We start from the raw sequence: 72,089 nt of genomic DNA, 5'->3' as shown, positions 1-72,089 counted from the left end.
ATGTTACTTGTAAACTCATATTCATGTCATTTGCACTATAGAAAGACTTTACTATTTCTATAAATTCCTCATCAAACAGAGAAACTATAATACAGACATCATCCATGTATCTCTTATATGTTCACATGTGGTGTAAATATGCAACATCCAAGGGTACAATTATATGGGGGTGTCTGCCCTAACACAGTGAAAAGGTGTGAGCCCTAAGCTAACCCTCAAGCTTTGCCTACTCACAAGGCTGTGCCTAAAACCGTAGTCGGCAACTGGATGCCATTCCATACGCTGAGTGAACAGAACAGTAAGACAAAACATGAAACACAAGACAGACAAAACCAAGATAGCGACGAGGTACAAAATTGCAGAATGGTCAAGAAAAGAAGTTTGGAAATATCACAGAAGAGATAAAGACAAAGTCAACAATAAGTGGAAAATGACATCACTGGTGAGTTTAAAAGGAGTTATTGGACACCACCCCAGCAGGTGACTGGTTTGGCCATCCATCACTCAAACTACCACCTGTGACACATCCTCAGCCATAAAGAAGCAATCTGCTAGCTTCCAACAGAACATACACCTAGCTCAGAAAAAAGAACAAATTCTATACAGCAATACTATGTTTGTGTTTTAGTTTTTCTGCTATCTGGATTGTTACTTTCTCTCTACACCATGGGGCAGATTTATCAAGTGTCTGAAAGTCAGAATATTTCCAGTTGCCCATGGCAACCAATCACAGCTCCCCTTTAAAATATTCATGAGCACTGGAAAAATGAAAGCTGAGCTGTGATTGGTTGCCATAGGCAACTGGATATATTCTGACTTTCAGAAACTTGATAAATCTGCCCCCATGTGTTTAAAGTGTATAGAAAAGAGGAAGAATGTGGTGGGGTTATTAAGTAATATGACCCTGTGTCCCCTAGGCGTCTCTGAGCCTCCTCCTTATAAAAATGATTTGGCATGATATTTTATTACTAGATTTTTATTATTATTATCATGATGTAACTTAATATATGTATGTAGCCTCCTGGCCGGATATGAGGATTAAATATGGATATTGTGCGTCTTTTTAATATTGTGAGTCCAGATGTCCATTTTAGGAATCTTAATAGCGAATGAAGAATTGAATTATGGGGTTTGTGCTAAGGGTTCAATGTTCAAAGGAAAATGTAATAAAGAAAAATGAACTAAAAACATAAAATATATAAAATCATAAAATAATATTTTAGTTAATAATAATGGTTGTGCCTTACAGTGCTGGTCCTAGAGAGTACATGCATCTCCTGGCATTTATTACTGCAATTAATGATATGAACAATGATCCAGATATTCTTCCTAACATCACCCTGGGATATCATCTGTATGACTCCTGTGGACATGAGAAGAAGGTGATAAAAGATGTTCTGCAGATCTTGTCCGGACACACAGTAACTGCTCCAAACTATTCATGTATGGACCATGGCACCGTAGCCGGATTTATAGGAGACCTCCGATCCGTCACCTCTCTACCGATGGCCCAGTTGTTGGGTATATATGGATACACACAGGTAAGTTCTCATTTCAAAGCTTAACCCCTTATATCTGCACATTGAGTTGGATGCACAGGCACATCTTTTGAGGCTTACCACCTTACATAACCCCTTTATTATCTTTAGTTTGGATCGGACGATATTTCTGGCCACCCAATCCTTCACCTTTATTGTCACTTACTTTTGTTGGTTTGCATAGTCTTCTATTATTATCTAGGATATTTCTTCACACACAGCCATTGCTTTAGCAATATTTTTCATATAGGAATGCCTTTTCTTCACAGTAATTTTTTCATTTTCAATTTATACTTACTTTTTTGTTTATTTGGTTCACCCACTTTTGCGCCGTATAATAATCTATTCCTGTAAGTCGGCAGTTTTCAACTTTCGTGCCGCGATCGACGATGTGGGGACTAATTCCATCTTTGCATATACTTCCTCATCTTAAACGCCTATATGTATCAGCGGTTATGCATTTGTACTTATACTAGCAGTTTTATGTATAGTTGATATCCATCACTGCGTCTATAATTTTGCATATTTGCTAAATTATTGTTGCGCCGATAAACGATTCTCTTTCTGTAAGTCGACATCCTTATCTTTTACGCCGTAACCGACAATATAGGGACTTTTTATCCCTCTGTATGCATTCCTCTATTTAGGAACGTACACATCTGGCGCCTTTACAAGTATTCACTTCGATTTTATCCATCGGATACTTACAGCCTGGTCCACAAATGTATTTCCGCATCTATCTTTTGGCGCATGCGCTGTTAATACTATACTGTGCTCTATGCGCCTCATTCATAACAAATATTTGGCACTGCGCATGCGCGCCCCGCGACTTCCGGCAGCTGGAAACGTCACTTTCGGTAGCTGGTACGCACGCCGACAGCTGTTCCGGTAGGCACGCGACATGGGGGGCTGTACTTGGAGGCGGGTCTCTCCCCTATATATACTTGAATTGTGTATTACTCACACTTACCCCTGAGGAAGCCTGCTTGTACAGGCGATACGCGTGGGGAATCCTTCCTCCAGCTCCCTCCCTGATTGCACTATGCACTTTAGGTAACTATTCTCATTGTCTTCTTCATGGTCAAACTACTTAAATTTATGCTAGGGCTTTCTTGGCCTAGCTATACCTTTTAGACCCTCCTTTTGCTTGTTGAACATGCAGGATATCGGCTGCATGATCTTAGTGAATCGCGGCACAGTGCATGTTCTTCGGACAATGCACTTTCTGTGAACTCCTCGGACCGGGGAAGTAAATGTGCCCCATTCTCTAATTCCCTGTTATTAACAAAAATGCAGCATTTCACAGATATAATTCCCACCTGTCTCTATCAGTCCTAGTGTACACAATTTCAGTTGCCCCTAGACACAACCCTGTATCTTCTGACTTTAAGGTTGGCGCATTTTTGAGGACTTTTTGAAATGTGCACTGAAGTCTGCCAGACATTTGTTTATCATCAGCAAGACACATTTATCTTCAATTTCAGATGTACTAAATGTCGCAAATGACATTTATCCTTCCAAATAGTCAATTTTCTTGATATTTTTTAGTGCAAAAAACTCCAGACGAAACCATACTTTGGAAAGAAGTGACTTGAGTCATTTGTGCGACATTTTTGAGACATTTGTAACAAATCTGAAAAAAAAAAATTACACAAGGAAAAAGGGAGATTGATAAATGACCAAAGTAGCAGAAAAAAAAAGAAACCAAAACAAACAGAGATCAGCTGTATGAATCATATAACCCCTCTGAGTCTGGAATCCCTTTCTACACTTCCTGCTTTCAATAGGCGGTTTCTGGACCTTTAAGGTACTTCAATGGTCCTAAAATAGCATTTCTTTTGTACATGTGTATTGAGGGCAGGAACAGGTGTAGAAGAATTTCATTGGTGAAGGCCCTTTGAGTATAAAATTTGGTGGGTGAATTGGGTGGCCATTGGCCCCTTAAAAGGCTTGAGCCCCAGTCTACCGCCCGAACCACCTATATTATAGGTCAACATGATATTGTCTATCGTTGTACCTTGTTCTAGGTCAGTTACGGGGCCAGAGACTCCTCGCTCAGTGACAGAAGATTATACCCACATTTCTTCCGCACGGTTCAGGGTGATGAGACACAATATGTGGCTTTAGTGAAGTTATTGTTGTATTTCCAGTGGAACATGGTTTGTATTTTTACCACATATGACGACACTGGAGAACGGGAGCTCCGCCTTCTTAGAAATGAGCTCACGAAATTTGGAATATGTGTTGAACGAGTATTTTTCATGACACAAGACAAAATCATTGATGCGTCTGTCACGGAAGATGTAAAGTCTGAAGTCATTATACTTTGTGGTACAAGTAGTAGGATGGTTAATAGTATTCTAGTTCAATCATCACTTAATATAAAAAATAAAACTTTTATTTTTCTGACATCTTGGTCACATGATTCTATGTTTATGGATGGGAAATACAATAATTGCAGCCTCATATTTAGTCCTGTAAGATATGGAATAAAAGGATTACAGGAAATGTTTTTTAGCTTTCATCCATCCACACACCCAGATGACCCCATCCTGGAGGATCTGTGGATCACCTCATTGCTTTGTTTTTCTCAAAATGTTTTAAAGAATTTTCTATTACAACAAACAGTTTTGGCTCCCCTTCGTAAATGCACTGGTGAGGAACGCTTGAGTTACCGCACCCATTTTTATCTGGATGGATCACCCTATAAAGTGTATACAGCTGTACAGATGATGGTCCACTCACTGCATAATATCCATAAAACCTTAAAAACGAGCAAGAAAACAAAAGATCAAAATGAAATGAATTTATACAGAAAAAAGGTAAGACAAAAATAAACTATCCATTTGCTTAGTGATTTTGTATTTCATTGTTCTCATGCTTTGGACCCATATTTTTTGACTCTTATATTTGTATTGTCCTGTATTTGTCTCCGTGTCTTGTCCTGTATTTGTCTTTGGGCCTGCTCTTTGATACAGGAAGAAAGGATTGACCAGTAGGCAACTGCCTCTAAGGGTATGCTGGGTAATTAGGTAGGGACAGCAGAGAAGGAGGTTTAGCCTATGTCCTCCCAGTCTAGACAAGCCATTTCTCTTCCTACATTACACAAATGTTCACAGGCTGATAAAACGTGTGACAATACTAACAAAAAGGCCACCTGAAGTCATGTACCAATGTTTATATGCTTAGTACTAATGCTGATGCTCAGAGAGGAGGCATCGCTATTTCTATCCTGTGAGATAGCCATCAGAAAGGTTTTTTTTTTCCTTGAAGCCCCTGATGCTCCTGAGTTGACCACATCAGACCTTTTTTTTTTCAGCCTTTGGATCACTGTATGGGGAACCAGATAAATCCCAGCCATGCTGAAAAACAGTTGACTGCCTTACATTACGGCAGACTTGCGGCAGAGGATTATTGCTCTGAATTTGGGAGGTGGGGCATTAACAGACCTGAAACTGGGTAATCCTGAATGTAAGACATGTCTCTGGTAGTCAGAGTAAACAGGCACTATAAGGAATGTAAGTGAGAGTAGGTGTCTGTTACTACCTCTCTGTCTTTTTCTTCTGTCAATCCTTCTCCCTCTATTTTGAATAAATGCCAAACTATTTCACAAGCAAAGCCCCCCACACCCTCACACCCAACAGGGTCACCAGCAAACCCCCCACCCACCACCATCACACCTCTTCCTCCATGTTTCACGGTGGGAACTAGGCATGTAGAGTCGATTCCTTCACCTTTTATGCTTCACACGAAGACATAGTGGTTAGAACCAAAGATCTACTAGTTGGGTAACACTTTTATTAATTTTTTCCAGGCCGTGTTGTACGTTTTATTGGTATCATGTAGGGGTAAACGTGATGTAAATTTTATATTTTTTTTTATATGTTGGATGTGCAAAAATCATAATTTCTGCTGTGTTTTTCATACGGGCATTCACCATACGGGTTCAGTGAGGATTTTATTTTATTGTACGGGTTGTTACATGTGGCGTTACACAATTTGTGTTGTTTAACTTTTTATTGTGTTTTGGAGTTTTTCACTAAATGGGGCATTTAGGTGACTTTTATTGTGAATTAACACCTTTATAGCCCAGAGCCCCTCAGGCTAAATTACATAATTTTTTAAGCCTTTTTTTTGTAAAAGCCAATGCATAAGAAACTAAATAAGTACAGATCCTGTCTGAGAGGGCACACACCAGTATGGCTGTGTGCTTGGTTTACAATCCTTTATCCTATTGGTATTTATTAGAGATGAGCGAGCACTAAAATGCTCAGGTGCTCGTTATTCGATACGAGCTTTTCCCGATGCTCGGGTGCTCGTATCGAATAACGAACCCCATTAAAGTCAATGGGAGACTCGAGCATTTTTTTAGTAAAAGAGAACATTAAAAGAACAGTGCATAATAAAATATTACAGATGTTTCTTGATGTTTTGCTTGTAAGAACACATTGAAATAACACTATTCTTCACTTTCCGCGTGTCTCCCGCTAAGTTAGGAGATGTTCGGAAAATCTGGAATGTGAAGAATAGTGTTCTTTCAATGTATTCTGCACTTAAATGGTCCTGTATTCACTGTATTTAAAGTTTTAATTCTATTTTTTACATTTCAGGTGTGTAACTTCCGATAGGTTCGGAGATACGCCAGCACAGCTGTAAAGTGAAGAATAGAATGAAAACATTAAAAACAGTGAACACCATTCTTCACATTCCAGATGTTCCGAACATCTCCGAACTTAGCGGGAGACACACGCGAACACCTGCAAAGTGAAGAATAGTGTTATTTCAATGTGTTCTTACAAGCAAAACATCAGTAAACATCTAGAATATTTTATTATGTAATAAAAATACTGTTCTTCACTTAATTTAATGCTCGATCTCGAGCCGGCGAGATACTCGTTCGAGTAACGAGCCGGTCCGAGTATGCTAATACTCGACCGAGCAGTATACTCGGACGAGTATACTCACTCATCTCTAGTAGATATCCTTTAATACAATACCAGAGCCATGTGTCTAGGTGCTGGAGAGCCCAAGGTCCACGGGCTCCCCCTCTACCCCCTGAGCCCAAATGATCTCTGGCAAAAGATACCCATGTTCTGCTCATGTTCACAAAAATTTCTATAGGTAAAAAGGCAAGAGGAGGTTATTCTAGAAAAGATATAAGACGTACAATCAGGGCCCCTCTAGTAAGGGAAAGAGTAGTGAGGGGAAATGTGTCACCTAGTTTATGGGATGTAGATTAGTTTTGGAGAACTTTATTTCCATGTTATTGTCTGATTAATTAATAATTAGTTAATTAATTGATTAGTTAATAAATAACAGTTTTATGTTGTAGCTGAGACATTACATGAAGTTTACATGTATAAAGGATTCGGATGCGAGACGATTATGTTTTAACAATAAAGGTGAAATCTCTGAACCATTAGAGATTCTTAATTTTATAACAAAAATACACGAGGATACTGGAAAGATGAAGATTGGAAAAGGACTCACTGCATCTATCGGTGCGTTTGATGAATCTCTTCCTCCAGATCAGCAGCTGAATATTTCACCTGCTGATATAATCTGGAAATATAATAAGGTAAGTCATTACACAACAGACTTCATTATCTACTACTGATGGAGCCGACTGGTTCAGGATCTATTTTCAAGCAGCAGCGACGCTACAGGACTGTGCGCAAAAGTTTTATGAAGTGTGGTAAAAAAAAAAAATGAAAATAGCCGTAAGCAATTGTCTCCAGTCCTTTAACTATGATTGTCTTTAGTCATGGCCAGCCATAAACTGTAAATGTCAATTATCCTTTAGAGCCCACACTATCGACCACAAAATATCGGCAATATCTTAAATTAATCATTTATTGCATATATTTAAAAAAATTAACTGATGACAATAAATTACGTAGATAGATACACAGAGAATAACAAGTGCTGGGCAGCGGACAGATATGATTATTATGTACAGCTGGTCCCGTACTTAAGAACGACTTACAGACGACCCCTGGTTAAAAAAGGGATCTCTGGATGTTGGTAAGTTACTGTACTTTAGCCTTGGGCTATTATAAAAAGCTATAACAGTTATCAGAGGTGTCTGTAATGAAGCTTTATTATTAATCCTGGTTCATATCACAACCCAACATTTTTTAATTCAATTATCACAGAGACCAAATAAAATTTGACTGGGGGTTACAATTATAATGTATACAGTTCCGTCACTTATAAAAATTCAACTAAAGAACAAACCTACAGAACCTTCCTTGAATGTAACCCGGGGACTGCCTGAATTCCTTTCCTTAGTAAAAGGACATGCAAAACGCAATATACTATAATCTATGGGAAATGATGGGAGTGTGTATATATACACACTCACCGGCCACTTTATTAGGTACACCTGTCCAACTGCTCCTTAACTCTTAATTTCTAATCAGCCAATCACATGGCGGCAACTCAGTGCATTTAGGCATGTAGACATGGTCAAGACAATCTCCTGCAGTTTAAACCGAGCATCAGTATGGGGAAGAAAGGTGATTTGAGGCCTTTGAACGTGGCATGGTTGTTGGTGCCAGAAGGGCTGGTCTGAGTATTTCAGAAACTGCTGATCTACTGGGATTTTCACACACAACCATCTCTAGGGTTTACAGAGAATGGTCCGAAAAAGAAAAGACATCCAGTGAGCGGCAGTTCTGTGGGCGTAAATGCCTTGTTGATGCCAGAGGTCAGAGAAGAATGGGCAGACTGGTTCGAGCTGATAGAAAGGCAACAGTGACTCAAATTGCCACCCGTTACAACCAAGGTAGGCAGAAGAGCATCTCTAAATGCACAGTATGTCGAACTTTGAGGCAGATGGGCTACAGCAGCAGAAGACCACACCGGGTGCCACTCCTTTCAGCTAAGAACAGGAAACTGAGGCTACAATTTGCACAAGCTCATCGAAATTGGACAGTAGAAGATTGGAAAAACGTTGCCTGGTCTGAAGAGTCTCGATTTCTGCTGCGACATTCTGATGGTAGGGTCAGAATTTGGCGTCAACAACATGAAAGCATGGATCCATCCTGCCTTGTATCAACGGTTCAGGCTGCTGGTGGTGGTGTCATGGTGTGGGGAATATTTTCTTGGCACTCTTTGGGCCCCTTGGTACAACGCCACAGCCTACCTGAGTATTGTTGCTGACCATGTCCATCCCTTTATGAGCACAATGTACCCTGTAACATCTGATGGCTACTTTCAGCAGGATAATGCGCCATTTCATAAAGCTGGAATCCTCTCAGACTGGTTTCTTGAACATGACAATGAGTTCACTGGACTCAAATGGCCTCCACAGTCACCAGATCTCAATCCAATAGAGCATCTTTGGGATGTGGTGGAACTGGAGATTCACATCATGGATGTGAAGCCGACAAATCTGCGCTGCGGCAACTGTGTGATGCCATCATGTCAATATGGACCAAAATCTCTGAGGAGCTTCCAGGACCTTGTTGTATCTATGCCACGAAGAATTGAGGCAGTTCTGAAGGCAAAAGGGGGTCCAACCCGTTACTAGCATGGTGTACCTAATAAAGTGGCCGGTGAGTGTATATATATATATGTATATATATAAATATATATATAAATAGTGTATACCTGTAGTCAGAATGTATATATATACCTGTAGTCAGAATGTAGCGATGCACAAAAGGAACGTCGCCCAGCACCTCCCCGCCATGTGTTTCCAACCCAACCAGACTTTGACATCACTTCCAGACACATCTCCTGAGCAAGGGGGTCAAATAATGAAAAGTTTATGTGTTTTTTTTCCCGCCTGCAACACAAAGGAAAATCATATTCGTCCCATAATTTGCACATAACTAAATCCTCATTTGCAGGAGAGGGTTTAACCCTGAAAGGGGTGTTCCCATTTCAGCATTTTAATGTTATTGTATGTATAATAAAAAGTTACATGACTTTCCAATATTCCTTCTGTATCAATTCCTCACAGTTTTCTAGATCTCTGCTTGCTGTCATTCTATAGAAAGCTTCTATGTTTACTTCTAGTGGACAGAAATCTGACCATGGTCACACAGGTGCACAGCTCGTTAGTATCACAGAAGGTAATCAGAGCTGATTTCTGTCGCAAAATTCAATTGTGTGCGACACAATACTCTGTTAAATACATGACGAAAATGCGATCCTGACCCTTAGTAAATAAGCCCCAATAGCTTAGAGCCTCTGAGGATGAGGGGCTGATATAAGAGGTTTATAATGCTCCAGACATATATTTATAAGGAAACAGAATAAAATAATTTAAAAATAAAAATGCTTCTGCTTGAACCAATCATCAGCCGCATCTTATATACAAAGTCCAAGGTGAAAGTGACTGGAGAGAAGCCTGTGGCTTGATATATATCTGGTGTTTGCTGCATAAAAGATGGGAAGAGGACATAGGACGGATTAGTAGAGTGAGTTAAAGTTGCATGCAGTTAGCGAGTGTGATAGGCTGCCTAAAGAGATGGGTTTTAAGAGCACATTTGAAACGCTGAAGGTTGGGTATTAATCGGAATTAAAAAACAGAAGTTTTTGTGATACTTTTTCCTTTCTCTCTTAGACACCTTATAGCCGGTGCTCAGAAAAGTGTTCTCCAGGCTTCAGGAAAGCTGTGAAACGAGGAGACCACATCTGCTGCTACGACTGCGTCTCATGTTCTGAAGGGGAAATTTCCAATGAAACTGGTAATAAAAACTAAAACACCTCCCAAGTAATCCTGTAACACCATGAATGTTTATGGCACATTGGAATCTTCTAAACATCTAGACTAGAAATCCTTCTACCTCAATCCACTATGCTGTAACTGCCTATGACCCTAATTCTATAAACACTTACTTTTCAATTTTTATATATAAAAATACATAACTATGTTATGACATCCCACAACCAAATTCTAAATGACACCACTAGAGATGAGAGAGTATACTCGTCCGAGCTTGATGCTCGTTCAAGTATTAGCGTACTTGAAACGGCTCGTTGCTCGGAAGAGTATCTCACCTGCTAGAGATCGAGCATTTACTTAAGAAAACACAGTGAAGTACAAAGCAGTGAACAGTGAACACAGGATCATTTAAGTGAAAAACACAGTGAAGAACACAATGCAGATGTTTCCGTACATCTGCTAACTTATCCAAAGACATGCGTGCCGAACGGTGTTCTTCACAATAGTATGTGAAGAACAATATGTGTGAAGAACACCTTGCAGGTGTATGGAAACATCTGCAATGGGTTCTTCAAGCATATTGTTCCTCACAAACTATTGTGAAGAACACTGTTCTGCAAGCGTGTCTTCGAATAAGTTAGCAGATGTACGGAAACATCTGCAATATGTTCTTCACTGTGTTCTACACTGTGTTCTTTGAGTGAAAACATCTGCAGACATCTGCAATGTGTTCTTCTTCAGTGCTCTTTCAATGTGTTCTATCAGTGAAAAATGCTCGAGTCTCCCATTGATTTCAATGGGGTTCGTTAATCGAGATGAGCACTCGAGCATTGGGAAAAGTCTCGAATAAGGAGTACTCCAGCATTTTAGTGCTTGCTCATCTCTACACAACCCTCTCCCCCCTTTATATTCATTATGACATACCTGTGTCCACACTACTAAAGACCATTAAGTTCACAATCTCTTCTACTCTCAAGGCTGCATGTTCTGTATATCACTGTGGCCGAAATCAGGCCAAGGAAATATATATAAAAATATTAAAATGTTTCACACTGAGCTTATCCCTTTTGTCAAGGGTGCCCCTGCAACCCATGTCTCGGGCCGCTGGCGCACCCGTGTGCCTCTATGTTACCCTCTGTGCCAGCCGAAGCCTCACTTACCTCTCCGCGCTTCAGCGGCATCTCCCACGGCTCATTGCGCATGTCCCCGCCTCCTGAGTCACCCCTGCTAGATCTATGTGCACTATGAGGCCATGTCAGTGGCATAGAAGCCCTGAAGTCATTGCAAATGCTAGCTTATTGCTTAGGATTAAGCATCTTCATGTATCGCGCTGCGAAAAAGCAGCCGGGTCGGCCGTCAGCTCTGCGTCTTATCAGCCTGTTCATCCTCCACATTTTCTGGCTTCATGGACTTCCTCATCACATCATTTCAGACTGTGAGGTCCAGTTTGTTTCCATGTCCTGGTATTCCAGCTGCAAGTTAAGCTGGACTTATCCTTGGCTTATCATCCGCAGTCTAACGGGCAAGTTGAGAGGGTAAACCAGACTTTGGGTTGCTATCTACTGCACTTTGTCTCCACTCGACAAGACAATTGGTCTAACTTCTTATCTTGGGTGGAATTCTCATACAATTCTCAGGACCCTGTTTTTGCCAGGGCCTTCCTCTTCTTTATTGTCTAACGACGACATCCACGCCCACCTCTCCCTCTGTCTGTCCCTTCTAATGTTCCTGCGGTAGAAGAATTGGTTCAAGATCTCAAATCCACTTTGGAGCAAACACGTCAATCTCTACTTTGGGTGTCCGCATGCACAAAAAACAAGACTGACAAGAAACAAAGTTCTCCTCCAGTCTTCTTCCCAGATGATAAAGTGTGGCTGTCTTCTAGGTATGTCCGGTTGATTCCCAGCTACAAACTTGGTCCTCGTTTCTTGGGTCCATTGAGGTGCTGGAGCGCATTAACATTGTGGAGTATAAGCTTTGTCTTCCATGCACATCCTGAACTCCTTCCATGTCTCCCTTCTGAAACCTGTCATCTTAAACCACTTCTCCAGGCATGTACCCCCACCTGCTCCTGAGGTCCAAGAGGTCCTTGATATGAAGTCAGTCAGAGGGAAACGGTTCTTTCTTGTCGATTGGAAGGGGTTTTGCCTTTAGGTGAGGTCTTGGGAACCAGAAGAGAACATTCTTGACTGGAAGACAGGAAGAGAAACCCAATCTGTTTGTGTTCATAAGCCAAATTGGGTTCAGTAAAAAACACTGATGTGAAAAAAAAAATGCCAATGTGAAGCCACCTTTATGTAGTTGGCAAATCCACACATCTTGTTTTAGGATCCTTGTGAGTGTTCTCTGTTAAGGGAAAAGGGTACAGTGACAGTAACTGCATAAAGTATAGGAAAAATCAGGGCAAACCTCCTCTGTTGATTAGTTTTAATTCAAGTTTATTTTTAACGGAATAAATGGTTTTGTGGGTTCCCATAAAATTGATGGGGTTTGTGATAACCATTTGAAAATTTTATTTAAAAATATTTTGTTTTCCTAATACAATATTTGCATTTATACATTTTAGATGCTGAAAACTGTCAAAAGTGTTTGACCTCTGAATGGCCAAATGAGACAAGGGAGAAGTGTATCCCCAAAATTATTGATTTTCTCTCGTATGAAACTGATATTGTAGCTTATGTTTTCTTATTATTATGTCTATTATCTTCTATTGTGGTTGTATTAATCATTGGAATATTTGTATTTTTCCGGAATTCTCCGGTGGTCAGAGCTAATAATCGTAGCCTCAGCTTCATCATCCTTATTTCTCTCAAGCTCAGTTTGCTTTGCACTTTCCTCTTCATTGGTAAACCAGAGGACACAACTTGTATGTTCCGCCACATCTTCTTTGGGATCATCTTCACTGTTGTGTTGTCTTCAATCTTGGCGAAGACCATTGTGGTTTGCATCGCTTTCAAGGCCACCACACCTGGAAGCCAATGGAGAAGATGGATGGGTGTAAGACTTCCCTACTCTATAGTGATGATCCTATCATCTCTCCAAGTCCTGAATGGAATTATATGGTTATACTTTGCTCCTCCATTTGAAGAGTTAGAAATGGACTCATTTCCAGGAAAAATCATAATTCAGTGCAACGAGGGGTCAACACCGGCCTTTTACCTCATGTTGGGTTATATGGGGTTTCTGGCAGCAGTGAGCTTTGTTCTAGCTTTTATGGTGAGAACATTACCAGATATCTATAATGAGGCAAAGTACATTACCTTCAGTATGCTGGTGTTCTGTAGTGTATGGATCGGCGCCATCCCGGCCTATCAGAGCAGTAAGGGGAAAAGTATGGTTATTGTTGAAGTGTTCGCTGTATTGGCTTCTGGTAACGGGATAATGTTTTGCATATTTTTACCTAAACTCTGGAATATCCTGACAAATCCAGAACCAAAAACAAGGTGTCTCTCAGAATAACATAAGTTACTTTATTTTTCTGAGAAGTCTGAGTCAGAGAGAAGTATCTCTTTAAAAATAATTTAAATGGTCCAAAATGAATTCTATCCATATTAAGAATCATACGAATTATGTCTACTAAAAATAAAAAGATACAAGCAGTCCCCATATTACGTACAAGATAGGTTCTTCAGGCTTGTTCTTAAGTTGAATTTGTATGTAAGTTGAAACTGTATATTTTATAATTGTAGATCCAGACAATTTTTTTTTGTCCCAGTGACAATTGGAGTTTCAACATTTTTTGCTGTAATAAGACAAAGGATAATCAATAAAGCTTCATTATAGACACCTTACAGCTGATCACAGCAGCCTGGGACTATAGTAATGTATCCAGAGATCTTCAGCAGAAGTCACTGGGGGCAGAAAGGTCCATCTTTAACTAGGGGTCGTCTGTAAGTTGGGTGTTCTTAAGTAGCAGACTGCCTGTATTTACAAAGTGGAAACTAAGAATGTCAACACTCAACTTGCTATAGTTACCTCTATAGTCTGTGATGTACAGGGAAAGTTGTGTATACTTAATAACTTCTGGCCGTGTCTCATCATCTCTTAAGTTCATGGGGCAGGTGTAAATGCTTGGATTTAACTTGATACGACCGTCCACTGACTTTAAATGTTGGGAAGCGCAGGTCTCGAGTCTGCAGCGTCATCTTTCACCATTGCTGCAGTTTCCCCTGCTCCTGCAGGACGGTTCTTTGACTGTCAGTTTATTACCGCTTCTACCTTCTCTTTTCATCAATAAGTAGCCTGAAAACTATGTTTTGCCTCCCATAAGTTAATGTCTTCACCTTCTATGTCAGTAAGTTACTTTTGTGATTTGCTGCATTTTCGAAATTGTATAGCCTCACTCAGAATATAACAAGCACATAAAAAGGAATTCTTGCACACTTGGTATTTATATGATATTTTTTATTTATCAATGCTTTAACCAGGTTCAGTATAATATCATATTGATTTTCTATTTCCTGTTACAGCTGTATATCGGCCGATACATATAGCCCCCCTCCTGCTGTCATGGTTTGTATCGGTAATGACTAGTAGAGTGGGACTACATGTATTGTCTGATACTTACTTGATGTGGTCCTCAGAAATCATCTGGAACTGAAAAGAGAAAGTACTAATAATACAGATTAAACAATGTCAATCTATTTCATGGGTTAAACAATAATGTGACCATCTAATAATGTTAAAAAGTTGCAGAGTTTTTTTTTTTTTTACTTTTTGAGAAGGTTTCCACAAAATGTGGTAGCATTTTTTTTAAAAAAAAACTTGATTTATTAAAATGAAGAATCCAGCAGATGCATAGTGATACATAAGTATGAACCACAATTAAGAAAGACGTGATAAAGTGTCACTTGGCACATAGATTATACGTGGTAATACAAATGATACACAAAAAAAACTCATTCCCATGAGAATTAGCCACAGATTTCCCTAAAACCAGTCAACACAAGTGAACTAAAGAAATCAGTGATTTCTGAAAAAGTCAATCTGGGCCATGGAGGATTTAACTGTGTATTGGGTAAGAGAAGATTTGCACCAAAACCTTATAAGGGACTTATCTGGGTATCAACTGCCCTTATACGCTAAACGGTTAAACAAGAGTATGCAATTAACTAATTTCCTCCACATGAAGAGAGTCGGGGGCCATCCATAATTTTTATGCCATTTAGTCGACTTGTGAAAGGTGTCTGGGAAGTGGATATGTTTAAGGGGTATTCTCATTTCGGCAAATTAATGCTATTGTTTGCATGATGAAAAATTATACTTTTTGTATCAGTTCCTCACAGTTTTCCTGGTCTCTACGGGAAGTGTCTAGGTCAGTGGACAGAAATCTGGTCACACAGGTGCACAGCTCGTTATATAACAGAGAGTAATCAGAGCTGTGTGATATAACGAGCCGTGCACCTGTGTGACCATGGTCAGATTTCTTTTCACTGTAAATAAACATAGAAGGTTTCTATAGAATGACAGAAAGCAGTGATCTAGAAAACCGTGAGGAAGTGATACAGAAAGTATATTGGAAATTTATTTAGCTTTTTCATTATTCAAACAATAACATTTATTTTACTGAAATGGGAACACCCCTTTAAGCCTTTCTAGTTGTATGTACACTAGATTTAGCAAATCTGTTGTTTAAAAGTTAATGTAAATAATTGAAAATCAATGTGAGTAGGAAAGTGAGTAAATCTTAGAAATTCTGGACAATACCGTGCAAAAATTGACAACCTGCCGACAACCTTAAAAAACTCCCATTGTGATATATTTTTCCCTGTGATACTAATGTAGGTCAGTTCACTAGACAGAGTGATCACAAAACTTGTAAGAAACATCACACAGAAAGCCCATGACTTGTTTAGTGTGTGACTAGTGAACAATGAAAACTTGCTACAGTTTAGTGATGAACAGACCCCTAAGAATTCGGCTTCAGCCAATTTGTTGGCAACTGTTTAAATGCGACTTACATTTAAATGGCTGGGGCCGCAATTCACTAACATGCTGTGTGGTGCAGAGCGCCTCTATTCTGTTGAGGATGGCAGTTAAGGATGGCCAGTGGCGACTATAGAGTTGACGCCTATTATTAGTGACAGCACCAATCACAGGCATAAACAGTGGAGGGGGGGGGGGGGGGGGTAGGTTCAGCAGAATCCAGACCCAGAATTGAACTTCTATAGAATGGTCTGCTCAACACAATTAATGATGTGTCAAGAATAGATAGTTATATTTATTCAATTTGCATTTCTGCAAGCAAAGGTCTTTAGACCAAATTGGGAAAATGGAAAAAATATATAAAATAAAATTTAACTTTTCTTGTATTCGTTTTTTTAAAAAACAGAGTAAAGTCTGTGTCTATCACTTTACTGGGGTATATGTGCTGAACCGAACAATCTTAAAAGTTTTTGTGGTGGTAGTGGGTTAGTAGTAATAATTAGTAATAATAAGTGTTATGACACTTTATGGGGAGAACGTACTGTGCTGTAACGATAGGGTGTGTGTTAGTGACCACTCTTTTGCCTCTACCAGGGAGGGGAGATGCCTCTCCGACTCTGGTTGTGGGTACTGCTGGGCTAGTATGGACCTCTAAGATTGTCCCAATGGTCAGTGGTGTCCCCAAAGGGAACCACTAGTTGATGAGATATGTTACTTGTCCTCTCTATAATTAGCAGTCACACAGTTGCTGGTACATATTGCTCAACCTCTCTATGGCTCGCAGTCACACATGCTCAATTGCTAGAGGTGGTTTAGAGTTCACATACACACATTAGTAAACTTGCTAGCAAGTAGCTAACTCCAATCCTGCTGCTGTTATTATTCCTGATTGGTACGAGATAAAGGTCTTGGGATCTAGCACTACGTCTCCTGAAGTGTTCAACTAACTGTATGAGTTCTTGATCAGATCCTAACATATGTCGCTGCAGTCCGACACATTTGGACCATTGGACATCCCACTACTTTCCAACACAATTATCTTAAAAAAATAAGTCGCTCAATCAGCCCCCCCGACATGTTTCGCCATAAACTGGCGTCCTCAGGGGGTATCAGGGCTGAACTGATGAAGAATAGATAGTTGTCACGAGTGCTCCTGTGACCCATATCCTGGGTCACAGGCACACCCATGTGCTTCCCTGTTCACCTGGAGCCAGCCTGCACTATAACTTACTATCTCTGGCTTTAGCGGCGGTCTCTGCCATCTGACTCGCATGTCCCTGTCTCCTGGGGGCGTGCGCCGGCCGCCTGACCTAATAATTTCCCACCCCTTCTTGTGTCCCCCTGCTGGATATTTGTGCTTCTATGCCTGAAAGAAAGCTGTGTTCCTTGCTGTGTGCGTTTATCTTGATTTCTGGTTGTGACCTCGATTCCGTTCCTGACTTCGCTCCTGTGCTGCCTGTCCTGACCTCCTGCCTGTCCCTGACTTCGTCTCTGCCTCACGATTCTGCACTTAGCCTTGGCTGCCACCATGGACAAAGTCACACCTGTGGAACGACCTGGTGGTACCACGCCGCAGCAAGTCCAACCCGCTTTACGTCCGTGATGGTCCAGTGCATCCACTACCCCTGGTTTCTAACAAGAGTACCTATTTTGCTAGTACAATAACTGAACCACAAAAGGGATGAAAATTCCCAGTACTTTTATATTTTGTGGCATTTTTAGGTGGAGCTTTAATGGGTTTTTTTCTGCTTTTGATCTAGAAAATGGGTAGGTCACCATGATGATTAGGACTAATGCTCCATGAACACGACTGTAATTGGAAGTCGCATGGAAGCCCTCATACAGGTCTGTTACACTTGGTCACAGAAAGGTGTTGTATCACATGACTCTGATTATTCTCTGTGATAAAAACGTCTTATGTACCTGTGTATCCTTCACAAGATTGCATATACAGTATACAGTATGGCAGTATATGGGGATTTTCCGCCTCATTCATTACAATGTGCAAATCGCACATTGTTATGAAATGGTTAAAATGATACAGGTCTTTGGAAGACTCAAGGCTGTCATGATGACCAATCGCCACTTTCCGATGATGTCACAGGGAGGGATGATCGTCACCAAGCTGGAGGCGATCAAAGGAATAACACCTGCAAAATGCAGCAAAGACTTACCAGCTATGGAGAGGGATCAGCACGTGAACCCTTTCCATGCACCCACACCCGACGCTAAGGGGTTAATGTCTCATCAGAAATCTGATCCCAGGATTCTTCTATACATTACCAATGTTAGTGAATACTGTTTGACTTACCTCTGTAAACAGAGATGGATGTTAGGAGCCCCAACGAAGGTGAGAATAAGCTCATTGTTACTTTTATAGCCCCCATCGTATCCACAGTGCTACACACAAAGAGCAGTGTCACATGACTACTCCCTCCTCCCACCAGAGAGAGCAGGGAGCAAAAACTCTTTCCTCTCCGCGAAACCATATCTCTAAACAACTCTATGAAATCACAGGAGAAATAAATGTATCCAGGTGACACACTTAATGCAGAGCAAGGAACACTGAGGTGGATAGCAACAAAACTTCTTCTCATAGGTAATCAAGATAATAGGCAAAGTGGTCCTTAATCCCAAGAGCTATTGATTTGTGGGGAAAAAAATTAACGAAGTTGAGCTTGGGCATGCTGGCCTGGATGGTGAGTTTTATGCTGGCGGCAATCAAAGGGTTAACACCCGCGATCGGTGCAAGCACTGATCGTGGGTGTTAGCGACGGGCGTTTGCTTCATTATGAAGCAAATGCCCGGTGAGTATGAAGAGGGCTCAGCCCGTGAGCCCTCTTCATACTCCCCCATGCGCAGCAAGACGTAAGGGTACGTCTTATTGCGCTATGGGGTTAAAGCTGCATTGCAAATATGTCTTTTTGCTTTCTCTAAGCATTTGCATTACAATATAATTGTGTGTGTTATTACTTAGCTGGCTTCATGACAGAAACTTCTGTGTAGTCCCAGGAGTTGGGATTTGGTTTGGATGCATTTCAACAACATGTGACTTGTCTGTGCTGTAGACTCCTAAGCTCTCAGCCCCCACCTGTCCCCCTGTACAGCTGCTCTTTCCAGCTCCTTCACAGATGTCACAGCCTGGTAAGCTGACATCAGTGGGAGAGGGAGGAGCTGTACAGGAGTACAAAGGTGGGAGCCAAGAGTGGAGCAGTCTGCAGCAGAGTCATTGAATTATCAAAAAAGGTATAAAAACACATTGGGGGAATTTATCAAGAGCTGGTGCATTGTGCCAGATATACTATAAGGATCTACTGAGAGGCTTCAACCACTGTGCTATAACCTTCAAACAGGAATGGGTCTACAACACATCTCTCCCTGACCACATGGCTTGGAGGTGGCTTGGATGGCACGTCGGCCAGTTTTTGCATTTCGTCACCATAAAAGGTTATAGATAACATGAATCCAGTAGGCTGGTCTGTAATGTCATTTGAATATTAAACTAAAACAACAAGAAAGAAGGTTTCCAGATATATGAATGTATTACTTTGTCTCATTCCCTTTTACACAAGTTATTTATTAAAAAAAAACTGCTACAAATTGATGCTCAATAAAAAGTAAATATAAATACAAGTATACAAATACAGGAACAGAGAATATGATCAACAGAATTATACCAAGAATGCACTGAAACTTTTACAAATTTTTATACCTGCTTTTTGATTTGTGATATTGGAGACTGCAGGGTACAGTAATGGGCACCACACACACCCCTATGTATTTAACCAGCACCTTAGTTAATCTCTGGAAAGCAATTAGCAACACAGCCCAAAGAGCTGCAGGAAGAGATGGATACTGTCCAGATAAATGTTCAGAGCAGCAAAGATATATTCCTCAGGGCTCACTGAGTATCAGTACTTTCCCACTTTGATTAACTATGTGTCTACAACTCAGTACATTCCAAAAATGATGATTCGATGCATGGATAGACAATATTCAACCGCATTGATCTGAAGATGGCAGCAAGTACCCCAACATACAACAGCACCAAAGAGCAGCCAAAAGACCCCCAGACTTCATTATGAAATCCCTCTTTGCTTGCAAAGCAAAAATGGTGAGTGACAAGTATGGTGGCTTCAATGGCCCACATCACAGCATCAGCATCAAAAAATGCTGCAAGGCATCCGAGTAAACAGGCTTCAAACACAGTAAGGGTTCCAAGTAGAATGTAGTTCAAAGTACCACAACCAGACTGAAGGTGCCATACATATATCAGATATGGGTTATGTTATGTCCACATCCTCAGTATTTGCCAAAAGGTGAACATGAGTCTAAAAGTTATAATCAGCTGGATAGTCAATGTGATGTCAAGGCTCTACTGATTGCTTGTTCGGAGAATGGGTTGCTATCCTCAAGCCTGGGTGTGTACATTGGCAGCATTTCCACATCTGGTTTGGGTCCATCTCAGCCAAGAAGGCTTTCTGTGGCTGGTCAGGAGGGGGGTAGGTGCTGTACTCAGTGGCATCCATCATTGGGGGAGGGGGTTGTATGGTGATGAGTTTGGAGGGTAGGCAGGGTTTTGAACAGGAAACAGTTGTTTGGCTGGCACTGGTGAGTGATAACAGAATACTTGAAATCTTCACTACCCCGCTAGACAGCTGGCTACAATGTTCACTAATACAATACCCTCTGCCAATGCTTCAACCTGTCTCTGTCCCAGTTCCCTAACACTAAAAGTGCAGTTTGCAGATGGAAGAGATATGGCTGAATCACTCTAGTGACACAGTTTGTTGTTAGTTTCACAAAAGGCACTCTTAATCAGCATGACAAGCACTGAACAAAAGGTTTTCAAAACACCAAGCAGGTTGTCCATCAGACTTGTCCCATGGAAGAGCAATAAGAGCCTGATCTCCGGACAAAGGTTCATCAACAACAGTTTTTCCCAGTAAGTTCCACAAGGACCTGCACCCAAATTCCAGCCCCTGGTTATCACTGAGTATGGGGTGGTGGGAATTTATTACGGTAGTATAGCAGAGGTATTCCATGAATAAAAACTTCCACAGGTCAAAGATTACACTGACGAATATATATATATATATATATATATATATATATATATATATATATATATGAATAATTATACAAAAAATATGCATGTAACAAGCAACACACATCAATTAGTGATACTTTAAGGCAATTGGGCAGATTTACTTACCCAGTCCATTCGTGATCCAGCGGTGGTTTCTCCGACACCGTTTCGGGTCTTTTAGTGATTCACTAAGGTAGTGCGCCCAATGTCCACCAGGTGTTGCTGCTGCGCTGAAGTCCGTCGGAGTTCACTGGAGTTCACCAAGCTATCCTGGGTGCAGGTAAGTGTGTGTCGAGCGACACATTTTTTTTTTAAAATACGGCGGTTTTTCTGATGGCCACGCCCCCCTCCGTTGCGTGCAACCCGGCACCGATGCGACACAATCCGATCGCGTGCGCCAAAAACCTGGGGCAATTCGGAGCAAACCTGTAATTTTCGGGAAACCTGATGAAAAAACGAGATTCGGGTCCTTAGTAAATGACCTCCAATATGTCAGTGACTGTGATAATCAGCTTACAAACTGGACATTAAATTGACAAACTCTTAACAGTTTACAGTAACTTGTTACAATACATACATGGCTCCTAGGGGCTTCCTGTGCACCAGAGATGGCAGCCCTATCTTAGTCATATGATAGGTCATGTCCATACTCATGCTGCTTTCATCTGTGCTCCAATCCTCACAAAAACTTGCCACCTTTTTAACACGTAGAACCCTACTAAATCTCTCAGACTGTGAACCAATCTGTGCAACCCCAAGTCATAGTATCCGGCTACACTCTGTAGTCATCCGTGTGCCATTAAATTCAGTGCCAGGAAGGTATAAGACAAGATCAGGACCTAAAAAAGTTTATGCAGAGTTTATATCAGACTCTAGGTTGGGTTGGACAGAATACAAACAAAGACTAAAGACTAGGGCCAATATCATAGGAGGTTTAAGATTACTGACAATTAAAAATAACAGTAAGAAAGTGAAGTGAACTTGCAGGAACACAGAACTTTTTACAGGAAAAGGCATAAATGTGACCTTAATGTTAAGGGTCGGGAAGTAAAGGTTCTCTTTATGGAGACTGCAAATTAAGGCCGCCGTGTAGGCATGTGGAGACTCAACTATCCATGGCCGTTCTACTAGGGGATTCTGGGAAAATATGAAAATAAGTTTTCCAGGAAGGGATAAGGAAAACCATGATTCTTTTAGCTATCTTGTAAGGCAGCTACCTTGACATCAAGCATGACCTACAAGAGGCCTTATGACATGATGTGGGGTTAAAACCAAACCAGTATATCTATTCCATAAGGAACAGACTCCCAACTGTAGACAGCGCTGTCCAATGTTTCCACCTGGTTGGGTCTCCTCAGTACAGTGTAGGGAACTGATTTGGCTGAGTGAGAGGTTTCTCACTGGGGTTGGGAAGTAATCGCACATCATGTGATAAGGCCTCTTGTAGGTCATGCTTGATGTCAAGGGTGTTTAAAAGGTTTCTAAAAGGAGGTGGTTTTCCTAATCTCATTCTGAAAAACCTATTTGCATATTTACCTTAATGATAAGAAAGAAAGAGATTGGCTCGGGAGAATAAATGGGGACGTGTTCTTATAGGTGTGAATACAACTTATAGAAAAGAGCGACACATACCTGGAGCTGTAGGTATCATGGCAGTCATCTGCCACAGGCATAGTATAGTTTAATAGTGTTCAGTAAATCAGAATTCTTTTTTCTCTTTTTTATTTTTTTCCCTTACAGTTCTAATATTTCCCTCACTCCTGTGACTTGTCTTATTCTTTTTTCTTTGTTAAATAAAACTTTACAGACCTAAAATAAAGCCTAGAGCAAGATATAAAGCTCCTCCTGTCACTGTCAGTGCAGTCCTGATCTTCTCATCAGAGATCTGTGTCTGTCATGTGTCTGGGGTCACAGAGGAGACTCTGTACTTATTACCTGATGTTCTGTTACAGTAAATCTCATCTTTTATGGAAACTCTGCTGGTTAGTTCTCTTGTATCTGACTCTTAGCTCCGCACAGTCACAGACCTCAGCAGCTGGATGTCATCTCACCATGAAGGATTATACATTTGAGTACAAATATTCTCAGGATGGAGACGTTATCATCGGAGGGATCTTCACTGTACATTCATGGGTGCAAAGTTGGAAATATGAAGGAGACATTTTCTCCAGACTGTTCTGCAGATAGTAAGTACCAAAAACTATGGATTAGAAATGAAGAAAACCACCGCTCCAGGATTAAGTACAATTCATGTTCTTCATTAATTACTTCATTAGCATAACGACTTCTATACTTAGGGTCCTTGTCTTTATGCATACCCCACATTTTTCTCACAATTTCGTGGTCTTATTTTAAATTCCCATCTCTGCCCAGAAGTTATTCTGCCCAGAATGTAGAAAATGGGCACAAAACATGACTCTACCAGTGTGATACATTGATTTCAGGATGTTTTTATAGGGTTTACCGTTCTCCAAACATATCACTTTTCATTTACAACAAAAAGCTCTATTTTGTTGTGTCTGTCCATAAAGTATTTTTTCAGTAACCTTCTGGCTTTTCTAGGTGGTTGTTAGTAAATTGCAGGTAGGACTCCGAATTTTTTTTCAAGAGCCGCCATCCTGTGCACCATCGTTTGCTCAATGTACTCCTGATGTTGAACTGAACTGTTATGCTAGCGTCTAGTTGCTTTAGATGTTACCTTGGCTTGCTATTGATGGAAGGGCAGTAATGTTTTTGCATTTCATTAATGTGTACAGAATCTTTATGAGTGTGGATTGGTTAGTACTAGAGATGAGCGAGCACTAAAATGCTCGGGTACTCGTTATTCGAGACGAACTTTTCCCGATGCTCGAGTGCTCGTTTCGAGTAACGAGCCCCATTGAAGTCAATGGGAGACTCGAGCATTTTTCAAGGGGACCAAGGCTCTGCACAGGGAAGCTTGGCCAAACACCTGGGAACCTCAGAAAAGGATGGAAACACCACGGAAATGGACAGGAAACAGCAGGGGCAGCATGCATGGATGCCTCTGAGGCTGCTTAATCGCACCATTATGCCAAAATTATGGGCAACAGCATGGCCATGACAGAGTGACAGAATGAAGCTAGATAGCATCTAAAACATCCAATAATTGACCCTGACACTATAGGGGACGGCACGCAGAGGCAGCGGCAGCAGCGGAAGGCTAGAGAGTGGCATGGCGACATACCCTAAATGGACTCAGGCTTCAAACCAATGGGTAGCAGAGAGGAACCAAAGAAGGTGAGCAAGAAGCGCTCAAATAATATCGGTACATGATAAAAGTTTGCCAGTATATTTTGTGGATTACACAGCAGGGTGGCGACAAAGTCAACATGGAAGCCATGAAAACAATCCAAAATTCTGCCTGACACAGCTCGTTTGATAAGGGGACGATGTATGGAGGCAGTGAACTAGTAGTAGATTAAAGGTACTGCAGTTAAAACTATGTTAGTTGGTTCTTGGCATGGAGCTGGCGCTCCGCTGCCAGGCGAGCTTTCGCCAATCCAAGCCCCTGTCTCTAGGCTACTCCCCAAACAGCACTTCTAAGAACCTTTCGGATAAGATCAAGTGTAGTAGCGTTCTTATAAGTTTGGGATATGGCGGGTGAGGGGAATGTAAACATCTGCGCAAGAAGCGCTGAAATAATATCCGTAAATGAAAAAAGTTTTCCAGTATATTTTGTGGCTTACACAGCAGGGTGGCGACAAAGTTAACAAGTTTGTTGTGGAATGCCCTGCAATAGCTCTTGGGCGGTGTGCCTTTTATCACCTAGGCTCAGCAGTTTGAGCACCGCCTGCTGTCGCTTAGCAACGGCACTGCTGCTGTGCCTAGAGCTACCGACTGATGGCGCCATGCCCACGGATGGTAATTCGGAGGAGGAGGAGGTGGAGGAGGGGTGGGAGGATTTGGAGGTATAGTAGGCCTTTGAGACCTGGACCGAGGTAGGCCCCGCAATCCTCTGCGTCGGCAGTATATGACCAGCCCCAGGGTCAGACTCGGTCCCAGCCTGCACCAAGTTAAGTGTAGTAGCGTTCTTATAAGTTTGGAATATGGCGGGTGAGGGGAATGTAAACAGATGCGCAAGAAGCGCATGATGCGCATGGAGCTGGCGCTCCGCTGCTAGGCGAGCTTTCGCCAATCCAAGCCCCTGTCTCTAGGCTACTCCCCAAACAGCACTTCTAAGAACCTTTTGTATAAGATCAAGTGTAGTAGCGTTCTTATAAGTTTAGGATATGGCGGGTGAGGGGAATGTAAACAGATGCGCAAGAAGCGCATGATGCGCATGGAGCTGGCGCTCCGCTGCTAGGCGAGCTTTCGCCAATCCAAGCCCCTGTCTCTAGGCTACTCCCCAAACAGCACTTCTAAGAACCTTTTGTATAAGATCAAGTGTAGTAGCGTTCTTATAAGTTTAGGATATGGCGGGTGAGGGGAATGTAAACAGATGCGCAAGAAGCGCTGAAATAATATCCGTAAATGGTAAAAGTTTGCCAGTGTATTTTGTGGATAACACAGCAGGGTGGCGACAAAGTTAACAACTTTGATGTGGAATCCATGAAAACAACCCAAATTTCGGCCTGACAAACCTCGTTTGATAAAGGGACGATGTATGGAGGCAGCTATATGGACGACTTTTGGAGGTAGCAATGGAGACAACGTGTGGAGGCTGCTATGGAGACAATTCAATTTGGATAGTGCCTGTATGTGGCAGTCCAAAAAATTTTTCAAACCAGAGGAGCAGGTAGGTGGCCCTCCAGAAAAATGGAATAGATTGAGTGCCTGTATGTGGCAGTCCAAAAAATTTTTCAAACCAGAGGAGCAGGTAGGTGGCCCTCCAGAAAAATGGAATAGATTGAGTGCCTGTATGTGGCAGTCCAAAAAAGTTTTCAAACCAGAGGAGCAGGTAGGTGGCCCTCCAGAAAAATGGAATAGATTGAGTGCCTGTATGTGGCAGTCCAAAAAAGTTTTTAAACCAGAGGAGCAGGTAGGTGGCCCTCCAGAAAAATGGAATAGATTGAGTGCCTGTATGTGGCAGTCCAAAAAAGTTTTTAAACCAGAGGAGCAGGTAGGTGGCCCTCCAGAAAAATGGAATAGATTGAGTGCCTGTATGTGGCAGTCCCAAAAAATTGTTTAAAACAGAGGACCGGAAAGGTGGCCCTCCAGAAAAATTGAATAGATTGAGTGCCTGTATGTGGCACTCCCAAAAATTGTTTAAAACAGAGGACCGTGTCGGTGGCCCTCCAGAAAAATTAAATGCATAAAGTACTATACCTAGAGCCAGTGGGCCCTGTCAAAAAACAGCCAGTTTCCTCTGCTTTACTGTAGAAAGAGGAGGAGAAGGAGGAAAATGAGGAGGAGGAGGAGTGGATAAATTATTCAGGTTGAGCTTCCTTCACCTGCTGGAGATTTGAAATTAGGAGAAATCCATGCTTTATTCATCTTGATAAGCGTCAGCCTGTCAGCGCTGTCAGTCGACAGGCGTGTACGCTTATCGGTGATGATGCCACCAGCTGCACTGAAAACCCGCTCGGACAAGACGCTAGCGGCAGGGCAGGCAAGAACCTCCAAGGCGTAGAGCGCCAGTTCGTGCCACATGTCCAGCTTTGAAACCCAGTAGTTGTAGGGAGCTGTGTGATCATTTAGGACGATGGTATGGTCAGCTACGTACTCCCTCACCATCTTTCTGTAAAGATCAGCCCTACTCTGCCGAGACTGGGGACAGGTGACAGTGTCTTGCTGGGGTGACATAAAGCTGGCAAAAGCCTTGTAAAGCGTACCCTTGCCAGTGCTGGACAAGCTGCCTGCTCGCCTACTCTCCCTCGCTACTTGTCCCGCAGAACTACGCACTCTGCCGCTAGCGCTGTCAGAAGGGAAATACTGTTTCAGCTTGTGCACCAGGGCCTGCTGGTATTCATGCATTCTCACACTCCTTTCCTCTCCAGGGATGAGAGTGGAAAGATTTTGCTTGTACCGTGGGTCCAGGAGAGTGAACACCCAGTAATCGGTGCTGGAATAAATTCTTTGAACGCGAGGGTCACGGGATAGGCAGCCTAGCATGAAATCTGCCATATGCGCCAGAGTACCAACGCGTAAGAATTCACTCCCCTCACTGGCCTGACTGTCCATTTCCTCCTCCTCCAACTCCTCCAACTCCTCTTCTTCTGCCCATACACGCTCAACAGTGTAGGACTCAACAATGGTCCCCTCTTGTGTCTCGCCAACATTCTCCTCCTCTTCCTCCTCATCCTCCTCCACCTCCACCTCCTCCGATATGCGCTGAGAAACAGACCTAAGGGTGCTTTGGCTATCAACAAGGGAATCTTCTTCCCCTGTCTCTTGTGAGGAGCGCAAAGCTTCCGACTTCATGCTGACCAGAGAGTTTTTCAACAGGCCAAGCAGCGGGATGGTGAGGCTGATGATGGCGGCATCGCCACTGACCATCTGTGTTGACTCCTCAAAGTTACTCAGCACCTGACAGATATCAGACATCCACGTCCACTCCTCATTGTAGACTTGAGGAAGCTGACTGACCTGACTACCAGTTCTGGTGGAAGTTGACATCTGGCAGTCTACAATCGCTCGGCGCTGCTGGTAAACTCTGGATAACATGGTCAGTGTTGAATTCCACCTCGTGGGCACGTCGCACAACAGTCGGTGAGCGGGCAGTTGGAGGCGGCGCTGCGCTGCCCTGAGAGTGGCAGCATCTGTGCTGGACTTCCTGAAATGCGCACAGATGCGGCGCACCTTCGTGAGCAAATCAGACAGATTGGGGTATGTCTTGAGGAAACGCTGAACTATCAGATTTAACACATGGGCCAGGCATGGCACATGTGTCAGTCTGCCGAGTTGCAGAGCCGCCACCAGGTTACGGCCGTTGTCACACACAACCATGCCTGGCTTCAGGTTCAGCGGTGCCAGCCACAGATCAGTCTGCGCCGTGATGCCCTGTAATAGTTCTTGGGCGGTGTGCCTTTTATCGCCTAGGCTCAGCAGTTTGAGCACCGCCTGCTGTCGCTTAGCGACGGCACTGCTGCTGTGCCTAGAGCTACCGACTGATGGCGCCATGCCCACGGATGGTCGTTCGGAGGAGGAGGTGGAGGAGGGGTGGGAGGAGGAGGAGGCATAGTAGGCCTCAAACACCTGGACCGAGGTAGGCCCCGCAATCCTCGGCGTCGGCAGTATATGACCAGCCGCAGGGTCACACTCGGTCCCAGCCTCCACCAAGTTAACCCAATGTGCCGTCAGAGATATATAGTGGCCCTGCCCGGCAGCACTCGTCCACGTGTCCGTGGTCAGGTGGACCTTGTCAGAAACGGCGTTGGTCAGGGCACGGATTATGTTGTCTGACACGTGCTGGTGCAGGGCTGGGACGGCACATCGGGAAAAGTAGTGGCGGCTGGGGAGCGAATACCGAGGGGCGGCCGCCGCCATGAGGCTGCGAAAGGCCTCGGTCTCTACTAGCCTATAGGGCAGCATCTCCAGGCTTAGCAATCTGGAAATGTGCACATTAAGGGCTTGGGCGTGCGGGTGGGTTGCACTATATTTGCGTTTCCGCTCCAGCGTCTGGGGTATGGAGAGCTGAACGCTGGTGGATGCTGTGGAGGATCGTGGAGGTGACGATGGGGTTTTTGTGGCAGGGTCCTGGGCAGGGGGCTGACTATCAGCTGACACAGGGGAAGGAGCAGTGGTGTGCACGGCCGGAGGTGAACGCGCTTGTTGCCACTGAGTGGGGTGTTTAGCATTCATATGCCTGCGCATACTGGTGGTAGTTAAGCTAGTAGTGGTGGAACCCCTGCTGATCCTGGTTTGGCAAATGTGGCACACCACAGTCCGTCGGTCATCCGGTGTTTCCTTAAAGAACCTCCAGACTTCTGAAAATCTAGCCCTCGCCGCAGGAGCCCTCGCCACGGGAGCTTCACTAGTTGACACATTTGGCGCTGATGCACCAGCTCTGGCCCTGCCTCTCCGTCTGGCCCCACCACTGCCTCTTCCAACCTGTTCAGGTCGAGGACTCTCCTCCGTCTCAGAAGCACTGTGTTCACCCGGCCTCTCAACCCAGCTTGGGTCTGTCACCTCATCATCCTCCGATCCCTCAGTCTGCTCCCCACTCGGACTTCCTGCCCTGACAACAACTTCCCCACTGTCTGACAACCGTGTCTCCTCATCGTCGGACACCTCTTTACACACTTCTTCCACTACGTCAACAAGGTCATCATCACCCACAGACTGCGACTGGTGGAAAACCTGGGCATCAGAAAATTGCTCATCAGCAACCGGACAAGTGGTTTGTGACTGTGGGAAGGGTCCAGAAAACAGTTCCTCAGAGTATGCCGGTTCAAATGGCAAATTTTGCTGGGAGGGGGCAGACTGGGGGGGAGGAGGCTGAGGTGCAGGAGCTGGAGGAGTGCCGATTTCGGTGACATGGGTGGACTGCGTGGAAGACTGACTGGTGGACAAATTGCTCGAAGCATTGTCGGCAATCCACGACATCACCTGTTCGCACTGTTCTGGCCTCAACAGTGCTCTACCACGAGTCCCAGTAACTTCAGACATGAACCTAGGGAGTGTAGCTCTGCGGCGTTCCCCTGCTCCCTCATAAGCAGGTGGTGTCTCACCCCGCCCAGGACCACGGCCTCTGACCCCTGCAGTAGTTGGACGCCCACGTCCCCGCCCTCGTCCTCTACCCCTAGCCCTCGGGTTAAACATTTTGAAAATGAGAGTTATAACTTGTATTTTTTTTTTAACTTTTTTTTTTTTTTTTGTGTTTTTTAGTTTTTAAAACCAAACGATGCTATCCTATTGCTACTAGCCAAGTATTACAGCACACTACTATGCCAGATGAGATGACGCTGAGTTATGAAAAAAATAAACGTAAAATAAAAAAGGAAATGGCAGACTGTGCCTAGTTGAAATACAACCCCGGGCCCTAATAAATTTTCCCACTTCGGTCTTTGCGATGGATATGTGCGTCACTAAAACACAGTGGTCGCAAGTCTGACTCCAAATTGCTCCCAATTTGATAGTAGATGCACTGCAGCAAGTACAGCCACCAGCAGATCAACCAGAAATCAAATATATATAACGCTACTGTAGGCGTAATTAAGACGTTTGTATTCTCCTATGGCTATTTTCTAGCCAAGTATTACAGCACACTACTATGCCAGATGAGATGACGCTGAGTTATGAAAAAAATAAACGTAAAATAAAAAAGGAAATGGCAGACTGTGCCTAGTTGAAATACAACCCCGGGCCCTAATAAATTTTCCCACTTCGGTCTTTGCGATGGATATGTGCGTCACTAAAACACAGTGGTCGCAAGTCTGACTCCAAATTGCTCCCAATTTGATAGTAGATGCACTGCAGCAAGTACAGCCACCAGCAGATCAACCAGAAATCAAATATATATAACGCTACTGTAGGCGTAATTAAGACGTTTGTATTCTCCTATGGCTATTTTCTAGCCAAGTATTACAGCACACTACTATGCCAGATGAGATGACGCTGAGTTATGAAAAAAATAAACGTAAAATAAAAAAGGAAATGGCAGACTGTGCCTAGTTGAAATACAACCCCGGGCCCTAATAAATTTTCCCACTTCGGTCTTTGCGATGGATATGTGCGTCACTAAAACACAGTGGTCGCAAGTCTGACTCCAAATTGCTCCCAATTTGATAGTAGATGCACTGCAGCAAGTACAGCCACCAGCAGATCAACCAGAAATCAAATATATATAACGCTACTGTAGGCGTAATTAAGACGTTTGTATTCTCCTATGGCTATTTTCTAGCCAAGTATTACAGCACACTACTATGCCAGATGAGATGACGCTGAGTTATGAAAAAAATAAACGTAAAATAAAAAGAAACTGGCAGACTGTGCCTAATTGAAATACAACCCCGGGCCCTAATAAATTTTCCCACTTCGGTCTTTGCGATGGATATGTGCGTCACTAAAACACAGTGGTCGCAAGTCTGACTCCAAATTGCTCCCAATTTGATAGTAGATGCACTGCAGCAAGTACAGCCACCAGCAGATCAACCAGAAATCAAATATATATAACGCTACTGTAGGCGTAATTAAGACGTTTGTATTCTCCTATGGCTATTTTCTAGCCAAGTATAACAGCACACTACTATGCCAGATGAGATGACGCTGAGTTATGAAAAAAATAAACGTAAAATAAAAAGAAACTGGCAGACTGTGCCTAATTGAAATACAACCCCGGGCCCTAATAAATTTTCCCACTTCGGTCTTTGCGATGGATAAGTGCGTCACTAAAACACAGTGGTCGCAAGTCTGACTCCAAATTGCTCCCAATTTGATAGTAGATGCACTGCAGCAAGTACAGCCACCAGCAGATCAACCAGAAATCAAATATATATAACGCTACTGCAGGCGTAATTAAGACGTTTGTATTCTCCTATGGCTATTTTCTAGCCAAGTATTACAGCACACTACTATGCCAGATGAGATGACGCTGAGTTATGAAAAAAATAAACGTAAAATAAAAAGAAACTGGCAGACTGTGCCTAATTCTACTCAAACCCCTAATAAATTTTCCCACTTTGGTGTTTGAGGTGGATATGTGTGTCACTAATAGCTAAACACAACGGTAGCAAGTCCCCCTGCTAATTCCTCACAATATGGTACTAGCTGCAAATAAAAAAAAAAAAAAATTATAACGTTATTGTAGCCCTAAGAAGGGCTGTTGGGTTCTTTAAGAATCACTCCTGCCTAACAGTAAGCTAATAGAACACCCTAACGCTTTCCCTGAGCAGCAGCAGCTCTCTCCCTAGCGGCATCCAGACAGAGAATGATCCGAGCAGCGCGGGCAGCGGCTAGTCTATCCCAGGGTCACCTGATCTGGCCAGCCAACCACTGCTATCTACGTGTAAGGGTACCACGTCATGCTGGGTGGAGTGCAGAGTCTCCTGGCTTGTGATTGGCTCTGTTTCTGGCCGCCAAAAAGCAAAACGGCGGGAGCTGCCATTTTCTCGAGCGGGCGAAATACTCGTCCGAGCAACGAGCAGTTACGAGTACGCTAATGCTCGATCGAGCATCAAGCTCGGACGAGTATGTTCGCTCATCTCTAGTTAGTACAAATTGGATTAGGCGCAACACCTTAGCCCAATCATGGCTGCCAGAACTAGATGCAGTGGGCATTTCTAAACACTAATTGGAAAAGTGCAAATTTTAGCCAAAACAGTGCGAAATGGGACCCACACTCATGGAAAAGTTAGCACTTAGTAATACAGGACACTCTTAAGATAATGGAAAACTTTTATGTTAAAATTCAATGCTACTGGTCATAACGTCTTGGACCTCAAGGTCCATCTGCCCTTTTTGTAAAGATGTTGTGATACCCTCCTGACCAACAGAAAACGGCAAAAATAGGACAGATAGTCACCAAAATGTATATACCGGTATTTATATATATATATATTTTTTTTATTCATTTGTCAGAAAAGGGATAGATTAATTAAAAAATCTTTGTACATTTTGGCACCTATCTTTCCTATTTTTGTTGTTTTTTATCTCTTGACTAATAATGGATGTTGTCCAGGATCTAGAACCATGTGTGGCCAGGTAATGTGTAACCAGGTAATTTCCCACCTGTGGGCTATACCTTTCATTGAAAAACTACTCTATGAAAGCACAATTTTTCTCACATTTTCTTCTCTGTATCCAATAATAATAATCCAATAGTCACAGAGCACCCACTAGCCAATAGTCACAGAGCACCCAGTAGAGAATAGCGATGGAGCCTGTAATAGACAATAGTCCTGCAGGGCACACAAGAATATTTATTTGGTATATTTTTCTGAAAGTGTCTAGCCAGTAGCAGTATATTGTATAAGTGATCAGACCCTCAAGGGTTTAAGAAAAACCCTAGTAAAATAAAATAAAAACTTTAAAAAAAAGTTTAAAGCATTTTTAAAAACCTAAAAGTTCAAATCACAGCCCTTTCCTCAGAACACAAATACACATAAACAATTTTGTTCATAAACAAGATTTTTTTTTTTTAAAAAAGGTTTGAAGTTCATAAAATCTGTTAAAACTTAATTAAACCTATATATATTTGGCATTCACCTAGATTATGCCAACCCAAAAAATAAAATAAAGGTGTCAATCACGGAGCACAAAATTAGTTTTTTTTGCTATTTCACCCCATTTGGATTTTTTTCCAGCTTTGCAGTGCATGGCAGGAATATAAAATACCACCAGTAGAAAGTAGAATTTAGTACACAGAAAATACAGCTCTGTACATGGGGGAGTGAAAAACTGAAAAAAGTCTAAATGGGAAAAGTCTAAGAGAGACCCACTTAAGATATTACTCATAACCACTCATATTCTGCCGCCTATTAAAGTTATTATTACAAGACATTGGAAAGAAACGGTAAGGCCTGATATTAGGGAGGTTATTACACAAATCAACAGGGCATGTAGTATGAAAAAACTATCTCACTCCAAACAAATAAGTGCAGCGAATTTAGAACAAAATGTACTTTCATTTACTTACCCGGTCCTGTCGCGATCCCCGATCCGGACTGTCCGGCGAGGATGAAGTCCGGCGCGATTAACCAACATTGTGCGCCCGAGATCCTGCATGTGTCGCTTCCCCTGCTGAGGTCCGCCGGAGTTCACCTTCTTCCTGGTGCATGTGAGCGATGTCTTGCGACACAATTTGTTATGTTAAATCCCATGCGTTGTCCGAATCTGTCGGATCGCCCGATGGAACGCCCCCCGATTTGTGTCGCATGAAAGCCGGCGGCGATGCACCAGAATCCGATTGTGTGCGCAAAAAACCCCTTTAAAATGCGGAGCAACGCTGAAATCGCGAGAAAATCGACGACAATGCACTCCTCAGACCCTTAGTATATGAGCCCCAATGGGTCCATACTAGAGATGTTCGAACATACTCGTCCGAGCTTGATGCTCGTTCGAGCATTAGCGTACTCGAAACTGCTCGTTGCTCAGACTAATACTTCGTCCGCTCGAGAAAATGGCATCTCCCGCCGTTTTGCTTTTTGGCGGCCAGAAACAGAGCCAATCACAAGCCAGGAGACTCTGCACTCCACCCAGCATGACGTGGTACCCTTACACGTCGATAGCAGTGGTTGGCTGGCCAGATCAGGTGACCCTGGAATAGACTAGCCCCTGCCCGCGCTGCTCGGATCATTCTGTGTCTGGATGCCGCTAGGGAGAGAGCTGCTGCTGGTCAGGGAAAGCGTTAGGGTGTTCTATTAGAATAGTGTTAGGCAGGAGTGATTCTACAAGAACCCAACAGCCCTTCCTAGGGCTACAATAACGTTATACATTTTTTTTTTATTTGCTTGTGGCTGGGCTTGCTGGCACTAGTAGTGCAGCTAGTACCATATTGTGAGGAATTTGCAGGGGGACTTGCTACCGTTGTGTTTAGCTCTTAGTGACACATATCCACCTCAAACACCAAAGTGGGACAATTTATTAGGGGTTTGAGTAGAATTAGGCAGAGTCTGCTGATTTATTTTTTTTTTAACTTTATTTCATTTTATAGCTCAAACTCATCTTGCAAAGCAGTGTGCTTTCAGTGTAGGCTACAAAATAGCCTTGTTGATAGCCAAAGCACCCTTAGGTCTGTTTCTCAGCGCATATCGGAGGAGGTGGAGGAGGATGAGGAGGAAGAGGAGGAGAATGTTGGCGAGACAGAAGAGGGGACCATTGTTCAGTCCTTCACTGTTCAGCGTGTATGGGCAGAAGAAGAGGAGTTGGAGGAGGAGGAAATTGAGGAAGTGAGGGGAGTGAATTCTTGCGCATTGGGACTCTGGCACATATGGCAGATTTCATGCTAGGCTGCCTATCCCATGACCATCGCGTTCAAAGAATTTATTCCAGCACCGATTATTGGGTATTCACTCTCCTGGACCCACGGTACAAGCAAAGTCTTTCCACTCTCATCCCTGGAGAGGAAAGGAGTGTGAGAATGCATGAATACCAGCAGGCCCTGAAACAGTATTTCCCTTCTGACAGCGCTAGCGGCAGAGGGCGTACTTCTGCAGGACAAGTAGCAAGGGAGAGTAGGCGAGCAGGCAGCTTTTCCAGCACTGGCAGGGGTACGCTTTACAAGGCCTTTGCCAGTTTTATGTCACCCCAGCAAGACACTGTCATCTGTCCCCAGTCTCGGCAGAGTAGGACTGATCTTTACAGAAAGATGGTGAGGGAGTACGTAGCTGACCATACCATCGTCCTAAATGATCACACAGCTCCCTACATCTACTGGGTTACAAAGCTGGACATGTGGCACGAACTGGCGCTGTACGCCTTGGAGGTTCTTGCCTGCCCTGCCGCTAGCGTGTTGTCCGAGCGGGTTTTCAGTGCAGCTGGGTGCATCATCACCGATAAGCGTACACGCCTGTCGAATGACAGCGCTGACAGGCTGATGCTTATCAAGATGAATAAAGCCTGGATTTCTCCGGATTTTCATTCTCCACCAGGTGAAAGAAGCTCAACCTGAATAATGTATGCACTCCTCCTCCTCATTGTCCTCCTTCTCCTCCTCTTTGTACACTAAAGCATAGGAAACCGGCAACCTACCCGGTCCTCTGTTTTAAGCAATTTTTGGGAGTGCCACATACAGGCACTCAATCTATTTAATTTTTCTGGAGGACCACCTACCTGCTCCTCTGGTTTGAAAACTTTTTTGGACTGCCACATATAGGCACTCAATTTATTTAATTTTTCTGGAGGACCACCTACCTGCTCCTCTGGTTTGAAAACTTTTTTGGACTGCCACATACAGGCACTATCCAAATTAAATTGTCTCCATAGCAGCCTCCACATGTCGTCTTTTTAGCTGGCTCCACACGTTGTCTCCATTGCTACCTCCACACGTCATCGCCATAGCTGCCTCCAAAAGTCGTCCATATAGCTGCTTCCATACATTGTCTCCTTATCAAACAAACTGTGTCAGGCAGAATTTTGGGTTGTTTTCATGGATTCCACATCAAACTTGTTAACTTTGTCGCCACCCTGCTGTGTAATCCACAAAATAGCGCTTCTTGCACATCTGTTTACATTCCCCTCACCCGCCATATCCCAAACTTATAAGAACGCTACTACACTTGATCTTATACAAAAGGTTCTTAGAAGTGCTGTTTGGGGAGTAGCCTAGAGACATGGGCTTGGATTGGCGAAAGCTCGCCTGGCAGCGGAGCGCCAGCTCCATCTCAAGATCCAACTAACATAGTTTTAACTGCAGCACCTTTAATCTACTACTAGTTCACTGCCTCCATACATCGTCCCCTTATAAAACGAGCTGTGTCGGGCAGAATTTTGGGTTATTTTCATGGCTTCCACATCAAACTTGTTAACTTTGTCGCCACCCTGCTGTGTAATCCACAAAATATACTGGCAAACTTTTATCATTTACCAATATTATTTCAGCGCTTCTTGCGCATCTGTTTACATTCCCCTCACCCGCCATATCCTAAACTTATAAGAACGCTACTACACTTGATCTTATACAAAAGGTTCTTAGAAGTGCTGTTTGGGGAGTAGCCTAGAGACAGGGGCTTGGATTGGCGAAAGCTCGCCTGGCAGCGGAGCGCCAGCTCCATCTCAAGATCCAACTAACATAGTTTAAACTGCAGCACCTTTAATCTACTACTAGTTCACTGCCTCCATACATCGTCCCCTTATCAAACAAGCTGTGTCAGGCAGAATTTTCAGGTGTTTCACCAGATACATAGTGGAACTCGGCCCATCTGTCGCCTCCATGCTGGAGACCTGAAGTTGCAATCATAGCAGCGCAATATGGATGCCCCATACTGTCGCTCTTAATCATGGAACCATTTCCGTAAAAACAATTAAAAATAGAACCACTATGCTATTCCATTATTCCTAGGTGAAATATTCAAACGACCCGGTCTGATTTGAAAATTATAATTTTTTCAAAGTAAACGCTTCTGGCCCCCAGGCCCATTTTGGGTGGGGAGGAGCCGAGAGACAGGGGCTTGGACAGGCGAAAGCTCACCTGGCAGTGGACCGCCAGCTCCATCCCAAGATTAGGCAGCCTCAGAGGCATCCATGCATGCTGCCCCTGCTGTTTCCTGTCCATTTTGCCTCCACGATCCTCCACAGCGTCCACCAATGTCTCATTTCAACTCTCTATACCCCAGACGCTGGAGCACGAGAGGATATGCAGCACATCATCCCCTTATCAAACGAGCTGTGTCAGGCAGAATTTTTAGGTGTTTCACCAGATACATAGTGGAACTCGGCCCATCTGTCGCCGTCATGCTGGAGACCTGAAGTTGCAATCATAGCAGCGCAATATGAATGCCCCATACTGTCGCTCTTAATCATGGAAGTCGTCTCCATGGCTGCCTCCACATGTCGTCCCATTATCAAAAGAGCTGTGTCAGGCTCATTTTTCGGGTGTTTCACCAGATACGTTATGGAATTTGGTCACTATGTCGCCACCATGCTGTGTTATCGACTAAATATATCGTCAACCTTTTGTTCACATAGGAAATCATTTCACCTCCTTTGGTGAAACCTGAGTCCATTTAGGGTATGTTGCCATGACACTCTCTAGCCTGCCGCTGCTGCCGCTGCCTCTGCATGCTGTCCCCTATAGTGTCAGGGTCAATTATTGCATGTTTTAGATGCTATCTAGCTTCATTCTGTCACTCTGTCATGGCCATGCTGTTGCCCATAATTTTGGCATAATGGTGCGATTAAGCAGCCTCAGAGGCATCCATGCATGCTGCCCCTGCTGTTTCCTGTCCATTTCCGTGGTGTTTCCATCCTTTTCTGAGGTTCCCAGGTGTTTGGCCAAGCTTCCCTGTGCAGAGCCTTGGTCCCCTTGAAAAATGCTCGAGTCTCCCATTGACTTCAATGGGGCTCGTTATTCGAGACGAGCACTCGAGCATCGGGAAAAGTTTGTCTCGAATAACGAGTACCCGAACATTTTAGTGCTCGCTCATCTCTAGTCCATACTACCAGGAGTAAAACATATTTAGCCAATAGCTCCAGGCCTTGATCAATGTTTTGTGTTTTATTACAGTTGTCCTGTTAGGATCAATTCCTTTCCAGGTCTTGAAGAGGTTTTATGTTGATGTCTGTTACTATGTATACTTCCATCATAGAGGACCAAATAGGGCTACGGCTCTATTAGATACATAACAACAACATATTAGATACATAACAACAATACCAAGCAAATGTTGTGTGATTGTAATCTGCATTGTAAATAACATATTTTCTTCATATCATATTTGTTATGATTGTAATAAGGCCCAATGGGCCAAACTGTCTGTTTTTTGTTATACTCTTATTGTGATATAGAAAATTATATATTGAAAATAGAAAATTATATCAAGAAAATACAATAAAAATATATATTTTTAAAAGTTTCTTGACAGCAAGGGGTAATAGGTTTATCACAAAAGTATTTATTGGTACCATATTTCGCAAACATAGCATTAACTCCATCAGGTCTAAAAACACTGTAAGGAAAACATGTACAGGAAAATAATTGATACATGAAGGAAGTTGGTAGAAAAGTTTAAGTCAACTGTGAAAAAAGTAGTTCGAATGGAAAACTTGAATATATATAGGATATATATAGGGAGAAATATATATATATACACATATAGAGAGAGATGTCAAATGGAGATATAATTATAACAATAATTACTAAAATCCACATTTATTAAAACCAGTGCAGTCTGTACAATCTGCAGTTTTCCTGTGGATCCTGCAGGGGGCGCAAGATTCATCATCTATCTGGTGCCCCCCGGACTGCTCCAGCAGAATTCACCATTTTTGTTTTGGTGCACTTTGTTCATGCTGTAGCATTGTGGTGCAGACAATATTGTGGCCCACAATCCAACTACACAGTAATAGCCCCTTTAGGTGCAGATTTTTCTGTCTTGTCGGACACAGAACATTCACAACACAAAACTGGCGCAGACATAAATACATGTACCGCAGTTTACACGTTATTTTCAGGGCAAAGTCAGATAGAAAACGGGTACAAAAGCTTTAATAAATGTGGCCCAATGTAATAGCATCAATAGATGAATAGGTAAAACAGGGGGAGTATATTCAAAATTAAGAAGATGGTAAGAGATGGTTTTTCATCAAATGAAGTTAGGAGGTGGATGAAGGCTCAGGATTACATAGGAACGTATGTAGATCAGCCGGTGATACTGGAGAGCAGAGGAATACAATAATTGCCGGGAAGGTTAGCCATATTATTAGTAATATAATTATTAAGAGTTGAGAAGGGAAATTAAACTGTTTTCTTAGAATATATATGGAAGAACAGTTCAGAAAGGGAAGAGCGAGAGTGGGGGATGAGGCATTGGGCAGTATAAGGTAAGTGAGTATAAGGTAAGGGATGCGGGATGGATTTCTATTCGCTAAACGCAGTGAAGATTGCACTATTGGGAGAGGATAAATATCGAATAACACATGGGATGGGAAGTAATGATTGCAAAGTAGATGCAGCATGGTAAAGTGGGGATAAAGCTAAGATTTATTTTTTCACCCAAGCTGAGTTTCTTTGTTGGGCTAAGCATTCATTTCAGATTACCGTATTTTCCGGGCCATTAGGCGCACCGGAATATAAGGCGCATGAGTCCGACGCGCCTTATATATGTAATAATTCCATATATAAGGTGCATCGGACTATAAGGCGCAGGGTCCGGGGGCGTGGCGGAGGTCCGGGGGCGGAGCGGAGAAGAGACGCGACGCCGAGACGAAGACGAGACCCGACGAGACCCGACGAGACGCGGCGACGCGGGGAAGGTGAGCGGGGAAGGTGAGGGGGAGGTGGAGGAGGGCAGCGGACCATGCTTACATAGGTCCCCGCTACCGGAGACAGCAGATCTCCAGCGGGAACTGCAGACCGACGCGGCAGAAGTTGTTCGTGCCGCGTGGTCTGCAGTTCCCGCTGGAGATCTGCTGTCTCCGGTCTCCGGTAGCGGGGACCTATGTAAGTATGGTCCGCTGCCCTGCGCCATACATAGGGCGCACCGGACTATAAGGCGCACTTTGGATTTCCAAGGAAATCCAAGGCTTTTATGTGCCCCTTATAGTCCGGAAAATACGGTATCTGCTTTGGTAAAGGTTTCCAAAATTCGTTTTGATGGGTACCCGTTCTTAGGAACCGGCCTCTGACTGCTGATGGTGAACTTTACAGAGTGGGACAAAAAAAGCAATAGGGCACATTTACTAAGGGTTGTGCGCCATTTTTTTCAGACTTTGCACATTCTTTTTAGTGCAAACTGCTTGCAAAGGTATCTAAGAAGTGTCTGTGCTACATGACCCTTTTGTGGCATAGCTGCACTAGATATCATGCAACACAAATTTCTGCACTGAAATGGATGTTCCAGTGCTCTGTTGGACCGTGCGCCACATTTAACATGCAAAGTCCAACAGAAATGTGTTAAAGGTGATCAAAATGGTGCACTCTGTCGGAGCAGTGTAGGGGGCGTCAGATTATTGAAGAACTTGCACCATAAATCCAGAATATGGCGCCCCCTTCACACTACACAGCGAAACTGTAGTTTGCACTAGTCTTAGTAAATGTGCCCCAATGCCTCTTTCTGATACTTTTTAAGCCAAACCAACATATCTATTCCAGTAGGAACATATTCCCAACTGTAGACAGCAATGTTTTGGTTGCGTCTCTTCAGTACAGTGTTGGGAAATGGTTTAAAAGAGTAAGAGGCTATTGAAACAGAACTATCTACAGTTGTGAATCTGTTCCTTATGGAATAGATATACTGGTTTGGTTTAATGCACAACCTTGTTTGACAGCCTCTGAAACACGCTGGAAATTAAACATCTCTCGGCAGACTTTACAATCCCCTTTTATGGACACCACATTTGGACGCACACTTGGGGTATGTGTGATGTAAGATTCTCTTGGTAGATGGAAGAGGGAAGGCCCATGATGTTGGTAGCAACCAGGGATCCCCGGATGTAGAACATCAAACTTACAGCCTCTTTATTCCAAGATTTCAATGCAGCAATGATACCAGGATGAGATAGCGGTACTATCCGCCAACGTCCAAGATAGCTGGTTGTATGTAATCTGGTAAAGGATGCTCACATACCAGGTTCAGGAACTTATGGCTGGAGAAGATAGAAGCTGCTTTGGAAGCAAGGTTAGGGCAAACCTAGAATAGATGGTGAGGTAAAGCATGCCTGATGGAGGGGGCTTACCCTAAGGTAGGAAACAGCAGCAGCATGCTACTACTATGTAAGCCACGTGTCCTCTCAGAACTCTCTTTGGAAAGATCTTAGAAGTCCCTGGACCTCCCAGCCAGAGGGAATACATCTCATCTCCTCTCCTGGTAGAGATACAGGCATGAACCAATAAGATACCTTGAGGCAGACCAGAATTGAGATTAACAAAACACAATTTATCATTGGTTATTTAATAGACCTTCCCTTCCAGGCAGATAACATGTTCAGCTGCATTATCAGTTATGGTAGGTAGATGGTGTCCATACCAAGGGATTAATATATCATTAGAAGAAATAAATATATCATTAAGGCAACTTCATAGAGGGCCACAAAGAATATATGGTTGACTGTATTTCACCTACATGACTAAGGATCACATGAACTGTAAAGGTCTGTAAGGGATCCGTCTAGCAGACTATTGCATAACACGAGTCTAAGCTTCAACCATGCAAACTCCAAAGAGGACACACAATCTACAAGCTCCACTAAATAAGGTTCAAGAGAGTTTTTATCAAACATCAGAGGCAGATAGACAGACAGACATGAGCAGTGCGTACAATAAACCAGCCGGAACATACTGTACAACACTTAAAAATTTGACACTAAGAGGTCAGGCACCTGATACCTAGCCCCCAGCAGCAGACAGAAGGGAAAGCAGCCCAGTTCCTCAAGCGAGGCAACCTTACAATTGAGGCAGCAGGTGGATGTGGGACATACTTTTGGTTACGTCAGTATATGTAATCCTATCAACTGAAGGAAATCAGCTCAGCCACATGCTGGAGTCATTAGGTAATATGGCATGTGGTCTTGTGTCCCCTAGAAGCCTCTTAACCTCCTTTTTATAATGACATTTTGTCATGATGACTGTCTCCACTCCCCCTTGTCTGACTCTTTAAATTACCGTATACACTCAGGTATAAGCTGACCTGAATTTAAGTTGAGGCCTCTAATTTTACCACAACACACTGGGAAAACCTATTGACTCAAATATAAGCCTAGGGTGGGAAATGCATTGGTAACAGCCAGTATATAGCTAGTCAGCCCCCCCCTAGTATATATCCATCCAGTCCCTGCCCTCAGTATATAGCCAGCAGCCCACTTCCCACCTAGTACATATCCATCCAGCCCCTGCCCCCAGTATAAAGCCAGCCCACTGTCCAGTATATAGCCAGCCAGCATCTCCCCAGTATATAGCCAGTGCACTGCAAAAGTATATAGCCTGACAGCCCCCAGCCCCAGTACATAGCCAGAAAGCCCCCTGCCCCAGTATATAGCCAGCCAGCATCCCCCAGTACATAGCCAGTTCCCTAGATAGCCATCAGCCACAGTTAAAAAAAAAATAAAGTTTTACTGAAAATATTATATTAATTATAATAATGATTGTGCCTTATAGTGCTGGCCCTAGAGAGTACATGCATCTCCTGGCATTTATAATTGTCATTAATGATATTAACAATGATCCAGATATTCTCCCTAACATCACCCTGGGATATCATCTGTATGACTCCTGTGGACATGAGAAGAAGGTGATAAAAGATGTTCTGCAGATCTTGTCCGGACACACAGTAACTGCTCCAAACTATTCTTGTATGGACCATGGCACAGTAGCTGGATTTATAGGAGACCTCCGATCCGTCACCTCTCTACCAATGGCCCAGTTGTTGGGTATATATGGATACACACAGGTAAGTTCTCATTACAAAACTTAAAAGAAATCTAGCATCAAAATTTATCACGATAAACCAGGGACATTACTCCTAGATCCGGGTACCGTAGCTGTGGTAATCTTCTTATATTTGTTATCCATGGCCTCCTTCCTTCTAAAATCAACTTTTTAAATTATGCTTATAAAGGCCAGAAGACCTCTGTAGTGCATTACAATAGCCCCTCCATGTGGCAGCTCTCAAGGCAGCAGAGGAAGTTTAAGCACACAGTAGGAGGGGGAAAGTGAGGGGGGAAATATTATTGTACAATCCCTTAAACAACAGTAACCTAGATTAAAAACTATATATCCATAAACGGAGCTAATTAGATAACAATGGTCACTTTAAGATGAGTGTAATATGTGTGCTCTTGTATTAGCATTGCAATAATGGAACCTTCCGTGGTTCATAGGAATTTGAGTAAAAAGCTATAAGGTCGGTATAATTAATTAAGGGAATGTATCAAATAAAAACTTTATTCAGTAATTTGTGTGTATTTTAAACACATATGTTCATTCTTAAACACATATGTTCATTCTCTCCCTCCGTAAGGTAAAAAAAAAAAACATTGCTTAACGTATGGCAATCAGAGAGCAAGTGTCCTTTTTATTCATTTCCAATATTTAGCTACAAATACAGTCACCTGTGAGCTTTGAGAACCTCCTCTATGCTCCTTCCTCCAGCTTTTTCCTGCACAGCTAAATAGCTGAAGGGGGTATAAACTTCAGAGGGCTATAACTTTGGATGCCTGGTACTTAGAATGTCATGGTTCTTCTAATATTTCATATGAAGAATAATCTCTTATTTCATGTGAATCTATAATTGTGTTTTAAGTGTTAAAGTGAAAGACAATTTATTGATTTTTATACAACTGCTTCTCAATAAATTTTAATATTAGCAAAAAGTTATTTTATTGTCAATAATTCAATTCAAAAAGTGAAACTTTGTATTTGCAGTCATTACAGAGTGAACAGAGTAAATTTTTTCAAGTGTTTTTTTCTGGTGCATTTTGCACATAAATACATATGCATATTTTTATGAAGTGTTTATGTTGTAAGGAAAAAAATGGCGCACTCAGTTTAAAAGGAACCTCTCACCAGGGACCTCATTTTCACTAAAGACAGGTTTAAGAAGCCCATCACACCGGCATTGCACAAATGCCTCTCTGCCTTTTATAAGCATTTGCCTTACAATATAATTGTGTGTTTTAACTTACCTTGCATCCTGCCAGAATCCTGGGCTAGTCCTAGGGGTTGGGCTTTGGTTTGAATGCCATTCAAAAGACAACTCAGCTCTCACCAGGCTGTGACCTCTGTAAAAGAGTAGGGGAGAGGAGCTGTACAGGAGCACAGCACTAAGCTGTGAGGAGTGAGTAACACAGACAAGTTTTTTTTTTTTGAGATGCATCCAAACCAAACCCCAACCCCTGGGACTACCCCACAATTTTGTCAGGGTGCAAGGTAAGTTATAACACCTAACAATTATATTGTAATGCAAATGCTTATAAAAGGTAGACAGGCATTTTTGCACTGCAGGTGTAATGGGCTTCTGCAACCAGTCTTTAGTGAAAATAAGGTCCCTGGTGACTGGTTCCCTTTAAGCATAATCGATGTGTGCAGGGTCAGATGATTATTTAAGACTGTGCCAATCTTTAATAATATGGGTGTCTGGTTCAGTAGGCAATACAATCATGAGGACGACTGCTGACTTGACAAATGTCCAGAAGTCAGTAATTGACACACTCCACAAAGAGGGAAAGCTACAAAAGGCCATTGCTGAAGATGCTAGCTGACAGAGCTCTGTATCAATGCATATTAATGGAGGATTGAGTGGAAGGAAAATGTGTCGTAGAAAAAGGATAACCACAGCCTTGATAGGATTGTTAAGGAAAGGCCATTCAGAAATGTAGGGTATATTCACAAGGAGTCAACTACTACTGGAGTCAGTGCTTCAACAGCCATTAAATGATGTATCGTGGACATGGTACATATGTGTCAAGCCACTCCTGTCCAACATACAATACCAGAATTGTTTTACCTGGGCCACAGAGAAAAAGTGTAGTGTTCCCAATGTTCCATGGTGTTGTTTTCAGAGAAAATGAAATTTTGCATTTCATTTGGAAATTAAGGTCCCAGAGTCTGGAGGAAGAGTGAAGAGGCACACTCTAAGCTGCTTGAGGTCTAGTGTGAAGTTTCCATAATTAGTGACAGTTTGGGGTCTTGTCACCTGCTGGTGTAGGTCCACTGTGTTTTATCAACACCAAAGTAAGTGCAGACAAGCTAAAGGCTGCTATCACAGAAACCTTGGCTCTCATAGCACCTCTGCAGCGCCTTCAGCTGATGTACTCAATGCCATAACACCTCTGAAGCACCATCAGCTGATCCCTCCATGCCATAACCCCTCTGCAGCTCCATCAGCTGATCTCTCCATGCCATAACCCCTCTGCAGTGCTATCAGATGATCTCTCCATGCCATAACCCCTCTGCAGCGCCATCAGCTGATCTCTCCATGCCATAACCCCTCTGCAGCGCCATCAGCTGATCTCTCCATGCCATAACCCCTCTGCAGCTCCATCAGCTGATCTCTCCATGCCATAACCCCTCTGCAGCACCATCAGCTGATCTCTCCATGCCATAACCCCTCTGCAGCTCCATCAGCTGATCTCTCCATGCCATAACCCCTCTGCAGCGCCATCAGCTGATCTCCCCATGCCATAACCCCTCTGCAGTGCTATCAGATGATCTCTCCATGCCATAACCCCTCTGCAGCTCCATCAGCTGATCTCTCCATGCCATAACCCCTCTGCAGCGCCATCAGCAGATCTCTCCATGCTATAACACATCTGCAGTGCTATCAGATGATCCCTCCATGCCATAACCCCTCTGCAGCACAATCAGCTGATCCCTCCATGCTATAACACCTCTGCAGCGCCATCAGCTGATCCCTCCATGCAATAACTCCTCTGTAGCACCATCATATGATCTCTCCATGCCATAACACCTCTGCAGTGCCATCAGTTGATCGCTCCATGCCATAACTCCTCTGTAGCTGTAGCACCATCAGATGATCCCTCCATGCTATAGCACCTCTGAAGCACCATCAAATGATCCCTTTATCCCATAACACCTCTGCAGTACCATTACCTGATCCCTCCATGCCATAACTCCTCTATAGCGCTATCAGATGATCTCTCCATGCCATAACACCTCTGCAGCAACATCAGGTGATCTCTAAATGCTGTTCCACATTGGTATTGAGTTCAGTTATTGTACAAACTTTTCATCTGGCCAACATTTCTGTGTTCCACAAATGTTTACAGTTGGTCTTATATAATATTTAAATTTTCTAAGATAATGACCTTTGGGGTTTTCTTGGCTGTTATATAACATATGAGTTAAACTTTTGGAACTGAATTACTGAAGAAACACATTTAAAGTTATTCTATTTTATTGAGAAGCCCTTGTATATAAATATTGCTCCCAAAATTGTCACTGTAAACATGGATATCTATCGATCCCTGTCACATAGAAAACAAAACTTTGGATTCATATGAAAAAGTAGATTAAAATTCTAGGTGCCAGGGCTCCAAAGTGAAATACATCCTTGGCATGAAAAGGGTTAAACTTCTACTCCAAAAGAGATGTTATCAAGTCAACATGAAATTATTACAAATTAGGATTATAATCTTTTCCAGGTCAGTTACGGGGCCAGAGACTCCTCGCTCAGTGACAGAAGATTATATCCACATTTCTTCCGCACGGTTCAGGGTGATGAGACACAATATGTGGCTTTAGTGAAGTTATTGTTGTATTTCCAGTGGAACATGGTTTGTATTTTTGCCACAAATGACGACACTGGAGAACGGGAGCTCCGCCTTCTTCGCACTGAGCTCACGAAATCTGGAATATGTATTGAACGAGTATTTTTTATGACACAAGAAAAAAATGTAGATGCATCTGTCATGGAAGATTTAAAAGCTGAAGTCATTATACTTTGTGGTACAAGTAGTAGGATGGCAAATAATATTCTAATAAAATCATCACTAAGTATCAAAAACAAAACTTTCATATTCCCGACATCTTGGTCACATGATTCTATTTTTATGGATGGGAATTACAATAATTGCAGCCTCATATTTAGCCCTGTAAGATATGGAATAAAAGGTTTACATGAAATGTTTTTGAGTGTTCATCCATCCACACACCCAGATGACCCCATCCTGGAGGATCTCTGGATCACCTCAATGCTTTGCTTTTCTAAAAATAATTTGAAGAATTTTCTTTTACAACACTCTTTATCTGCTCCTCTTCATGACTGTACTGGCGAGGAACGTTTCACAAATGAAACCCATTATTATGCAGATGGATCACCATATAAAGTGTATACGGCTGTAAAGATGATGGCCCAGGCATTGGATGATATCCATAAAACCTTACCAATGAGCAAAATAAACAAAAATATAAATGAAATAAACACATACAGAAAAAAGGTAAGACAACAATATAACATTATAAAATTAATTCACTAAATTGTGTTTTCAAATGTTTACAAATCAAATTAAAAATGTTTGTATCTAAAAACACCAAAATTATGAAAAAAGGAAACCTCTTTAAATTTATACAGAGAAATCTAAAAGAAATTAGAAAATGTGATGTTTCCACTTACAACATTTTTAACGTAAAAGACAATGAAGGAATTTCATTTTTTCCGCATAAACAGTTAATAATAAGTTAACTGCACCCACAGTAGGGCCACTGAAAAATAAAGCTCATCCACAATTAATGAACACTCAACCTGTCCTGTCAACAATTTGGCGCAAAAGCACAAACCTGGAAAATGTATGTAAGCAAAAAACTAAAAACATATTACATGGCAAACAGACCTTGTCCTTAAGTACCGTATATACTCGAGTATAAGCCAACCCGAGTATAAGCCGAGGCCCCTAATTTTACCACAAAATACTGGGAAAACCTATTGACTCGAGTATAAGCCGAGGGTGGGAAATGCACTGGGCACAGCCTCCCCAGTATATAGCCAGCCAGCCCCTGCCCCAGTGTATATAGCCTGCCAGACCCTGCCCCAGTGTATATAGCCTGCCAGACCCTGCCCCAGTGTATATAGCCTGCCGCCGCTGCCGGACAGATCGCACAGAAGATATACAGGGGTCACCGGAAAGGTGAGTTTAGATATATTTATTTTTTTGACTCGAGTATAAGCCGAGTTTGGCTTTTTTCAGCACATTTTTTTGTGCTGAAAAACTAGGCTTATACTCGAGTATATAAGGTATTGGACGATTTTCAATAAATCTGCTCCATTACACAGATCTCTGCATGTAAATGTATTTGTGTCTTTGCCTCCTTTGATAGCTTTAGCCTTTCCCTGTTCTTACCATGCTGCCCTCTGCATTTATACACAACCTTATCTCTATCAATGCTCCAGCCCATCTCTTTGGCGTCTCCCACTGTCTCTCTCTCTCTCTCACAGTCCATCTCACTGAGAGTCACAGGGAGAAGGGATGGGGAGCAGGGTGAGTCATAACTCTGCTTCTACAGCTCCTCCTATGCATCAGTGATTAGACATGTGAAAAAAAAAAAAGAGGGACTTATTTACTAAGGGTCGTGCATCACACTTTCATCACACTGTTTGTCGTTTTCGGGATTTGCGCAGCTTTGACAGGTATTAACAGCACTGGGATTGTGTTGCACGCGATCGGATTTTGGTGCAGCTGCGTCGGCTTTCATGCAACAGAAATTGGGGGAGGTTGCGCCATTGGATGATTTGACTGATTCGGTCTGGGCGCGGGATTCAACTTACAAATTGTCTCACAAGACAATGCACTTACATGCACCAGGAAGAACATGGTGAACCCTGTCAGACCTGAGTGGGAAAGCAACACATGCATGATATTAGGTGCGCGATCTTAGTGAATCGCGACAGCTGTGCATCAATGCACATTCGGGGAACTCACTGGACTGGGTAAGTAAATGTGCCCCAGAGAGTCTACAGACAGCATAAAGGTAAGTTTCAGGACTGTTGAATCACTTTGAATGAACATTTAACGATTATTATTAAGGCAGTAAAGGCACATGGGCACCTTATGTAAGAGAGTGGCCAACCCCTTTAAGTTAATATGATTTATAGCACGTGTCACCTAGCTTATGGTAGATAGATTTACTTTGCAGAACTTTAATACATTTTTTGCTGGTTTATGAAGACTTTTGTGTTGTAGCTGCGACATTACATGAAGATTACATGCGTCAAGGGTCCGGATGGAACACAATTATGTTTTAACGATAAAGGTGAAATCTCTGAACCGTTAGAGATTCTTAACTCTATAAAGAAAATACATAATGTTATCGGAGAGAATAAGACTATGGAAGGACTCGCAGCTTCTATTGGTTCGTTTGATGAATCACTTCCTCCAGGGCAGCAGCTGAATATCTCACCAACAGATATAATGTGGATAAATAATAAGGTAAGTCATTACACAACATACTTCATTATCTATTACTGATTTTACCCTTTTGGCAGGGGTGAAAATCGGTTTCAAATGCCCTCACATGGTAAACATGATGGTGTGATCTATTCAATACATGGGGCAGTTTTTGTCATGAAAAATTGGTCCTCTGACATTATTGTGGGAATTCATGGTTAGAAACTCAAAATTAGAGATGAGCGAGCACTAAAATGCTCAAGTGCTCGTTATTCGAGACAAACTTTTCCTGATGCTCGAGTGCTCGTCTCGAATAACGAGCCCCGTTGAAGTCAATGGGAGACCCCCGAGCATTTTTCAAAGGGACCATGGTTCGGGAATAAAATGTGTTAATTAATTGAAAAAGAATGTCTTCTGATAAGTGATCAGATGTATGCAAACATCTGCAATCTATTCTTCACTGTTCCGCGCGTATATTATCTCCCGACAAGTTAGCAGATGTGAAGAACAGTGAAGAATAGAATAAAAACAGTAAACACAGTGAACACAGGATCATTTAAGCGAAGAACACAGTGAAAAACACAGTGAAGAATACATTGCAGATGTTCGGCACCGCGGAACGGTGCGAACAAAATAGCATGTGAAGAACAATATATATATATATATATATATATATATATATATATATATATATATATATATATATGTGAAACATCTGCAATGTGTTCTTCACACATATTTATTGTTCTTCACGTACTATTTTATTCGTACCGTTCCGCGCGTATCTTCCGACAAGTTAGCAGATGTGCCGAACATCTGCAATGTATTCTTCACTGTGTTTTTCACTGTGTTCTTAACTTAAATGATCCTGTGTTCACTGTGTTCACTGTTTTTATTTTATTCTTCACTGTGTTTTTTTAAATTAAATGCTCGACCTCGAGCAGGGGAACTACTCGTCTGAGCAACAAGCTGTTTCGAGTACCTTAATACTCGAACAAGCATTAGGCTCAGACGAGTATACTCGCTGATCTCTACTCAAAATCCATCTTTGATTGGAGAATAGTGGAGCTGGTAAATGGGACCAAAAATATACCTTCCACTGTACTTCATTGCTATTGACTGAGTCTCAAATGGAGGTGAGTACATCTCAGATTTTGCTCTTATTTTTTACAAAAAAAGTCCCTACTATTTGTATATTTTCTGTAGATTTGAACATGTCAGATGTGTACTTTTAAGATTAGGTCAACTTTTATTGTTTGCTAGACGTTACATCATCACCCCTGAATCTTTTTATATGGATCCACTCAAAAATACAGCTTTGAAAAACTGGGAATTCTCTACCCTTCAACGTTTTATGGACTTTTTTAAATACTACTTCATTTAGGCCAAGATGGATCTTAAGATTAATTAATACAATAATATTTTGTTCAACCAATTACTCCAAAGTGGTGATCATCATTGTTATATGTAGGTTAAAACATAAAGGTATTTATAAATCTGTTTAAGACAGAATTTTGACAACAAAAACTTTTTTGTGCAACATTTATTAAAACATTTTTAGACACTTTCAGTGTGACGAGGGGGGATTCATTTTTCCATACAAAGCTGCTGATGGGTTAGTTATTCACCTTGGAGAACTGTCTTATTATAATGTAAGCAGCAGAACTGTGATGATTGTAGCTGGACTTGGAGCAATCTGGTGCTTTGGTTTTTGAGTGTTCTAAGTCCAGCTGCAATCTGGGAATGTAAATTCGCATTTCACAGTCCTGCTGATTCAAACAAAACATATAATATGGTATGCAGGGGACAGTCGGCACCTGGGTCTCTGGTCGGAATGAGCTCCCCTAATTTGTGTGGAATTATGCCTAGTGCAGCTGGACCACAATTGTGTCACATGCTTCAGAAATGTGTATCAGACACTTCAAGAACAGGAGTCTGAAGTCTGACAGAAAACTGGCCCACGGACCTTAGTGAATGTGGCCATAGACTCTGTTGTCTGCCAAGGAAACTTAGCGAAGTAGTTGATTACTCTTACTTTCCTTACAAAAAAGGATGGATCTTGTATTAATTTTATTTTTATTTTTCTCTCTTAGACACCTTATAGCCGGTGCTCAGTAAAGTGTTCTCCAGGCTTCAGGAAAGCTGTGAAACGAGGAGACCACATCTGCTGCTACGACTGCGTCTCATGTTCTGAAGGGGAAATTTCCAATGAAACTGGTAATAGAAACTAAAACACCTTCCTAGTAATCCCGTAACACCACCATTGTGCACAGTACTTTGTAAGCTTCCAGATGTCTAGACTAGAAACTATTTTGCCTCAATCAACTGAAACCACCTGTGACCCCCACTATGGATGTTCCAGTAACATTTCAAAATATTCACACTTTGATACTTCTTGGCACCAACAGACAATGCTCAGTCCTCGAGATGCATTGGTAGCCCCATAACGACCCATGAGATCATGGTGTGAGGTCCATGAGGCTTTCTCCACGCAGGTTGTCTGACGGCCAGTCTAACAACATTGATTTCATGTGTATGAGGACCAGTGTGATCAATAGGGCAAGTATGATTGTACTGCTGTGCTAAATCTCTCTTAAGCTATATAAATAAATATCATTATTATTAATCAGAATACTTATCCTTTTTGTGTTCATCTTGGTTCATGTCAACACTTTTGGGATTGGGATGAACTGTTTAATCAAGATTCTGTGGAAACGGCTGATTCTGTTGTAACCCGTTTGAAAATTTGCTAAAAATAATTTTATAATTGGTTAACTAATATTTGCATTTATACATTTCAGATGCTGAAAACTGTCAAAGGTGTTTGACCTCTGAATGGCCAAATGAGACAAGGGAGAAGTGTATGCCCAAAATAATAGAATTTATCTCTTATGAAACTGATACCGTAGCTTATGTTTTCTTATTATTTTCTCTATTATCTTCTGTTGTGGTTGTATTTATCATTGGAATATTTGTATTTTTCCGGAATTCTCCTGTGGTCAGAGCTAATAATCGTAACCTCAGCTTTATTATCCTTATTTCTCTCCAGCTCAGTTTGCTTTGCACTTTCCTCTTCATTGGTAAACCAGAGGACACAACCTGTATGTTCCGCCATATCTCCTTTGGGATCATCTTCACAGTTGTCTTATCTTCAATCTTGGCCAAGACCATCGTGGTTTGCATCGCTTTCAAGGCCACCACTCCGGACAGTTACTGGAGAAGATGGATGAGTGTAAGACTTCCCTACTCTATAGTGATGGTCCTATCATCTCTCCAAGTCCTGAATGGAATAATCTGGTTATACTTTGCTCCTCCATTTCAAGAGTTAAACATGGATTCATTTCCAAGAAAAATTATAATTCAGTGCAACGAAGGGTCAACATTGTCCTTTTACCTCATGTTGGGTTATATGGGGTTTCTGGCGGCTTTGAGTTTTGTTCTGGCTTTTATGGTAAGGACATTACCTGATATCTATAATGAGGCCAAGTACATCACCTTCAGCATGCTGGTGTTCTGTAGTGTCTGGATCGGCGCCATCCCGGCCTATCTAAGCAGTAAGGGAAAAAGTATGGTTATTGTAGAAGTGTTCGCTGTATTGGCTTCAGGTAATGGGATAATGGTTTGCATATTCTTACCTAAATTGTGGAATATCAAGACAAAGCAAGATCTTAAAATATGATGCCTATTAAAAAAATACATTAATATAATGAATCGCTTTATGTTGCTTAGAACATAGTGAGACAGAGAGAAATACTTCTGCAAAAATTGTTTTTACTGTCTAAAGGTTGGTAAACATAAAATAAACCATATATAGATATAAGAAGAAGAGATGAGCAATCTTTTCAAGCATTCCATTTGACAAGTTTGTAAATTTTTTTAAACCATTTGATTCAACCCAAATATATTTGTTACAACGGTGTGCAGTAAAATAGCAGTTTTTAAGAATTGGGAAGGTGTATTGTGAGGCTTGCGGGTTGTGGATCCTCTGGACCACTGCAGACGATGACTCAAGCCACTACCTGGGACCAGAGTCTAAGCTGCGGCATGGTACCATCAGGTCATTCCTCAGGCGTGACTTCTCTGCAGTGGCGGCTAAGGTTGAGGTACAAGAACGGCAGTGAATCTCGTGGTCAAAGTCCAGGCACAGGTCAGGGCAGGCGGCAGAGATGCAACGTCAGAGTCCAATCCAGGGTCAGCAACAGGAGGTCCAAGCAGAGGGGTACGGGAACACAGCACACAGGACAGCAGCACGGAGGATCACTGGTACACGGGAACACGGAGGAGCTCAGGTAACACAGGAACACGGAGGGACACAGGAACGCAGGAGACACAGGAATGCAGGAGACACAGGAACACAGGCAAATCGCAGTAAGGCTTTCTCTCAGGCATTAAGGCACAAAGAACTGGCAGGGCTTGCAGCAAGAGGCAGGCTTATATAGATTTGGGCAATATGGCCAGCGCCAATTAATGGCGCGCTGACCATTTAAATATGGAGAAGGAGCCGCGTGCCCTAGCAGTCGGGGACGTTCGCACAGAGCGGAGGGGGAGCAATCCGGGACCGGTGAGATGCGCTGGCAGCATGCTGGCGGAGGCAGAGCAGCACGAGTGAGCCTGCGACCCGTGATATGGGCCGCGGGATCCACCAGTGACATGTATGAGCGTTGCCATCACTATATGTTGTTGCAAGATCCTAGTCTATTTTGGTAGTGCAACAGTCACAATGCCCCAAGTAGCCAATAGTTACACAACCCTCATTATCCATCAGTCATGCAGCCCCCTGTATCTAATAGTAAAACAGCCCCCATGTTACATCTCTGACTCTTTTATCCTGTGTCCTGCTGAGTATGCACTGATAGTGTCAGTTTGATTTCTTCTTCCTAGTCTGAACACTGGTGGATTTGTTCTCCTGGCAACCTGCAGACTTCTGACAGAATATTTCACCATTCCTATTGATCCAATCACCTTCCAGAGTTCAGTTATATATTTTTTTTCTAAGGTCTGTGGATCAGAAATCTTTGCCTGCCATGGTCTTGCACTTGGCCTCCCTTCTGGCAATTATTACCCTTTGTTTATATTCTTGAATATTCCATGACTATGACTCTGTATTTTCTTGTCTCTGTCTGTGTCTCCAGTTAATTTCCTGGCTCTGCATAGCACCACAGTACATTAGAAGCTGCGTTTACATTACAGACCAAAAGTTTGGACACAGCTTCTCGTTCAAAGATTCCCACTGAAGGCATCAAAACTAGGAATTAACACATGTGGAATTATATACAAAATAGTGTGAAACAACTGAAAATATGTCTTATTTTCTAGGTTCCTTCTGATATGATTACTGCTATGTACACTATTGGCATTCTGATAAGCTATAAGAGGTAGTCACTAGAAAAGGTTCTCACATCACAGGTGCCCTGCCAGGTGTAATAAGTGGGGTTTCTCGCCTTATAAATGGGGTTAGGGCCATCAGTTGTGTTGTGCAGCAGTCAGGTGGATACACGGCTGATAGTCCTACTGAATAGACTGGTAGAATTTTTATTATGGCTAGAAAAAAGCGGCTAAGTAAACAAAAAAACGAGTGTCCATCGTTACTGAAGGTCAGTCAGTCTGAAAAATTGGGAAAACTTTGAAAGTGTCCCCAAGTGCAGTTGCACAAACTATCAAGTGCTAGTACAAAGTTTGATGCCTTCAGTGTGAATATACAATTTTTATAGTCATAAAAACAGAAAACTCTTTGAATGAGAAGGTGTGTCCAAACCTTTGGGCTATACTGTAAATCAATGGAACCCAACTAAACTGGGAGTGATGACCCTCCCCTAAATTGTAGGCTGCTGGCATGTCAGTGCTCACACGTGATTGATTAAAATGCTGCTAGTGACCTAAACTGATTTTTAAAAAATGTTACATTTAGCATTTTAAGGGGTTTACTAATTATGACTCATTGGCCATACAGAGGTTTAGCAATAAGGCCTTAAATAAGGAAACTGCTAGTATGTGTTTCCCTACTGTCAACTGAAGGGACTTTTTTAGAGACAGCTATTGTGAGTAGAAAGCTGAATTGGCAGCCAGATCTGGACCTTGATATGGAACTAGGCCTGTTGTAGTGGGGACACTGAATAACAGCCAAGACATTAAATTATATAACTACAGGACCCAGCAGCACTGCCTAATTGCCTGAGTGTATCCCAGGTAATATTGGACAACCATGAAATCAAAAATCAGGCACAAAATGCAGATACTTACTCTGTAACCAAACATTTTTTTCACAGTTTTCCCAGGCCATTGTATGGTATGTTGGCTAAGGACCAAGGTGCCAACATTAGAACTCTGTCCACAGCTCATCCAATTGGCACAAATTATAAATGTGTTTGTTCTAGTGATTGTATGATAAATTACCTACTTCAGAGTAAGTAATTTTTCATCACCATCAGTTTTTCTTGTCCATCGGCCACTGCAAGTTGGACACTTCTCTCAGTGGCCTGGTTGCATTTAACCTCAGATGATGATTTTTGATTAGTATTAGCTGTCCACAACTGCCAGGTCTGGTCACCAGAACACAACTGCTTAAAGAGACCGATAGCTGTAGAATGTTGCTGTGGCTGCTAGCAGACCCTTTCCTGCTGCTGTTTTTTTTTTCTAGCTGAGGCAGTAAAGTTTCTTCTACAGACCATCCCTTTACAGGACATTGGAGGCTGCCAGTTTGACATATTTTCACCCAACAAAATACAACAGTTGATTTCTAAGTAGCCGACAGGGAAGATGACCCCCAATGTAAAGTATTTTTAATTAACATTTAACAAAACCATTAGAAACTGTCATAGTATGAACTGTATTTGACTACTGTAAGATGGGCTGCAGTGAACCACAATATGATGTAGTTCCACAAACAAAGAGACTACAGAACAAGCAACTTGGGCAAGTTTGTTTACAGATTCTGTGCCATTGTATGGGTGCAAGCATACCGTTTGTTTGTTTAACGATTGATGGTGAAGAAGGTGGTGGTGGAGAATCATGTAGGGACAGAAGCACAGCTTAAGCTTGTTGAGGAGCCTTAACTACTGGGGAAAGGGGGTGGGCTACTGGGAGGTTCTGCCAAGACCATTTTATGCGTTGTCTGAGGACTGCAGTGCCAACTTTAGCACCCTGTCCATAGCTCACCCTCTTGGCACAATTCCAACATATTGACAAATTTCGGTATTCTGGTGACTTTATTAAAATTAGCCATACAACAAAGTAAGTATTTATATGCCCATCAACCACTGTCAAGATGTTTTCCAGAATTGCTATCTGCTTGGCAAGAGGCAGGCTTGTTGACCAAGCTTACCTGTCCACAATGTTTCATGTTGCAATTTACATTTTTTTATTGAGGTTCATAATAACATTTTCAGCCATTTACAGGCTGATACATATAGCCCCGCTCCTTCCTGTCATGGTTTGTATTGGTAATGACTAGAAGAGTGGGCCTACATGTATTGCCTGATGCTTACTTGATGGGGTCCACAGCAACTGAAAATTGAAATAACAAAGTAATAATAAAAAGGATCTTCAGTTGACAATATCAATACATTTAATTGGTTAACTTATAATAATTATTACAAACATCGACAGAAGACTAGACCTTTCCGAAGACACCTCTCTAAAATAATTTTTTGGCAACCTTTACTTGTAGATCATCCTCTTTTTGAACCAAAGAACACTTTTTTGTGCTAAGCTGTGAAGCAGTGCCCTTTTTGAGAAGACAACACTTTGGACCCACAGTGTGGTGCACATCAGGTACCACACCTCTAAATCCGTCCAGAAAAACTTATGAACTAGAGTTTTTGACTCAAAAGCACTGTATTATGCTAAATTTAGTTCAAATAATATCATAAAATACCAAATAATGCTATCCCAGAATTTCATATGGCAAAAATTCCCATTATGATAAATTTTCCCCTGTGAGACCAATATGGCTCAGTTCACCAGACTAGTGTCATCAAAAGACTTGTAATGGACATCACACAGAGAGCCCATTATGTGACTGCTGAAAAATGAAGACTGTTCTCCGCTAATGAGGTGCCAAGTATACATAAACCAAATTCTGCTGTTACAGAAGCTGGACCACAAAAAATGGAATTACGTAGATTTTGTCTCCAGAAATTCTATCCAGAAACTCAGATTTGGATCCATTTTGGCTAACATTTGTGTATGGTGTCATTTATTTGTGCTTTTTTTTTTGGTTAATTTGCTGATTTGTCAAGTGTCTGTTTTGGGTCCTTGTAATCTGTATACTTTTTCCTAAGAGAATCCCACCAAACATAGACATTGCTGTCTATAAAGGTAACCGGTTGGCCTTGTTCAATATTTGACACAGTTTGCTTTGGGTATTGGTGGCCTAAAATAAAAAAGGTGTACCACTAGAAGGGGACAATGAGCTCACAGAGGGCCCTAATGACAGATTTTTCCTGGTCTGAAAGAAGTGGGAGCAGGAGGCGGACCTATCTTCTTACTCTTTGCTTCAAGGTAGCATGTAACGGTACTTTATCCTACTGAGCCCGTGAGGGCGAGTAAATCAACCAATCCACATTTGCATTCACAATCTCTTCCATAATAAGAATGCTTAGCCTTCCGGAAGCCTGAGAGAGCTGTGGCCTTCTGAAACTTCTGCTACTAATACTGTAACTGAAGTTGACTTTTCTAGTTCTAGTTCCTTCTTTCGCATGTTGAATTCTTTGCTTTCCAGACTTTATATGACATAAGACTGGCAGCGCTTATGCAATAATGAAGTGTTTTTTGGACTATAAATTTTACCTCTGATGTTCTGGTACTTGTAGCAACACACTGGGTACTGCATTACTGGTTAATTAAAACACAATAACCTGAAAGTGTCTTTATTTTTTGGAAAGGTCCTCTTTTCTTCTTAAAATTGTAAATAACGCATGCATGGTTATCAATGAGCACGGGCACACTGGGTACAAGCAGCAATCGGGAGCTGCTACACTATAAACAGGAAGTGATTTTGTAATTGGCAGCAATTTCTTCTATTATTCTTTCCTGCCTGATGCTGGTTGAGTGGTAACTGTTCTGGTCTACTTTATTTACATCACAAAGGAAAACTCCTAGTAGGTGGGATTTGGGATTGGTAACTTTGGAATGAGGATGAAGTGTCCATAGTTCATTGGTTAGTAGATCATCACATGGGCATCACATAAGCAAAGGGCATCGTCGATTCCTGTCATGCTCTGTGAATTCACTGGTGACGTATGCAGAATTTAAGACCAGGAAGTCTGCATTCTTTGGTACAGGGGGAGGACCGGGCTTATCCTAATTTGGCCATGTTTCCTCAGATGCGCAGATACAAAGATATAAAAAACAACAAATTAAGTGATATCTGAATATACATGAGAGTCCAGTCTCCCTCACAGTGTATGGAGGAGGAACGCAATGTACCCTCTTCAAGGCCGTGTTGGAGATTATGTTCTCTCGGAGGTCAAACCACACAGACACCATTCTGCATAGCTTCAGAGTATGAAACTGAGTTATGTCCATAACAAAAGTTACCTCTTTCTTGAATGACTTCAACCAGAAAATATTGTCATATCCATAACACATAGATGAAGGTGCTGTAAACCTATAAAGTAGAGAGCAACTTGACTTTTACTATATATGTTGTATTACTACTCAAACATTTTTACAGGGGTCTTGCAGAAATAACCCCTGATTGGCTCATAGAGGTTTCCTGTCAGCTAATCAGGACAAGCCCCACCTTCCACTTCGTACCTGATTCTTGTGATTTGGTGTTGGCCTCTCCCATTTGGTGTTGGCCTCTCCCATTGCTTCGAACTTCACTAAAGCAGCGCTAGATGCCATTTCCCCAGATTTGTCTTAAGTGAAGCAAAAAATATTCAAATACGATTCAGTCCCGGAAAAGTGACAGATTTGTACATTGGCTCCTCTCTATTTGCAGTGATTCTGTGTTTACTGGATCAGTGATAATTGATCACTATAGAAATATTAATTATTAAACTGAGCTGCCTATGCAGCAGATCCTCTGTACTGACCGGCCTCACCAATGCAATGACCTGTAAGTGGCCAAAAAAAAGAAGCAATTTTCTCTCTCTTCAGACACTGGTGACAAAACATTAAGGGAATATAAATGATGACCTTTCTGTGACTCCGTTTTTCTAGGATGGAATACAGGGTGCGAAACACCAAAAAAAGGCCCCAAATGCAATCTATACCGCCCTCCAAATATCAAATCCAACAAAGACCAAAGAACAAAAGAGCTTGTGAATATAAAAATTTTTTTTTTACTTAATTCAAAATAACTCATACAAAGTATAAACACCACTTTCAAAAGGGATTCCTGAAAGTCAGAAATATAAGGGGAACAGGCAATGTCCCAGATGGATGTGGGACAGACACAGAGAACCTATGGCCCCCCTATCCTAATACTGCCTCATAGATAGTGCCAGAAAGAGGTAAAAAAAAGAAAAATATTGTGTCCAAAAGTAGGACTAATTTTGGAAGGTAGTGGACCTTTGTACTACAGTGACAAAATGGTCAACCGGAGGTACCATCCGGTATTTGTAACCCAAGTCAAAAGGCAGGCCACACTTACCTAAGGGCATGGTGTAAATGGCACAGAGGCAGTCAGAGGGAGAACCAACAGGAACACCCCGATGCGCGTTTCGCACAGATGCTTCGTCCTACAAACATCATAACATCACAGAGATACAATATAACAGTGTTCTGCCTCTTTTTTTTTATTATTTTTTCCTTTACAGTTCTAATATTCCCGTCACTCCTGTGACTTCTCTTATTCTTTTTTTATCTTTGTGAAATAAATTTTACAGATCTAAAACAAAACCTAGAACAAGATATAAAGCTTCTCCAGTCAGTGTCATTGCAGTCCTGATCTTCTCATCAGAGATCTGTGTCTGTCATGTGTCTGGGGTCACAGAGGAGACTCTGTACTTATTACCTGATGTTCTGTTACAGTAAATCTCATCTTTTATGGAAACTCTGCTGGTTATTTCTCTTGTATCTGACTCTTAGCTCCGCACAGTCACAGACCTCAGCAGCTGGGTGTCATCTCACCATGAAGGATTATACATTTGAGTACAAATATTCTCAGGATGGAGACGTTATCATCGGAGGGATCTTCACTGTACATTCATGGGTACAATCTTATAAATATAAAGGAGACATTTTCTCCAGAATGTTCTGCAAATAGTAAGTACCAAAAACTATAGATTACAAATTATTCTGTGATATTAAATTCTTTTGAGTAAAAAATACAAAAGTACTTAAGAAATTATCCTTTTTTTAGCTAAGCAGAAAAATTATATTTGTAAGGTTCTAGGACACACAGGACCCTTCATCAGGCGGGTTACAAATGAAGTTTATAGAGAAAAAAACACAACATATTCACCAAGACAATTAGTACATGCGGTGATACAACATCTAGAAAAGCCGGGGCAATAAAGCTGATGGCCCAGGATTGCAGGGGTCTGGGTTTAGTCTCTTATGGAGATTGAAGTGTCCATGTGATGGGTCATAACTAGAGATGAGCGAACATGCTCGTCCGAGCTTGATGCTCGGTCGAGCATTAGGGTACTCGAAACTGCTCGTTGCTCGGACGAATACTTTGCCCGCTCGAGAAAATGGCAGCTCCCGCCGTTTTGCTTTTTGGCGTCCAGAAACAGAGCCAATCACAAGCCAGGAGACTCTGCACTCCACCCAGCATGACGTGGTACCCTTACACGTCGATAGCAGTGGTTGGCTGGCCAGATCAGGTGACCCTGGGATAGACTAGCCGCTGCCCGCGCTGCTCGGATCATTCTGTGTCTGGATGCCGCTAGGGAGAGAGCTGCTGCTGGTCAGGGAAAGCGTTAGGGTGTTCTATTAGCTTACTGTTAGGCAGGAGTGATTCTCAAAGAACCCAACAGCCCTTCTTAGGGCTACAATAACGTTCTACTTTTTTTATTTTAATTTGCATCTAGTACCATTTTGTGAGGAATTAGCAGGGGGACTTGCTACCGTTGTGTTTAGCTCTTAGTGGCACACATATCCATAGCAAAGACCGAAGTGGGAAAATTTAGTAGGGGTTGGATTTCAATTAGGCACTAACTCAGTGTCATCTCATCTGGCATAGTAGTGTGCTTTGATACTTGGCTAGAAAATAGCCATAGGAGAATACAAAGAGCTTACTTCCGCCTACAGTAGCGTTCTATATATTTGATTTCTGGTTGATCTGCTGGTGGCTGTACTTTCTGCAGTGCATGTACTAGCCAATTCTGAGCAATTTGTAGTGAGACTTGCGACCACTGTGTTCTGCGCTTAGTGACGCACATATCCATAGCAAAGACCGAAGTGGGAAAATTTAGTAGGGGTTGGATTTCAATTAGGCACTAACTCAGTGTCATCTCATCTGGCATAGTAGTGTGCTTTGATACTTGGCTAGAAAATAGCCATAGGAGAATACAAAGAGCTTACTTCCGCCTACAGTAGCGTTCTATATATTTGATTTCTGGTTGATCTGCTGGTGGCTGTACTTTCTGCAGTGCATGTACTAGCCAATTCTGAGCAATTTGTAGTGAGACTTGCGACCGCTGTGTTCTGCGCTTAGTGACGCACATATCCATAGCAAAGACCGAAGTGGGAAAATTTAGTAGGGGTTGGATTTCAATTAGGCACTAACTCAGTGTCATCTCATCTGGCATAGTAGTGTGCTTTGATACTTGGCTAGAAAATAGCCATAGGAGAATACAAAGAGCTTACTTCCGCCTACAGTAGCGTTCTATATATTTGATTTCTGGTTGATCTGCTGGTGGCTGTACTTTCTGCAGTGCATGTACTAGCCAATTCTGAGCAATTTGTAGTGAGACTTGCGACCGCTGTGTTCTGCGCTTAGTGACGCACATATCCATAGCAAAGACCGAAGTGGGAAAATTTAGTAGGGGTTGGATTTCAATTAGGCACTAACTCAGTGTCATCTCATCTGGCATAGTAGTGTGCTTTGATACTTGGCTAGAAAATAGCCATAGGAGAATACAAAGAGCTTACTTCCGCCTACAGTAGCGTTCTATATATTTGATTTCTGGTTGATCTGCTGGTGGCTGTACTTTCTGCAGTGCATGCACTAGCCAATTCTGAGCAATTTGTAGTGAGACTTGCGACCGCTGTGTTCTGCGCTTAGTGACGCACATATCCATAGCAAAGACCGAAGTGGGAAAATTTAGTAGGGGTTGGATTTCAATTAGGCACTAACTCAGTGTCATCTCATCTGGCATAGTAGTGTGCTTTGATACTTGGCTAGAAAATAGCCATAGGAGAATACAAAGAGCTTACTTCCGCCTACAGTAGCGTTCTATATATTTGATTTCTGGTTGATCTGCTGGTGGCTGTACTTTCTGCAGTGCATGTACTAGCCAATTCTGAGCAATTTGTAGTGAGACTTGCGACCGCTGTGTTCTGCGCTTAGTGACGCACATATCCATAGCAAAGACCGAAGTGGGAAAATTTAGTAGGGGTTGGATTTCAATTAGGCACTAACTCAGTGTCATCTCATCTGGCATAGTAGTGTGCTTTGATACTTGGCTAGAAAATAGCCATAGCAATAGGATAGCATTGTTTGGTTTTAAAAACTCAAAAAAAAACAAAAAACACAAAAAAAAACAAAAAACACAAAAAAAAACAAAAAACACAAAAAAAAACAAAAAAAAGTTAAAAAAAAAATAAAGTTATAACTCTCATTTTAAAAATGTTTAACCCGAGGGCTAGGGGTAGAGGACGAGGGCGGGGACGTGGGCGTCCAACTACTGCAGGGGTCAGAGGCCGTGGTCCTGGGCGGGGTGAGACACCACCTGCTGATGAGGGAGCAGGGGAACGCCGCAGAGCTACACTCCCTAGGTTCATGTCTGAAGTTACTGGGACTCGTGGTAGAGCACTGTTGAGGCCAGAACAGTGCGAACAGGTGATGTCGTGGATTGCTGACAATGCTTCGAGCAATTTGTCCACCACCAGTCAGTCTTCCACGCAGTCCACCCATGTCACCGAAATCGCCACTCCTCCAGCTCCTGCACCTCAGCCTCCTCCCCCCCCCCAGTCTGCCCCCTCCCAGGAAAATTTGGCATTTGAACCGGCATACTCTGAGGAACTGTTTTCTGGACCCTTCCCACAGTCACAAACCACTTGTCCGGTTGCTGCTGAGCAATTTTCCGATGCCCAGGTTTTCCACCAGTCACAGTCTGTGGGTGATGATGACCTTCTTGACGTAGTGGAAGTGTGTAAAGAGGTGTCCGATGATGAGGAGACACGGTTGTCAGACAGTGGGGAAGTTGTTGTCAGGGCAGGAAGTCCGAGGGGGGAGCAGACTGAGGGATCGGAGGATGATGAGGTGACAGACCCAAGCTGGGTTGAGAGGCCGGGTGAACACAGTGCTTCTGAGACGGAGGAGAGTCCTCGACCAGAACAGGTTGGAAGAGGCAGTGGTGGGGCCAGACGGAGAGGCAGGGCCAGAGCTGGTGCATCAGCGCCAAATGTGTCAACTAGTGAAGCTCCCGTGGCGAGGGCTCTTGCGGCGAGGGCTAGATCTTCAGAAGTCTGGAGGTTCTTTAAGGAAACACCGGATGACCGACGGACTGTGGTGTGCAACATTTGCCAAACCAGGCTCAGCAGGGGTTCCACCACTACTAGCTTAACTACCACCAGTATGCGCAGGCATATGAATGCTAAACACCCCACTCAGTGGCAACAAGCCCGTTCACCTCCGGCCGTGCACACCACTGCTCCTTCCCCTGTGTCAGCTGATAGTCAGCCCCCTGCCCAGGACCCTGCCACAAAAACCCCATCGTCGCCTCCACGATCCTCCACAGCATCCACCAGCGTTCAGCTCTCCATACCCCAGACGCTGGAGCGGAAACGCAAATATAGTGCAACCCACCCGCACGCCCAAGCCCTTAATGTGCACATCTCCAGATTGCTTAGCCTGGAGATGCTGCCCTATAGGCTAGTAGAGACCGAGGCCTTTCGCAACCTCATGGCGGCGGCCGCCCCTCGGTATTCGGTCCCCAGCCGCCACTACTTTTCCCGATGTGCCGTCCCAGCCCTGCACCAGCACGTGTCAGACAACATCATCCGTGCCCTGACCAACGCCGTTTCTGACAAGGTCCACCTGACCACGGACACGTGGACGAGTGCTGCCGGGCAGGGCCACTATATATCGCTGACGGCACATTGGGTTAACTTGGTGGAGGCTGGGACCGAGTCTGACCCTGGGGCTGCTCATATACTGCCGACGCCGAGGATTGCGGGGCCTACCTCGGTCCAGGTGTTTCAGGCCTACTATGCCTCCTCCTCCTCCCACCCCTCCTCCACCTCCTCCTCCGAACTACCATCCGTGGGCACGGCGCCATCAGTCGGTAGCTCTAGGCACAGCAGCAGTGCCGTCGCTAAGCGACAGCAGGCGGTGCTCAAACTGCTGAGCCTAGGCGACAAAAGGCACACCGCCCAAGAGCTATTACAGGGCATCACGGCGCAGACTGATCTGTGGCTGGCACCGCTGAACCTCAAGCCGGGAATGGTTGTGTGTGACAACGGCCGTAACCTGGTGGCGGCTCTGCAACTCGGCAGACTGACACATGTGCCATGCCTGGCCCATGTGTTAAATCTGATAGTTCAGCGTTTCCTCAAGACATACCCCAATCTGTCTGATTTGCTCACGAAGGTGCGCCGCATCTGTGCGTATTTCAGGAAGTCCAGCCCAGATGCTGCCACTCTCAGGGCAGCGCAGCGCCGCCTCCAACTGCCCGCTCACCGACTGTTGTGCGACGTGCCCACGAGGTGGAATTCAACACTGACCATGTTATCCAGAGTTTACCAGCAGCGCAGAGCGATTGTAGACTGCCAGATGTCAACTTCCACCAGAACTGGTAGTCAGGTCAGTCAGCTTCCTCAAGTCTACAATGAGGAGTGGACGTGGATGTCTGATATCTGTCAGGTGCTGAGTAACTTTGAGGAGTCAACACAGATGGTCAGTGGCGATGCCGCCATCATCAGCCTCACCATCTCGCTGCTTGGCCTGTTGAAAAACTCTCTGGTCAGCATGAAGTCGGAAGCTTTGCGCTCGTCACAAGAGACAGGGGAAGATTATTCCCTTGTTGATAGCCAAAGCACCCTCAGGTCTGTTTCTCAGCGCATATCGGAGGAGGTGGAGGTGGAGGAGGATGAGGAGGAAGAGGAGGAGAATGTTGGCGAGACACAAGAGGGGACCATTGTTGAGTCCTTCACTGTTCAGCGTGTATGGGCAGAAGAAGAGGAGTTGGAGGAGTTGGAGGAGGAGGAAATGGACAGTCAGGCCAGTGAGGGGAGTGAATTCTTACGCGTTGGTACTCTGGCGCATATGGCAGATTTCATGCTAGGCTGCCTATCCCGTGACCCTCGCGTTCAAAGAATTTATTCCAGCACCGATTACTGGGTGTTCACTCTCCTGGACCCACGGTACAAGCAAAATCTTCCCACTCTCATCCCTGCAGAGGAAAGGAGTGTGAGAATGCATGAATACCAGCAGGCCCTGGTGCACAAGCTGAAACAGTATTTCCCTTCTGACAGCGCTAGCGGCAGAGTGCGTAGTTCTGCGGGACAAGTAGCGAGGGAGAGTAGGCGAGCAGGCAGCTTGTCCAGCACTGGCAAGGGTACGCTTTACAAGGCTTTTGCCAGCTTTATGTCACCCCAGCAAGACACTGTCACCTGTCCCCAGTCTCGGCAGAGTAGGGCTGATCTTTACAGAAAGATGGTGAGGGAGTACGTAGCTGACCATACCATCGTCCTAAATGATCACACAGCTCCCTACAACTACTGGGTTTCAAAGCTGGACATGTGGCACGAACTGGCGCTGTACGCCTTGGAGGTTCTTGCCTGCCCTGCCGCTAGCGTCTTGTCCGAGCGGGTTTTCAGTGCAGCTGGTGGCATCATCACCGATAAGCGTACACGCCTGTCGACTGACAGCGCTGACAGGCTGACGCTTATTAAAATGAATAAAGGCTGGATTTCTCAGAATTTCCAATCTCCACCAGGTGAAGGAAGCTCAACCTGAATAATTGATCCACTCCTCCTCCTCCTCATTTTCCTCCTTCTCCTCCTCTTTGTACAGTAAAGCAGAGGAAAATGGCTATTTTTTGACAGGGCCCACTGGCTCTTGCTATAGTACTTCATGCATTTAATTTTTCTGGAGGGCCACCTACCCGGTCCTCTGTTTGAAACAATTTTTGTGAGTGCCACATACAGGCACTCAATCTATTCCATTTTACTGCAGGGCCACCTACCTGCTCCTCTGGTTTGAAACATTTTTGGGACTGCCACATACAGGCACTCAATCTATTCCATTTTACTGGAGGGCCACCTACCTGCTCCTCTGGTTTGAAAAATTTTTGGGACTGCCACATACAGGCACTCAATCTATTCCATTTTACTGCAGGGCCACCTACCTGCTCCTCTGGTTTGAAACATTTTTGGGACTGCCACATACAGGCACTCAATCTATTCCATTTTACTGCAGGACCACCTACCTGCTCCTCTGGTTTGAAACATTTTTGGGACTGCCACATACAGGCACTCAATCTATTCCATTTTACTGGAGGGCCACCTACCTGCTCCTCTGGTTTGAAAAATTTTTGGGACTGCCACATACAGGCACTCAATCTATTCCATTTTACTGCAGGGCCACCTACCTGCTCCTCTGGTTTGAAACATTTTTGGGACTGCCACATACAGGCACTCAATCTATTCCATTTTACTGGAGGGCCACCTACCTGCTCCTCTGGTTTGAAAAATTTTTGGGACTGCCACATACAGGCACTCAATCTATTCCATTTTACTGCAGGGCCACCTACCTGCTCCTCTGGTTTGAAACATTTTTGGGACTGCCACATACAGGCACTCAATCTATTCCATTTTACTGGAGGGCCACCTACCTGCTCCTCTGGTTTGAAAAATTTTTGGGACTGCCACATACAGGCACTCAATCTATTCCATTTTACTGCAGGGCCACCTACCTGCTCCTCTGGTTTGAAACATTTTTGGGACTGCCACATACAGGCACTCAATCTATTCCATTTTACTGGAGGGCCACCTACCTGCTCCTCTGGTTTGAAAAATTTTTGGGACTGCCACATACAGGCACTCAATCTATTCCATTTTACTGCAGGGCCACCTACCTGCTCCTCTGGTTTGAAACATTTTTGGGACTGCCACATACAGGCACTCAATCTATTCCATTTTACTGCAGGGCCACCTACCTGCTCCTCTGGTTTGAAAATTTTTTGGGACTGCCACATACAGGCACTATCCAAATTAAATTGTCTCCATAGCAGCCTCCACACGTTGTCTCCATTGCTACCTCCAAAAGTCGTCCATATAGCTGCCTCCATACATCGTCCCTTTATCAAACGAGGTGTGTCAGGCAGAAATTTGGGTTGTTTTCATGGATTCCACATCAAAGTTGTTAACTTTGTCGCCACCCTGCTGTGTTATCCACAAAATATACTGGCAAACTTTTACCATTTAGGGATATTATTTCAGCGCTTCTTGCGCATCTGTTTACATTCCCCTCACCCGGCATATCCTAAACTTATAAGAACGCTACTACACTTGATCTTATACAAAAGGTTCTTAGAAGTGCTGTTTGGGGAGTAGCCTAGAGACAGGGGCTTGAATTGGCGAAAGCTCGCCTGGCAGCGGAGCGCCAGCTCCATGCGCATCATGCGCTTCTTGCGCATCTGTTTACATTCCCCTCACCCGCCATATCCCAAACTTATAAGAACGCTACTACACTTAACTTGGTGCAGGCTGGGACCGAGTCTGACCCTGGGGCTGGTCATATACTGCCGACGCAGAGAATTGCGGGGCCTACCTCGGTCCAGGTCTCAAAGGCCTACTATACCTCCTCCCACCCCTCCTCCACCTCCTCCTCCTCCGAATTACCATCCGTGGGCATGGCGCCATCAGTCGGTAGCTCTAGGCACAGCAGCAGTGCCGTCGCTAAGCGACAGCAGGCGGTGCTGAAACTGCTGAGCCTAGGCGATAAAAGGCACACCGCCCAAGAGCTATTACAAGGCATTCCACATCAAAGTTGTTAACTTTGTCGCCACCCTGCTGTGTAATCCACAAAATATACTTGCAAACTTTTACCATTTAGGGATATTATTTCAGCGCTTCTTGCGCATCTGTTTACATTCCCCTCACCCGGCATATCCTAAACTTATAAGAACGCTACTACACTTGATCTTATACAAAAGGTTCTTAGAAGTGCTGTTTGGGGAGTAGCCTAGAGACAGGGGCTTGGATTGGCAAAAGCTCGCCTGGCTGCAGAGCGCCAGCTCCATCCCAAGATCCAACTAACATAGTTGCAGCACCTTTAATCTACTACTAGTTCACTGCCTCCATAATAATAATAATAATAATCTTTATTTATATAGCGTCATCATATTCTGTAGCGCTTTACAAATCATAGGAAACAAATACAAATGTAATGTAACAGAGCACAACATTTGTATGGAACAACAGGAGTGAGGTCCCTGCTCGCCAGAGCTTACGGTTTATGAAGATGATGGGGTAACACGAGGTAAAAGAATATTTAATGGTCAAGCCATTCTTCTTAGGGAATAGAAAAAAATATAATAAATGGAATTGCTGTCGCTTGAACCACTCAGCCGTCATCTTATATACCAGGTCCAGGGTGAATGGGACTGCAGAGAAGTCTGGTGCCTGTTGGTTGCTGGATAACAGATGGGAGGACGACACAGGACGGGTTAGTAGAAGAGTTAAAACTTCATGCAGTTAATGAGTGTTATAGGCTTGCCTAAAGAAATGGGTTTTAAGAGCACGTTTGAAACTTTGGAGGTTAGGTATTAGTCTGATAGTCCGGGGCAGAGCATTCCATAGAATTGGTGCAGCTCTAGAGAAGTCTTGGAGACGCGAGTGGGAGGTCCGCACTAGGGTAGAGGTTAATCTAAGATCACTGGCGGATCTAAGAGCACGGGTTGGGCGATAGACTGAGATAAGAGAGGAGAGGTAGGGGGGTGCAGCATTATACAGAGCTTTATGGATGAGGGTTATTATTATTTTAAACTGTATTCGAAAGGAGACTGGCAGCCAGTGCAGCGACTGGCATGAACTGTAAGCATACATGGTCCCCTTATCAAACGAGCTGTGTCAGGCAGAATTTTGGGTTGTTTTCATGGCTTCCATGTTAACTTTGTCGCCACCCTGCTGTGTAATCCACAAAATATACTGGCAAACTTTTATCATGTACCGATATTATTTGAGCGCTTCTTGCTCACCTCCTTTGGTTCCTCTCTGACACCCATTGGTTTGAAGCCTGAGTCCAATTAGGGTATGTCGCCATGCCACTCTCTAGCCTGCTGCCGCTGCCTCTGCCTCTGCATGCCGTCCCCTATAGTGTCAGGGTCAATTATTGGATGTTTTACATGCTATCTAGCTTCATTCTGTCACTCTGTCATGGCCATGCTGTTGCCCATAATTTTGGCATAATGGTGCGATTAAGCAGCCTCAGAGGCATCCATGCATGCTGCCCCTGCTGTTTCCTGTCCATTTCCGTGGTGTTTCCATCCTTTTCTGAGGTTCCCAGGTGTTTGGCCAAGCTTCCCTGTGCAGAGCCTTGGTCCCCTTGAAAAATGCTCGAGTCTCCCATTGACTTCAATGGGGTTCGTTATTCGAGACGAGCACTCGAGCATCGGGAAAAGTTCGTCTCGAATAACGAGTACCCGAGCATTTTAGTGTTCGCTCATCTCTAGTCATAACCCCAGGTGCACTACTGAATCCTTGTGTCAGTGTCTGGAAAGTCATCATCAGCTTCAATTCCTAGGAATTTCTTTCTCTACCACCATCCTTTAAATGACCTTTTGATATAAGGACTAGAGATGAGCGAACATGCTCGTCCGAGCTTGATGCTCGGTCGAGCATTAGGGTACTCGAAACTGCTCGTTGCTCGGACGAATACTTCGCCCGCTCGAGAAAATGGCAGCTCCCGCCGTTTTGCTTTTTGGCGGCCAGAAACAGAGCCAATCACAAGCCAGGAGACTCTGCACTCCACCCAGCATGACGTGGTACCCTTACACGTCGATAGCAGTGGTTGGCTGGCCAGATCAGGTGACCCTGGGATAGACTAGCCGCTGCCCGCGCTGCTCGGATCATTCTGTGTCTGGATGCCGCTAGGGAGAGAGCTGCTGCTGGTCAGGGAAAGCGTTAGGGTGTTCTATTAGCTTACTGTTAGGCAGGAGTGATTCTCAAAGAACCCAACAGCCCTTCTTAGGGCTACAATAACGTTCTACTTTTTTTATTTTAATTTGCATCTAGTACCATTTTGTGAGGAATTAGCAGGGGGACTTGCTACCGTTGTGTTTAGCTCTTAGTGGCACACATATCCATAGCAAAGACCGAAGTGGGAAAATTTAGTAGGGGTTGGATTTCAATTAGGCACTAACTCAGTGTCATCTCATCTGGCATAGTAGTGTGCTTTGATACTTGGCTAGAAAATAGCCATAGGAGAATACAAAGAGCTTACTTCCGCCTACAGTAGCGTTCTATATATTTGATTTCTGGTTGATCTGCTGGTGGCTGTACTTTCTGCAGTGCATGTACTAGCCAATTCTGAGCAATTTGTAGTGAGACTTGCGACCGCTGTGTTCTGCGCTTAGTGACGCACATATCCATAGCAAAGACCGAAGTGGGAAAATTTAGTAGGGGTTGGATTTCAATTAGGCACTAACTCAGTGTCATCTCATCTGGCATAGTAGTGTGCTTTGATACTTGGCTAGAAAATAGCCATAGGAGAATACAAAGAGCTTACTTCCGCCTACAGTAGCGTTCTATATATTTGATTTCTGGTTGATCTGCTGGTGGCTGTACTTTCTGCAGTGCATGTACTAGCCAATTCTGAGCAATTTGTAGTGAGACTTGCGACCGCTGTGTTCTGCGCTTAGTGACGCACATATCCATAGCAAAGACCGAAGTGGGAAAATTTAGTAGGGGTTGGATTTCAATTAGGCACTAACTCAGTGTCATCTCATCTGGCATAGTAGTGTGCTTTGATACTTGGCTAGAAAATAGCCATAGGAGAATACAAAGAGCTTACTTCCGCCTACAGTAGCGTTCTATATATTTGATTTCTGGTTGATCTGCTGGTGGCTGTACTTTCTGCAGTGCATGTACTAGCCAATTCTGAGCAATTTGTAGTGAGACTTGCGACCGCTGTGTTCTGCGCTTAGTGACGCACATATCCATAGCAAAGACCGAAGTGGGAAAATTTAGTAGGGGTTGGATTTCAATTAGGCACTAACTCAGTGTCATCTCATCTGGCATAGTAGTGTGCTTTGATACTTGGCTAGAAAATAGCCATAGCAATAGGATAGCATTGTTTGGTTTTAAAAACTCAAAAAAAAACAAAAAACACAAAAAAAAACAAAAAACA

The 72,089-nt window shown here is 43.2% G+C and overlaps 2 protein-coding genes and 1 pseudogene across 2 annotated transcripts; 2 read left to right on the top strand and 1 right to left on the bottom strand.

Moving 5' to 3' along the window:
• The first annotated feature begins 1,304 nt into the window (after nt 1-1,304).
• On the top strand, nt 1,305-13,674 carry LOC140127192 (vomeronasal type-2 receptor 26-like). Its single transcript, XM_072147623.1, has 5 exons — nt 1,305-1,541; nt 3,566-3,841; nt 6,871-7,116; nt 10,114-10,237; nt 12,782-13,674. Exons 1-5 carry the CDS (start codon nt 1,305-1,307, stop codon nt 13,672-13,674), a joined length of 1,776 nt encoding a protein of 591 aa, XP_072003724.1.
• A 6,281-nt stretch (nt 13,675-19,955) lies between these two features.
• LOC140127128 (protein lifeguard 1-like) lies at nt 19,956-20,669 on the bottom strand (annotated as a pseudogene).
• Nucleotides 20,670-42,897: 22,228 nt separating this feature from the next.
• LOC140127081 (vomeronasal type-2 receptor 26-like) lies at nt 42,898-56,365 on the top strand. The gene is made up of 6 exons (XM_072147358.1): nt 42,898-43,170; nt 46,883-47,107; nt 49,418-49,663; nt 51,715-51,838; nt 52,423-53,226; nt 56,259-56,365. Exons 1-6 carry the CDS (start codon nt 42,898-42,900, stop codon nt 56,363-56,365), a joined length of 1,779 nt encoding a protein of 592 aa, XP_072003459.1.
• Nucleotides 56,366-72,089: the final 15,724 nt, after the last annotated feature.

Source organism: Engystomops pustulosus, chromosome 1 (genome assembly GCF_040894005.1).
Source record: "Engystomops pustulosus chromosome 1, aEngPut4.maternal, whole genome shotgun sequence".
NCBI classification, from domain to species: Eukaryota; Metazoa; Chordata; class Amphibia; order Anura; family Leptodactylidae; genus Engystomops; species Engystomops pustulosus.
The sequence above is the reverse complement of the archived record's forward strand: the minus strand, read 5'-3'. Positions and strand labels throughout refer to the sequence as shown.

What these genes read in the sequence shown, in the direction of transcription:
- LOC140127192 (XM_072147623.1), top strand. Translation starts at nt 1,305, where the DNA reads ATGAACAATGATCCAGATATTCTTCCTAACATCACCCTGGGATATCAT. An exon ending in ATGCGTCTGTCACGGAAGAT is followed by an intron (nt 3,842 to 6,870) that starts GTAAAGTCTGAA and finishes TTTATGTTGTAG; the next exon opens with CTGAGACATTACATGAAGTT. An exon ending in TAATCTGGAAATATAATAAG is followed by an intron (nt 7,117 to 10,113) that starts GTAAGTCATTAC and finishes TTTCTCTCTTAG; the next exon opens with ACACCTTATAGCCGGTGCTC.
- LOC140127081 (XM_072147358.1), top strand. Translation starts at nt 42,898, where the DNA reads ATGCATCTCCTGGCATTTATAATTGTCATTAATGATATTAACAATGAT. An exon ending in GGAAATTTCCAATGAAACTG is followed by an intron (nt 51,839 to 52,422) that starts GTAATAGAAACT and finishes TATACATTTCAG; the next exon opens with ATGCTGAAAACTGTCAAAGG. An exon ending in GTTCGCTGTATTGGCTTCAG is followed by an intron (nt 53,227 to 56,258) that starts GTAATGGGATAA and finishes TTTTTTTTCTAG; the next exon opens with CTGAGGCAGTAAAGTTTCTT.